We start from the raw sequence: 72089 nt of genomic DNA on the forward strand, positions 1-72089 counted from the left end.
TGAACCATCTTACAGCTTGGGCTGCAAGTACAGAAACACAGACTCAAACTGGTATTAACAATCAATTGGAAGCCCTGAGATAAAGTAGACATTGCAATTAGTTGATTAGTCGCTCAACTAAATCACTAAAGATGGCTTTTTTTTCTATTTCTCCTCTCTGCTATCCTCAGTGGAAGCTTCTTCATCAGGAAAGTTGCAAGATGGCAGCTACAGTTCCAGATACCACAACAGAAATATAACTAACTATTTGGAGGAAAAGGAGAAACCACCTCTTTTTGTAGCTCTCTCCTGGGAGTGAGAAAACTTCACAAAAGCCCCCCGCAGACTTCCCCTCGTGCCTCACTGGCCAGAATCAGGTTACCTGCAAACACTTGACACAATCATCGGTAAGAAATGGCATTGCCTTTGGAGGAATCAGACCCATTCCTGACAATTTCCTCTGAAATATTTAACTACATGAATGAGTGCTGAACAAAATTAGGATTCTCTTAGAAAAAAAAAAAAAAAGGAGCGAATGGGCCCTGGGTGGGCAGCTCTTAAATTGAGGGTACATTATCAGTCTCTAGGATTACAAGGAAATGTTTGCTTAGGATCTTTATCTAAAGGGACTTTTAATCTAGTTGGTGGTAGACACACCGACAAATGACAACAGAGTTTTTAGTACAAAGTTAGGCACACAGTAGGCACACAAAAGTATATACTGAATGAATGAACATATACCAGTACACTCGAAATGATAAATGAATAATACAACTGTGCTGCAGAGATTTAGAGGACTACTCGACAAGTTCTAGTTCAATGATTTATTAAACTTTGTGAGGTTTTATTAAAATACAGATATGTAGGTTACAACTCCAGAATTCAGTAATTTTCATGGGCCCTGATTACCTAATTTTTTATTTTTTATTTATTTTATTTTATTTTATTTTATTTTATTTTATTTTTTACGCCTACAGCATCTAGTTTGCCTAGGTAGTCTCCCATCCAAGTACTAACCAGGCCTGACCCTGCTTAGCTTCTGAGATCAGACAGGATCAGGCATGTTCAAGTTGGCATGGCCATAGACTATCTGCATTTTTAATAAGAATCCCAGGTGAGTGCAGTACAAGCTCCTCTGGTGTTAGGGAACTTTTTTGGTTGGGTTAGATAAGTATATAATTTTTTAAAAAATTATTTACTAAATCATCAATTTAAAGAATTAGCAGTTTACCTTCTGATATTTGTAAAGCAGTTGCTAGGATCTTTAAAATAGCATTTTCTAGTTCTAATCAAAGAACCATATGTACAAAGAGAACTCATGCAATTTTCCACTTTGGGGCCTGAACTTATTGACTGATGAAGAAAATGTGAATTATGTCTTAAACAGTTTTCCAAGTTTGAAGGCATTTTCTTTATTTATTAATAAAATCACATAAAATTATTAGATTGCTTTTTAATAAGAAATGGGAAACATTTGTTCATACTTATCCTTCCTTCCTCAACACCAATTCCCCCCCCCCCCTTGGATTTCTTTATAATTTATTGTACCCAGCAAATCTATGGGTATAGGGACTTTCATTTCCTCCTTGATTGCAAAATTTACATTTATTGGAAAGAAACCTTTGCTTGCTACAGCTCTTATTGAACTGTCTAAAATGAAGAAATACAGTCTAAATTCCAACCAGCAGGCTCACTCATGTTTGTTTTCATGTTGCTAATATTTTCATTTATAACCCATTAGTATTTTTCTCTCTTTCATAATTTACCCTTTACTTCTGGGTTATAGTCACTCCCTTTGCTTGGGGTATGTATGGACATGTGTGTATTTTATTTTCTCAATGAATAAATACACTGATATTTATGCACCATTTTGGATTGGATGTTCGTAAATCCTAGTTGGAGAATTATATAATAATTATAAACATAATCATAATAAAAAGTATGTAAGAAGTATGATTTCAAAGGACTCTCACTTTCATTATCTCAAATCTCAAATTTTATGACATACTAATATTAATCTCATTTAACAGGCTAGGAACCTGATATTTTCCCAGGATCATAAAGCTAGTAAATAGTGGAGTCAGGGAAAAAAAAAAACTGTTTTTGATAGTGTCGTATAAACTGGATTTAATCTTATAGGATTATTTTTTAAAGTTAAAAGATCATCTCACATGCTAATAATACATTATTAGCTATATCTAGATGCTCTCTAAGTATATCGCTACCTTTGGGGTTTTATTAATGTCAAGATTGTTTTAGCACGATCCGAGTGTTTAATAATACTTTAACTTTTAAAAGTGAAAGTTAAAAAGCTTTAAAAGTATATATGCATGCACGTGTGTGTTAACAGAAAATCGGTTATGATTATTTATGTGGTTCTTTAGATGCTGCTTGTATTCAGCTTCTGAAGCAGTTTTTTTCTGGAGAATCGGGCCTCTGCATCAGTCTCTGAGACCAACCCTGAGGGAACAGAGATGTGAGACCCTCTAGCTCATTATGCTGAGATTCATGATCATCACCCTGTGCCTAATAGACCAGCTACTGTTTTGGTAACTTGACAACTGCCTTTTGAGATTCAATTCTCCTCCGTGTATTCCAGTTCTATTCATAAATGATAATGATCATTTTGTGGGGGAGCCATCGGGTACCAGGTGCTTGCTTAAATGTATTATCTCATTTACTTGCTTAAATGTATTATTTCATTTAAACTTAATAAGCCTCCTGAGGAGTTTACATGTGAGAGAACTGAGATTCATACACAGTAGCAAATGATAGGACCAGGCCCACCATATTCATTGCATTGAGCCCCTGCCTAACACCCAGTCCTTCTAGGATGGTGCTTTCCAACCTTCCTTCCCTTTATCCAGCCTATGCTCCCTCTTGACCATCACAAAACTCTCAAGAGCTCCAGAGAATCAGTTATGCCAACAATATTTTGTCAGATATTAATTTTTATAACTTGTGTTAAATTCACTGTGTCCTCCCTCCACAAATAAAATTAATTGTATTTTTCAAAGTACCTCTGCACTTGGTCTGAGGATCCCTGCTTTGGAATCCACGTCCCATGTCATGCATCCCTTTTGTTGCTGTACAGTTCAGGGCCAGAATCCTACTGCTGAACTCTAGGCCAAGAGCCAGGGTTCTTCCAAAAGCTCATAGACCACACTGTCACTGAGCTATGCTGACATGACTTGCTGTGCAGTACAGTCCTCCTCATGTACCCTCAAGACCACATGACGGCAGTACCTCAGGTCTGTTCCTGTATCCTCTGAACATCAGATTTTACCGAGTGGTCTTGACTTCTCTCCCACCTTGCAGATAGCTCTTACTTTTCCAACTCCCCAATGCTTCACTTTCTCTCACCTTCACACTTATAACTGCTTTACTCTCATGGGCTCATGGGATCAAACACTGATCAGTATGACCAAGTTCTATGAAGAGATACCAGCCTGACCTCTGACCTTAAATTCACTCTAAACCATTGTTAAACTATTAGTCCATTTTAGTTTAGTTCAATATGTATTTCTCAAACAGGAACTTGTTCCGTGCCTTGAAGGAGCTTGCAGTCATGTGGCGGAGTTGTTGGTGAGAAGGTTGTCAAAAAATGTGAAGATTTGGGATTTTATCCTGCTTATAAGCTAATAAGTTAGTATGCTATATTTTAATGGATGATGTATAAGACACAAGTCTCTTGAGACAGAGAAAAAGGAGTTTATTATTCACAGTACAGTAATTGGCATGAGCATAATCATGTTTACATCATCTCCCCTTGCCTCTGAGTCCTACAGGGTTATGTGGACAGACTCAGTGGGATGCCTGGACAAACAGTGGGTTGCCCTATAAAAGAGGAACCTTGAGCTGAGGGAATCCAAATCTTTCAGACTGAATTGTATAATATACCTAAAGACAAATATATCATACTAATATAAGATCATAATCATAGTGGAAACTGAGTGTAGGGTTTATGGGAACTCTCTGCTAGCTTCACAAACTTTCCATAAATAAAAAATTATTCTATATGAATATTTATTTGTTTACCTAATCTTTGCTCTGGAGAGAGATACTGTATCTTCTAACACTGTTTGTTATACAAACTCCCTTGAAAACAGAGTCAGCAACAATGACAGAAATGCAAGAAACCTATTAGGCGTGGTTTCCCAGCAATAGCCACCCCCTCCTTCTACGCTATCTTGGCTTCTAGTGAATTTTCTCATAAATATGGTGGTCTACTGGTCACGCTGATTAACCCAACAGGCTGGGACCAAATCTGTTCAATTTGTCTCATGTAGATCTTATTAAGGCCACTCTAAACAGGAATCTCAGTAACAGCAGGAGGAGTCATCCTGCAGCCATGGCCTCAGCTAAGTCTCCTGTGGTCTCAGAATCAACCCATTGACTAAATCCCAGAAACCACCAGGGTCTAATTTATAGAGGTCAAAGGTCTCTCTCCTTAAATTTCAATACTGATCTTTCCCCTTGGTCCAAGCCATTCATGTACGCATGGCAGTATATATTAGCCATTGCCTGAGCCTGTGAAAAAGGACTTTGAAACAATTCTTCCATCTTACAATATTCCTAGCCAGTAAGTTGAGGCTGACCTGAATGCCTTCCACAGTTGAGTTGATGACATTGATCACTTTAACTACATTCAGGGACAAATTTTGTACTTGCTTTTATTAATCGGATGACCTCCATCGAAGCAATAACTGGTTGCTGATTGTGCATAAATAATGAATAATCAAAGGTCATTAAAAGAAGCCTCATTTTGGAGAAATCTCCATAGTCATCTGAGAACTACATGATTTACTAGTGTTTCATTAAACACTTGCAGGTCTCTTACAATCACTCCTAAGGTTCAAGACACCATGCTTTTAGAAGCGACTCAAGATAATGCCTGGCTTCCACGCAAGCAATATAGTCCTGGGGGTGCCCATGGTAGCCCAAGAAAGAAAGTGTTATTTACGACTGTTGCCCCACCCCCCAAATCAGAACCATACCATTCAGTGAGTATAGGTCGACAGTGCCATGAACACAGCCTCCCCACAAGCTGTTCTCAGGTGGCTTTGAATAATTGAGTCCAGTCATTGTTGATGGAGGAGCTGCCTGTGGGTGGTCAGACTAAACTCTCCTGTTTGTCCATGTCACCAGGCAGAGGCATTTATCCACTCCATGGAATGACTGAGCAATGTCTATAGGAATGGGAGTGGGGAAGATATCAGAGGTATTGACAGGTGTTTTGTGTAAGAGGTGCAGGAGCTGGGGCCATGCCTTGCTGCTTTAGATAGATATCCTGGTAAGGTTAAGAGGAATGGCAATCAAGCCTCAAAGGGTACTCAGAGCCATCTGGCAGGGGATGGCAGACCCAGCAGTAAGTTAAACAGAAGGAGCTTGCAACAGTTTAGGAGAATCACTTAAAGATGTTTCCTTCCCGAAAAAGCCTCCAGGGATGATTCCATTTTTTAATTTTAATTAATTAATTAATTCAGGCACGGCAACTCTTGGTTGACCTCACAGATTGCAAGTACATTGTCAACTTACAATCCTTTATTTTTTTTTATTTTTTACACCTACAGAATGTGATCTTCCTAGGTGGCCTCCCATTCAAGTATTAATCAGGCCCGACCCTGCTTAGCTTCTGAGATCAGAGGGGATCAGGCTTGTTCAGGGTAGCATGGCTATAGACTCCAGGGATGATTCTAAAGGACAAAGACCTTTAGGGTCCTTCCTTCCCCACACCTGTTGAGGTCTAAAGTTACTTTCTCAGGTGCTGGGTTGTTCTCTCTCTATCACCACAAAAATCAGTGTGTCCCATTCCAGTAGCTATACCTCCATATTTTCCCAATCATTCCCTACTTTCACCCAGACCTTTCATCAGGAAGAGTCATGCACAAGGGAGAAAGACATTTTTAGAAATTTACAGAAACTTATTATGTCTCCACTTTAGCCCATATGGTTCACTGCAGGAAGACTTGGCAAGTAGTACATTCAACAAAGTGGTCATTATCCTTATGATCTCTACAACTGTTGTTTGTAGGAGATTGGACCTTCTGCCTACCGAGGACAAATATTAGTACTAGTCATTATAAGGAGCAAACTTGAGGGTGACTGCCAGAATGGTGAAGAAATGCCACTGCATGGATGAGAGTTTGCAGCATTGTAAGCATGGGCCCATTTAGAGCCTTCGGGACAACATGAACAGCAACTACCTCCCCATTCTTCTTTATTAACAGATAATAAAGCAGAGGGCCATTTATTGTTCAGCAGACCATATAATTTATCCTACAACTGATTCCCAGAGACCATATAATTTGACTTACTATCAATTTTTAAAATGTTTGAACTTCTTACAAATTCCATGAGTTGGCCCATGAGATTTTCTCTTACAGAAAGCTATGTCTCTGATGTATTATTCCATATTGTCACTAAGAATTCAAAAACTGAGACGGGTCTGAGATTTTACTTTGTAAGTTAGCCTGGCTTTACACTGTAAGTTATCTGTTTCATGGATAACGGTAGCTGACCAGGACACCTGGGCCCAAGAGAGAATCCTTTTACTCACAGCACAGCAAGCAATATGAGCACCTGCATATTTGTATTAGTTTCCCCTTCCCCAAGTTTCCACAGGGAAACATGAATGGGTCCAGATGGATGTGGGAACATAGAGTCAGTTTCATTATAGGAGAATAACTCTGAGCTTAGGGAACCCAAATCTTTTAAACTGTATAGTAAATGTGACTGTTCAGTACTTCAGAGGGAAAGTTTATCTCTCTTCCAATGTTGTTTGCTACACAAACAGACTTGAAAAGATAATCTGGAAAAAAAGGCAGTGTCTGTACTCACAAGATATTTAGAAATGTGAGAGATCCATGAGTAATTATTTTCCTACAATAGTTAAATTAACAAATATATTCAATCAAATACTAAGGGCTGTGACAGAAATATTCAAAAGGTCCTTAGAATGGGTGTTCATTATTTTTGTTGATAATTTTTTAAATACTTCCCTTAGTAAATCAATTATTTTGAAAGGTCTTTGTTTGTAAATTGAAAAATTAGGTATAACAACTAAATAGGAGACTAAAGAGAAGATGTTTATAATTATTAAATATGTCAGGGATGTTTTGCATATTTTTGCTTTTTTTTCTTTTGCTTAACTGATTATTTTATTATAACTACTGAATGTTAACTTCCTGCGCTATTGATTTTGGGCTATTCATGTTAATAAGATGAAAATTAAATAGATTTTGTCCATAAGCAACCACTTCTTAGTATAGAAGTAGTTGTTCAAAATCTTTCTTGCTGTCTCATTTAAAGCTGCATTGAGCAAATTAGAAAGTAATAGTTTCAGTGAGCAAAATGGTGTAGATGATAGAGGCTTCATTTACCTCTCTTGTGACCACACCAAAGCTGTGATGGAAACACAGAGAAAACTAGCAGAGTTGCCTGGGGTCTAGATGAACAGAAGCCCTACAACTAGGGAGAGAAATAAGAAGTCACCCTGCAATGGTAGAAGGTAGGAGAGGGCAAAGATGTGAGACTTCCTGGTCCTGAGTGGCTGAATGGGACAGAGGCAACACCAGTGGCAGATGGCAGATGTAGACGTCTCTTAAAGGGACTAGGTCAGTGACTGAACTTTCATGGTGACAAATCTGCTTGCTCTAAGCACCAACACCAGGTTGGCTGTTGGGGGTGGGAGGACATCATGAACTTATAAGGGGACACTGAGTTATTGGAGTGAGGGCCAGAGGCAAGGCTTTCTCCCAGGCAGAAGTGCCGGTGGTATCCATTGTTTCTCTGTTGAGCCTGCCCCATTCCCAGTGTGCGAACACAGTGCCACTACAGCCGTGATGTCATCAAACTGGATAACAGAGGTCGCTCTGCCCAGAGGATTCCCTGAAACTCCGCCTCTCTCAACTTGCGGCTCTACCCAAGCCACATCCAGTTGTGTCCTCGGTGAATCTAGTGCTCCTTGCTGAGCAGCTCCAAGACCCACACTGGCAGCAGCTGGCTTTGGTTTTCCGGCATGGCCTTCTGAGGCAACTATAAGCACAGCATCTGTGAATTGCTTACTGAATCTTAACAGGTGGACCTGGAGGAACACAGGCTGGGGCTAAACTTGACCTGCAGCTGAATCCCTCTCAGGACTGTGCCACTGGACACCTACTAAACAAAGCCACACTAATAAGACCAGGAGACTTAGGAGCTTTGCTTAGTACATAGAAACAGATACAGAAAGACAGCCAAAATGGGAAGACAAAGAAGCAGAAATCATATAAGAGAACACAACAGAGATCCAGGAATAATGCAGTCAAGCAATCCCACAGATGTAGAGTTCAAAACACTTGTTATAAAGATGCTCAATAAACTCAGTGAGAACTTGAACAAAGAGATATAAAACATAAAAATAGAAATGGAAACCAGTCGCAAATGAAGAACACATTATCTGAGATGAAGAGTATATTAGAAGGAATTGACAAAGTGATTGAAGAGTATTGAACCACTAATATGGAGAATGAAGAACCTAATTAGAATGGCAAGAAAAAAAGAAGCCAAGGCTATAATAATAATTTAAAAGCCTATGGGACAAAATTAAATGTAAAAACATCTGTGTCATAGAAGTTGAAAAGCTGTTTGAAGAAATAATGATGGAAAACTTCCCTAACTTGGTGAAGGAAATAGACATACAACCCCAGGAAGCTCTGAGAGTCCCAAACAAGATGAATCCAAAGAGGCCCACATCAAGACACATCATGATTAAAATGCCAAAGGTTAAATACAAAGAGAGAATCTTAAAAGCAGCAAAAGAAAAGCAGTTAGTTACCTACAAGGGAGCACGCATAAGATTGGCAGCTGGTTTTTCAAAAGAAACTATGCAAGACAGAAGGGCTCAGCACAAAATATTAAATGAGATGAAAATCCAGGATCTATAACCAAGAATATTTTATCCAGCAAAGCTGTCGTTTAGAGCTGAAGGACAGATAAAGAGATTCCCAGACAGAAATAAGCTAAAGGAATTTATCATCACCAAGCCAATATTACAAGAAATGTTGGGGAGTCTTCTTTAAGAAGAAAAAATATGTATCAAAAACAGGAATAAAGAATGGTAATAACTACATACCTAACAACAAGCACCTCACCTGGAAAAGAATTAAGTAAGTACTCCAACCAAAATATAGGGAAGTTGAATGAATAAGAAAACAAGACCCGTATAATATATATGTTGCCTACGAGAGACTCCCTTCAGATTAAAATATCCACACAGACTAAAAGGAAGGGGATGGGAAAAAGATATTGCCTTGATGAACCTAGAAGGTACTGCGCTGAAAGAAGTCAGTCAAATCGTGTGGGCAAATACCACACGATTTCACATATATGTGGAATCTAAAAAACAAAATCAACAACAACAGAAACTAACTCATTGATACAGAGAATATTTTGAGGGCTACTAGATGTGGGGTGTGTTGGGAGGATGGTGAAAAGGGCAAAGGGATTAAGAAGTACAAATGGATAGTTACGAAATAGACATGTGATATAAAGTGTAGCATAAGGAAAATAGTTACAATGTTGTAATAAATGTGTAAGGAGGAAGAGGGGTACTAGATTTAGTGGGGTTACCACTTTGTGAGTTCTATAGATCTCTAATGATTATGCTGTACAACTGAAGCTAATATATTATTATATGCCGAGTATAATTGAAAAAACTCATTGAATTGTACAATGTAAATGTGAGCAACTAATAGTCTATTATATTTCAATAAAGCTGGAAAAAAGTAATAATAAAGGTAAAAAAATCTTGAAATGAGGGTGGGAGGGCAAAACTACTTAAAAAAATATTTTATCTATTTCTATGCACATTTGCTGCTCCCAAGTTTCAAAACGTTTCTAAGGAGATAATGACAAAGATGATAATTTCTATTGGTTCAGGGACCAAGAATACAGAAAACAGAAGAAAGGAACTGACAGGTTTAATTACTCAGATAACCTCTTCCCCTCCTCTCTGTCAAAAGTGTTTGAAAATCTGGACCATCCTTTAGTTGCGAAAGCTATTTTGTTATCACCTATTGAATGCTTACTATGTACAATACATACTTAAGACTCTGAGTAAAAAGTGATCTTGGTAAGGTTGTAAAAAGTGATCTTGGTAAGTAAAATTAGCTAAATGCCGTAAGAGTACAATGAGACAGTGCAAGGAGAGGCTTTATGCTACAGAGGTTAAGAATATGGACCCAGGAGCCAGACAGGACTGGGTTCAGAACTCAGATCTGCCAGTTACTAATTAGTCAAATTACATCATCACCCTGTGTTTGAGTTTCCTCATATGTAAATGAGACTAATAATAACATCTGTCTCAAAGGGTTGTCATGAGGATTAAATGATTTATTATATGCAAAGCCCACAGAACAGTGCTGGGCACAAAGCTAAGTGCTCTAGAAGTCCAGTTGTTATTGTTGTTGTTATATGTAATTATAATGGTCAGAAAAAGATTCATGAGTGGGGAGGCATTAGTAGTGACACTGGTCAAAACAGGGAATGGAATGAAGATGGTGGAGACATTCCATAGTTGACAGCCAGCTGAGGCACTATGAAGACAGATGTCCTTGACTCCTGTTCTGGGGAAGGTTAGACACAGACACTCTTGACCTGCTGCCTTGAGCCTATGACACAGGCTGCATATGTGCATGCATCTGGATAGAAATATTCTCAAAGGATGTACTCAAGTGATTTTCGCTGAGTCATGGAATAATGGATAATGTTTATTTTCTTCTTTTTGTTTATCTATACTTTCTAATTATTAAGTAATACATATTGTTATAACAGGAACATATTTTTAAAAAGCCATTATTCATTAAATACTTAGGGTTCATTGATAAAGAAAAATTTTGTTTCTATTCTTCTTAAACAAGGGGCATGATATGTAGAAATTTGTGATTGTGATGAGTCAGAAATTCACTATACACCTGGTATATAGGCACCAATCTCTGAGCTAGTGAGTGAACCTCGCTAACATTTCAAGGTGGCAATGTGACCATAATTTATTACATAATTCCATGTAACCCTTAGCACAATACAGGTAAATATTATTGTTTCAATTCTAAAAATGAAAAACTGAGAGTATTATATACTATGCTGTTAATCAAGAATTTGGGAAGTTCTGGTCAAGATGGCAGAGTAGGTAACACTGTGCTTGCCTCCCTCTTACCACCACATTAAAATTATAACTAAACTATAGAACTGTCATTGAGAATCACTTGCAGTCTAGTTGAACAGAAGTTCTATAACTAAGAGTATACAGAAGAAGCCACACTGAGACTGGTAGGAAGAGTGGTCCTACACCCACATGTGATGGTTAAAAATCAGGAGCAATATCTCAGCTGTGGAAGTCTCAGCTTCATACCATGCTCCCCAGCCCATGGTTCCAGTGCCAGGAAGAGAAGTCCCCATAACTTCTGGCTGTAACAAACAGCAGTGATTGTAGCTGAATGAGATGGTTAGCGGCTGGAGTACCAGGCGTTCCTCTTGAAGGGCCTGTGCATGGACTTACTGGCTGATGGGCTCTGGGCTCCAGCTTTGGGACAGCAGCATGAAAGGCTCCAGGGGCATATGAAAGGAACTTAATTGTCTGCTTTAGAGCAAGGGTCAACACGGAGTTTCTCCCAGACAGAAATGCTAACAAAAGTCATCGTTCCTTTGTTGACATGCCGCCACCCCCCCCCACCCCTGGGGCATGCAGATGCAGGTGGGTGCCAAGTCTGAGTTTCCATCAACTTGGATAACATTGTTCACTCTACACTGGTGATTCCCTGAGACCCCCATCCCACCCAACTTGCTGGCTCACTGAAGCCGCTTCTGGTGGCTTTTCCATACAATTGGCCTGTCATGGCTCATGCTGTGGACTTTCGTGAAATCTCTCAAAGGTTCACAAAATCCAAACAAACAGCATCTGGTCTCAGCATGCCCCATACCTCTTGCTAAGCAGCCTCAAGCTCAGCACTAGTATAAACCAGCCACAGTTCACAGCTTAGTAACTCTCAGGCACCTCTGAGCCCACCACTTTGTAGCTCACTTTGTAACTCATACCAAGTGGCCCTGGGCAGAGCACAGGCAGTGGGTGACCTTGGCCTGCAACAGAGCCCCTCCCACGAAGCCCCAGAATCAACACATCTGGTGGCCAGCTTCGGATCACACCAGAGCATCACCCACACCTCCACAAAAGACACACCCAAAGGCCACACTCAGCAGGCACCAGAACCCCACTAAAGTGGATCTTCTTCCATTGGGTCAGCTCCTACACAACAGCTCTTCCAACTGTAGTCACAGCCAGACCTCACACCAACCAGCCTGGGGGTCAATCCCTCTCACTAATGTGCAAACAGCAACAAAGGCTCAACTACAACAGGATGGCACACACAACCCATACAAGGGACATACCTGGAGCACATGGCTCAGGTAACCAGGGAGACTGTGACACCGGGCCCCACAGGACACCTACTATATAAGGCCACTCTACAAAGACCAGGAGACATAGCAGCTTTACCTAATACATAGAAACAAACATAGGAAGGCAGCCAAAATGGGGAGACGAAGACACATGTCCTAAATGAAAGAACATAATAAAGCTCCAGAAAAGAACTAAACAAAATGGAGATGAGCAATCTGCCAGACGCAGAGTTCAAAACACTAGTAATAAGGATGCTCAATGAACTTAGGGAAAGGATAGATAAATTCAGTGAGAACTTCAACAAAGAGATAGGAAACATAAAAAAGAATCACTTATAAATGAAAAATGCAATAACTGAAATAAAGAATACATTGGGAGGAATCGATAGTAAGTTAGATATAAAGCTGAGGACCGAATCAGTGATTTGGAAGATAAGGTAACAGAAAACACCCAGTTGGAATAATGAAAAAGAAAAAAATTTGTTTAAATGAAGATAATTAAGAGGTCTCTGAGACAACATCAAGCATGCCAACATTCTCATCATAAGGGTACCAGAAAGACATGAGAGAGAGCAAGGAACTGAAAACCTATTTGAAGAAATAATGAAGGAAAACTTCCCTAGCCTGGCAAAAGAAATAGACATACATACCCAGGAAGTGTAGAGTTCCAAACAAGATAAGGCCAAAGAGGCCCACAGCAAGACACATCATAATTAAAATGCCAAAGGTTAAAGACAAAGAGAGAATTTTAAAATTAACAAGAGAAAAGCAGTTACTTATAAGAGAGTTCCCATTAGACTGAGCTGATTTCTCAACAGAAATTTTGTAGGATAGAAGGGGTGGCATGAAATATTTAAAGTGATAAAAATCAAGGACCTACAACCAAGATTACTCTACCCAGCAAAGTTATCATTTAGAATAGAACGGACAGATTAAGAGCTTCCTAGACAAGAAAAAGTTAAAGGAGTTCATTACCACCAAACCGGTATTATAAGAAATGTTAAAGAGACCTATTTAAGAAAAAGTAGGAGAATAAAAGATAAAAAATAAATATTAAAATGGCAACAACTACATATCTATCAATAATTACTTTAATTCATTTATAAACGAATTAAATTCTCCATTCGAAATACAGGATGGCTGAATGAATAAGAAAACAAAACCCTTACATATGCTGCCTAAAAGAGACTCACTTCAGATTGAAAGACACGTACAGACTGAAAATAAAGGGATGGAAAAAGGTATTTCATGAAAATAAAAACAAACAAACAAAAAGGCATACTTCTTCCAGACAAATAGACTTTGAAACAAAGGCACTAACAAGAGACGAAGAAGGATCTAGTAATTCCACTTCTAGGTATTTATCTGAAGAAACCCAAAACACTACTTCTGAGAGAACATATGTGAATCCACATGTTCATTGCGGCATTATGTACAAAGACCAAGATGTGGAAGAAAGCTGGGTGTGGAATCAATGGGTGAATGGAGAAAGAAGAGGTGGTACATAGATACAATGGAATACTACTCAGCCATAAAAAGAATGAAATCTTGCCATCTGCAACAACATGGATGAACCTAGAGGGTAGTCTGCTAAGTGAAATAAGTCCACAAGAGAAAGATAGACCATATGATCTTACTTATTTATGAAATCTAGAGAACAAGAAACACAAACAAACAAAGCAGAAATAAGCTCAAAGATACAGAGAGCACGTTGATGGTTGCCAGATTGTGGGAGGAGGAGTATGGGGGATGGGTGAAGCGGGAGAGGATTAAGCAGTACAGATTGGTAGTTATAAAATAGTCGTGGGGATGCAGAATATAACATAGGGATTACAGAGAGTAGTATTGTCATAACAACGTATGGTGTCAGATGGGTACTGAATTTATTAGGTTGATCACTCTGTAAGTTATGTAAATATCTAATTACTATGTTGTACAACTGAAACTATAATTTAAAAAATCCTTGAAAAATAAAGAAAAGTGGTAGTGTCTTGAATGTTAATTATAATGTAGAATCTGAAATCATATCAATATAATTTTTGCTGTTATGTTGAAAGAAAAAGAATTTGGGAATGTGAGACTATCATGGGTCTAGTCCTAGGGTTCTCAGCTTCAGCACTGATACATTGAATCAGATAATTCTTTGTTGTGGGGTTGTCCTGTGCATGGTAGTATGTTCAGCAGCATCCCTGGTTTCTACTCACTTGATGACAGTAGCATCCCTCTCCCTTCGGTTGTGACAAGAAAAATGTCTCTAGGTATTGCCAATGTCTTCTGGTTGAGAACCACTGGACTGATGAATTCTATTCATTAACTGTGAACATTAAACTCTAAAAATTCAAGGTATAAACCTCAAGCTATTTTCAACACTTGATTTCCACAGGGGGCTTAGTTCTTTAACTAAACCTAATGAATGTTGTTGAAAATGTTGATGATGAAAACGGACATTATGATGTAATGAACATATTTTGCATAAACATTTTCTTATCTTTTCCATTATTTCTACCTGAATGTGGATCTCATTGAATGAGTCTTTTAAAGCTTTTTATCCATACTGCCAAATTGCTGACCATAAAAATTGTACCGTATTACATTTCCGCAATAGTGTAAGACTCTATGTTATCACACCCTCATCAGCATTGGTTATATTGTGTATAGTTCTACCTTTGCTAATATAACCTATTTATATTTATTTTTATATATTATGTATTTTATAAATATTTGTATTTATATTGTCTTATATTTTTGAGCACAAGTAAGAGTGAACATTTCCCTATATGTTTTAGCCAGAGGTATTTCTTCATTTCTCAATCGTTTGTACTTTTTGCTCATTTGTGCATTGGAGTCTTATCGATTGTTTTTATCAATTTGTCTGAGCTCTTTATATTATATAACCTGGATAGCATAAATTTCTATCCCTCCAAAAAGCTCATATAAAGCATCTGAGCTTAGACTTAGAATTTTGGGCGGATGGCAAAGGACTTACCTTACAACAACTGAAACAAATCTCTAAGAGGTCTAAACACTCCTATTTTTATAAGACTTTTATTATGTCGCTTTCTTCTTTCTCTTCTCTTCTCTCCTGCCTTTACTCCCCTCCCCCACATTTTCTATTCCTTTCCAATTTCTATGGGAAACTAGTTTAGTTATGTCTTTGGTCCTTTGTCTCCATTTACCCAAGCTCTCAGTTTACCATTCATTTCGCTAGTTAATAAAGGTACTTTCTTAAACAAGGACATTTCCTTTTCTAAGAGGAATACTAGTACCAACTTTCAAGATAGTTTTAATATTGTAGAGGTAAAAATGATTTTGATTCCTATTGTGCTATTAGTTTCAAATACTTTCCCCACTTTAATTAAAAGTTATGTTTCTTCCATGAAAAAAAAAATCTTGTCTATGCATTTTTTTTTCAGTGCTTTAAGCTTAAAAAGTGCTTTCAGATAGAGAGTATTTAGATTGTTGGAATTAGAGGAAAAGGTGTGGCATGTCTATTATGTACACTTAGATATCTAGTATGCTCTTAAGCATAGTATAGAAAAGTGAGCTTCCTTTCTCTTTGCAAAAAAATTGTTAGAAGCCATTAGAAAGCAATCATGCCCTGCTCATAATAAACATGTTTGACAGATTTTTAAAAGATACATACTCAGCCTAATAATAGTTAGAGCTAGCATTCATTGAGCAATACATTATACTGCCTCTTAGGTATGACACGGTGTTTAAAATACTGGAAAGTGTCAAGAGGTCAGGAGTAAATGCACTTGAGTTTAAAAATTAAGAAACTGAGATGAGAATTGTTTCAGACTGATGCACAGCATAAAGAAAACAAAGATTTCAAATGCAGACCCTAAAACTGCGGTCTCCAAAGCAGTCACCACTGGCCTCCTGTGGGTGTTTAAATTTTAATTAAAGTGAAATAAATTCTAAAATTCATTCTTCAATCGCACTAGCCATATTTCAAGTACCCAATAGCCACACAAGGCTAGCGGGTACCATATGGACAGCAGAGGATAACATTTCCATTCTCAAAGAAAGTTTAATTGGATAGTACAGATTTAACAAAATATTGCCTTTAGGCTCATTTTGTGATGCCAGATAAAGCCTTTGGAATTCATGACAAGTTTCTCAAACTGAGTTATAGGACTGGTTGTCGGAATTGCCTAAAATTCATTCAAAATTTGTGAGAAGCATCAGGTTGGGGGTACTTTGCTTGGTTGTTACTTTCTGTCTAACCTAATACTGATGCTCTAAGAAATTCTATGGTGAATTTCTGCAGGGACACAAAAACAGAAAAGGTCAGAAAATCTGGGTCCTACAATATATAGTAATAATGGCAACGATTTACTGATTGTTTCCTATGTGCCAGACACTGTGCTAAAGGCATCCTCTATTTAATCCTCATAATAACTCTGTAAGTATGCATTACCACCATTTTACAAGTGAAGAGGCTCAAGTTCAGTGACCTAAAGTCACACCACTAGTCAGTAGAGAAGCCTGGATTTAAAACCAGGTGTATCTATTCCCTTGCGCTAAACTCTGATCTCTTGTTCTTCATTTTCCTCATTTGTGAATCTAAAAGGACTAACTTAGAAAATCATAAAGTTCTCTACCATTTGTAAAACGATGTTATCAATTAGAATAATACCACCTATCTACTCAAACCAATAAAATACGAAGGGTTCAGAGGAGGGCCTTCCTCCCCCCCTCCCCAAAGATATGCTTTCTCCCATCCTTGCCTTTGTCCTGAAACCTCACTTGATTTACCATTCTGTGGGTTCAATTATTTGTTTGCCGCATGCCACACATACCCCTGAATTAGATAACACAACTAGTAAATATGTGCAATGGGTAACTGGTTCTGGTAGATAATTCTAAAATATTAGCACAATGCTTAGTGCACAGTAAATGCGCCATGAATATTTTGAAGAGGACTGGAAGGGAAATGTGATTCAGCTGACGTGAACTAGTAAGGCCATTACGCGAAAACGGGGCTGTCCGAACAAAACCCCCAGCGGAGGAGCCTGTGTAGGGCCTGAATACAAGTTCCGACCTGCAGAAACCTGAAGAAGTGGGATAACGTCAAGGATGGTGGCAGTGACGTTCACAGGGGGAGGACACGACTCCGCCCGGACACTGGCAGAAGCGGGAAACCTCACTCACCGCGGAACTGCAGGAACCAGCCCCGACTCCGGGGTCTCCTTGGATCCCCAGAAGCCACCCAGCCCCGCCCTCTTCGGAGGTCAAGGCAGAGGCTGCGGCTGCGCAGTGGCGCGCGCGTAGGCGGAGCAGCGCGCGACCAGGTCAGCTGACTGCTTGGGTTGGCACGTGACTTGCTCCGTTCGTCCTGGGGTCGAGGAAGCCGTGAAGCTGGAGCTTAGGTCGCGGAGGGATGGAGCGCTGAGCCGTTAACGTCTGCCAGGCTGTCCGCCTCCTTACCTATTACTGCTGTCATTTCCTCGTTTGACACCTTCCAGGGTCAGTGAGCGATGGTTACCCCGAATGGGGAGACCGGGCCTGGCAGAAGCTTACGCTGCGGTCGCCTTTTGCGAGGGATGGGGGCGGACGCGGGTGCCGAGGCTGTGGCGTTGGAGCTGGTTGTGTGGCTATGTCTAATTTATTGGCACCAGTTCTTCGCAACCTTGGGCCTAGGATCCGTGGAGGTAAAAGAGAGAAAGGGCCCAAGGGGGTGCTCAGTGCCAGAGGCAGAAAGGAGAAACACGGCGGGTCTGGGACATTTCTTCTTCAGCGAGGGCGGGGGTAACAGAGAATGCTCGCCCCCTGGATCGAAGGGGACGAAAGATGACAGAATGGCCCAGGCGAGGACCTGGGGTGGTTGGTGTGCGTGCGGTCACAGCGACCGTACGAACTTCCCTGGGTGTACGCGCTTGAGTGTAGGGGATGGAGGTCTAAAGGGGATAGGAGACCCTCCCTGCAGGCAGGGGGCCCTCACAGAGGACCCTGGATCCTTGTTGGCAGGGGAAGAACAAGAAACCAGAGCATTCAAACCATTTTTTAATTAAACTGGGAGAAGGGTAGGCAAGAAACCCCTGAAAAGGAACTTGAGGGATGGAGTCACATAAGGCAAATTGAATCACCAGAGAAACAGAGGAGAAAGGGGAAGCTAATACTCTCTTCAGAGGACAAGTCTGGTATCTTAGGGGAAAAAAAATTAAACGTTTCGGTGAGCGCTAAATACTTAGCACTGCTCTGGGAGTGAAGGAATGGGGTGTAAACAGCCCAGCCTTAGGGGTTTGCACCAATGTTGGGGATAAGTTACACACACATGACACATTGAGGTACTATGTGTCATGTATGTGTGACTTATCCCCAATGTAATTATGTAATTATCAAAAAAGAATGCTAAGTGCTTTGGAATTGTGGAGCAGGTACAGATATGTGAACTGGCACTATCAGGGAATATCCTGGAGGAAAGATAACTGGAGTTGGGTTGTGGCAAGCCAGTGGGATTTAAACAGGTATAGAGAAATGGGGAGAACTTCCTAGGCAGAAATAGCCACAGAATTTGAAGGCCTGATGATGAGAAAAAAGAATGCCTTCAGGGGCCAAAAATCTAGGATTTGGTGGATTTAAAGTTGGGGTCAGGTAATGAAGACTTGAATGATACTTATTTACCTACTCATTCAGCTAATACATGTATTGAACTATATACTAGGTGCTATGCTGGTACTAGGGTTTAGATAATGGACAGGGTCTCCCTCATAGTGTCAAGCAGAGGAGATGGATTTTAATAAATAATTGTGCAAGTGTGAAATTCGCTTGAGGGAATAACAGTGGTGTGAAATAGTTCATAAAGGACGTGACCTTTAAAGAAGGTTCAAAGAAGGCTTTTGGGAGGGTGTGTCTTTTGAACTGACATCTGAAAAGTTTGTGAAAGTGTAAGTGAAAACACTCCAGGCTGAGGGAACAGCATATGTCAATGCCCTGAGATGTGAGGAGGAATAAAGCTTTTGAGAAGTTCTGAGAGGACTAGCATGGCTGAATCAGGATGGAGCTGTGTGAGAGAGGCAGGTTGGGGGAAGCATGGTGTCAGGCCCAGCAGGCCTTTTCCTAAAAGCAGAGGGAAGCCGGTGAAGGTTATAGGCAGTGGAGTGAGTCAGGTGGGTTTGAAAAGAAAATTTTGTTGAGAATGTGGAGGATGCAAAAGTGAATGAGAGGAGATTGCCTCAGGTGGACATTGTTGTGGTGCCATCATTTATTTGTTGGACAGATATCTGAGCGCTTGTTAGTGACGGGCACTCTCCTAGATGTTGGGGATATAAGAGTTAAGAATAGTATTTTAATAAACTAGCGTGTAAAGTATATGTAGTTACTAGCTGTGTCCTTGGGCAAGTAATTTCATTAACCATTCTCTCATCTGCAAGTGGGGGTGGTGATAACATCTTTGAAGGAATTAAATATAAAATTGCTTATCATATTAAAGTGCTTATTACATGGCCTGTATTCAATAAGTGGTGGTTGTTACCAGTAAACAGTCTCAAACTTGCTCGAGTGATGAATTGAGGAAAAATAACGTGTTTCATCTTTAACTTGATGAATTTCAGGGTAGAACACGTTGTGGTAGAGATATCAGCACCTTCTAGTGGAACACTGTATTGTGTCCAGTCACTTTTCTAAAATATCAGTCTGAAAGAAAAGGGAAATAACCTTCTGGGAGCCATGAGTGTAGATTCAGGGAATCCCCTGCCATGGAAGGAATTGTTTGCTCTTTGGGTCACTGCAGAGTTGCCTGTGGCAGTGAGGAAGTCTTTGGGACTCAGAAAGTTCTGGCAATTACTTTCAGTAATAAGTGTACAGTGCCCGCCTCGCCGTGTCTACCTGTTTAGGTAGCTCCTACAAATGACCAAAATTTACAGCATTTAAAATCCTCTGTATTCTGTGCATTTCTTGAGCAAAGCGAGAGTTTATCCACATTTTATTTTGCTCTGTACTTGATTTCATATACCATATTGCTTTTCACTTTTTCAGTTTGTAAGTTTCCATAGCAAGCATGTAAAAAGTGAGTTGATATAGTTACAGTTTCTAAACTCCATTGAACAAAAATCATTTCTATATTGTAGGACCAGCAATAGTGTGTGATTCTTGTTAATGGCGATATGACGTTTAAACATCTTATTAAAGAATATGCCATTTCTTGTAACATTCTCCATGTAATCACTATATAACTCACTATATAATCATGGAAATGTCTGTTTTCAGTACAGTGGTTCTTAAACCTGACTGATCATTGAATTACCTGAGGACTTAATGAGAAAATAGAAAAAAAAAAAAGTCTTAGTCTTACCCAGTATAGATTCATGGAATAAAGGAGCAGAAAAGATCCTGAATATCATAATCCAGTTCTCTCATTTTACAAATAAAATTTATGCAGACAATGTTATGCGGAACTGAGATTAGATTCCAAGTCTTCATATTCTCGTGTAGTGCTCTGGTCATTATTACATTGTGCTTCTTGTAGTTGGCATTTGGGTTTTCTCTGACTGTAGTTCCCAATGAGATAAAAAGGCTGTCACCAACCTTGATCTCACGCTTGACACAACTACCACTAATCAGCTTTGCCCTTCTCTTTTGTGTTATCTGCGGGGTTCTATGTTACAATGCCATTTAATGGTCTCTAAAGTTTTCAGTGTTTTTAAGTGTGAGGATACTACTCTACTTTTTTTAAAGGTTTCTTTTTTTGGGGGGGGGGAGAGTTACGTGTAGTAATTTGTTATTTAAAAATTAAACAAATATACAGAAAGAATGAAAACGTTCATAATCCACTCCCAGAAGATAATCTTCAACATTTAAAAAAATAATTTAATATTTATACCTATACATATCCTTGATTCCTTTCTTAAAGGTGGAAAAGCTGAACCAAAAGGCGTGCCCATTTTTATTGCTCTTGATAAATACTGACAAACCGCCTTTCAGAAATTGGTCCCCTGCCCTTTTTTAATCACAAAATTTTTTTGGAGTTCTCATGTGATGTTTAGATTGAGGACATACTAATGATGGCAAGTTATTATATCTTTATTAATGCTTTTAAGTGAATTTATATTTTATCACCATGATAATATGTCATACATTTGTGAATTAATGACACGTGGAACATTTATTTAAGCTGCATCTCTTCTTTTTATTTTATTTCCTTCCCCCCCCCCGTCTTGATTGAAATATAATAGACAACTAGTTGCCTGCATTTACATTGTACAATTCATTGAGTGTTTTTTTCAGTTATAGTTGGGATACAACACACCAGCCTGAGCTGTACAGCATATTGATCAGATATCCACACAAAGTGCAAAGCACTCACCCACCAAAGCTAGCACTCGTCCTCCCCCCGCCACATATTCATCCCAACATTATGAACCATCTTCCCCATGCTATACTCTACATCCCCATGTCTGCTTTCAGCCATCCACCTGCACCTCTCAATCCCTTTGCCCTCTTGCCCTGCCCCAGTCCTTCCATGTAGTATCCCTCAAAATATTCTCTGTACCTATGAATTATTTCCACCTTTATTGTCGTTGTTGATTTTGTTCTTTAGATTTCACATATACATTAAATCATGTGATACTTGTCTTTCTCCAACCCATTTAATTTAATGCAATACACTCTAGGTCCATCAAGGCAATATTTTTTTCCATCCCCTTCTTTTCAGTCTGTGTGTGTTTTTTAATCTGAAGTGGGTCTCTTGTAGGCAGCATATGTAGGGATCTTGTTCTCTTATCCATTCTGCCACTCTGTCTTTTGATTGGAGCACTTAATTCTTTTCCTTTTGAGGTACTTGTTGATAGGAATGTAGTTGTTACCATTCTTTATTCCTGTTTTAGATACATGTTTTTTCTTCTTAAAGAAGACTCTCCAACATTTCTTGTAATCTTGGCTTGGTGATGATAAATTCCTTTAGCTTATTTTTGTCTGGGAATCTCTTTATCCTTCAGCTCTAAACGACAGTTTTGCTAGATAAAATATTCTTGGTTGTAGATCCTGGGTTTTCATCTCACTTAATATTTTGTGCTGAGCCCTTCTGTCTTGCATAGTTTCTTTTGAAAAACCAGATACCAGTCTTATGCGTGCTCCCTTGTAGGTAACTAACTGCTTTTCTCTTGCTGCTTTTAAGATTCTCTCTTTGTTTTTAACCTTCAGCATTTTAGTTATGAGGTGTCTTGGTGTGGGCCTCTTTGGATTCCTGGTTTTTGGGACTCTCTGAGCATCCTGGGGTTTTATGTCTATTTCCTTCACCAGGTTGGGGACGTTTTCCATCATTTCTTCAAATAGCTGTTCAGCATCTTGTTTTCCTTTGGATACCCCGATAACATGTATGTTTTTACCTTTAATAGTGTCCCATAGGTTAAGTTATTATTATAGTCTTGGCTTCTTTTTACTTGCCATTCTGATTGCGTGTCCTTGGCTTTCCCATCCTCAATATAGGTCATTTAATCCTCTTCTTTATTCACTTTGTTTATTCAATTTAATATACTTCTCATCTCAGATGTTCTATATTTCAGACTGGTTCCCTTTTATAATTTCCATTTCCATTTTTATGTTTTTTACCTCTTTGTTGAAGTTCTCACTGAATTCATCTGCATTTCCCATAAGTTCATCGAGCATCTTTATAACCAGTGTTTTGAATTCTGCATCTGTTAGATTGCTTAACTCCATTATTTCTGGACCTCTGTTCTCTCATATGGTTTCTACTTCTTTGTCTTCTTATTTTGCCTGCCTTTCTGTGTCTGTTTCTACGTACTAAGCAAAGCTTCTAAGTCTCCCCATCTTATTAGTGCGACTTTGTGTAGTAGGTGTCCGGTGGCGCAGTCTGAGAGGGGTTCAGCTGCAGGCCAAGTTTATCCCCAGCCTGTGCCCCTGCAGGTCCACCTGTTAAGATTCAGCAAGCAATCCACAGATGCTGTGTTTATAGTTGCCTCAGAAGGCCACAACAGAAACCCAGGCCAGCTGCCGCCAGTGTGAGTCTTGGAGCTGCTCAGCAAGGAGCACCTGACTTGCTGAGAAAATAACCTGGATGTGGCTTGGGTGGGGTTGTGAGTTGGGGGAGGCTGGGTTTCAGGGAATCCTTTGGGCAGAGCGACCTCTATTATCCAGTTTGACGCCGTCTCTGCTATGGCGGTGCTAAGTCTACGCACTGAGGTGGGTGGGCTCAGCAGAGGAACAGTGGCTACCTCAGGTATTTCTGCTGGGGGAAGAGCCTCCCTGTGGTACTCACTCTGATAACTCATTATCACTCTGTAAGTCCTTGCATAGCTGAACTGGCACTGGTGCTCAGAGCGAGCATGTCCATCACCACGTAAGTCCACTTGGGAACGCGGCCCCTTTAAGAGGCGTCCGCCACTGCCGCATTCTCCATCCCACTCAGCTGCTCGGGCCTGGGCAGCCTTGTGTTCTTGCCTTGTCCTAGGTTCTGCCGTTGCAGGGTGCTTTCTTAGATTTCTCTCTAGTTTTATAGCTTGTTCATCTAGATCCCAGGCAATTTTTCCTTGCTGTTTGCTCTTTGTTTTTGTCACAACTTTGGTTTGGTTGCCAGAGGGATGAACAGAGCCTCTATCATCTACACCATTTTTTCCTGTTCTTTTTATTTTTAACAAAAATGAACATTTTTTCCTGTTACCAAAGCAATACATTTTTATTGTTGTGCTTCATTCTTTACAACAATATTACTATAGTCTTTTTAGCCTCAACTTGATGCATTTTTCATGTTCTGCTGTTAATCCTGTTTTCTACTAAAGATTTAAAACATTGGTACTGAGAGAGGCTGGGAGCTTGTAGCAGAATCCCTACATAGAAACAAATGGCAGTTAGCAAAACCGAAAACTCAGGAACAGTCCATACACCAAAACTAGATGAGGCTTCCAGTTTCTGGCCATGATGGAATAACTGATACCATGCTTGCTTTCCTGCCGTAAACAACTAGAAAACTGGACAAAATATTTGAAAAAATTGCTTCCAGATATTGAACAACAAGTGGTACAGGAACTGAGAGATAGGAAACAAATGATGTGAGCTCTGTAATCCCTCCGGCTTTCTGCCTACAGTCACTCTCTGGACCATGGTCTAAGAAGGGGAAACCAAGTAGAGCATGTTGGTCTTGCTAAGTTGAAGAGACTGGAGTTGGGGAAGGCTTTTCTGCCTGGAATTTACAGGTCAGATTGGTAGAGATGAGGGAGCTAGCAGAGGAAAAAATACTGGAAATCTATATAGAAGTCTCTGCAGAAGGGCCAGTGAATAGTCACTAGAGAGCTTTAAACTGACAATTTCCAGGGCTCATGGGGCTGAGAGACATTTGAATACTTTATTGAATACCTAGGACATTCAGTAGAATCCCCAGAAGGTCAGACCTTGGTAGTAGAACCAAATTAGCCCTAGATTCAGCCTTACACATATCCAAAGTTTAAAAACAAGCCTTGAATGGATCGTGTTGATCCTCAACTGACTTAACTACCTGTCAGAACAAAGTACAACATTCTTAAAAAGGGAGACAAAATCCTGTGATCAACAGTGTAACATTGTGAACTATATATACGCTCAGTGCTTTAAAAGAAAACATGAATCTAATGAGGAAAAAAATGGAAGGTTTAAAAAATGGGACTTACAAAGTAGAAAAATTAAGTGAAAAATTCACTTCTGAGGTCAGCAGAGAGAGCAACTAAGAAAATGAATAGAAGCTCATTTACCTGTGGGACAATACCAGGTGGTTTAACATATGATTGTTGTCTCCAAAGAAGGGAAAGGGAAGCAGAAAAAAAATTGAAGAAAATAATGGATGAAACATTTCCAAATTTGATGGAAACTATAAAACACAAGTTCAAGAAGCTCACTAAAGTCTATGCGGGATAAATCTTTTTGACCTTAGGGTAGGCACATTTTTCTTACCACACAGAAAGCATATATTACAAGAAAAAATTGATAGACGTCAGAATTGAAAACTTGTGAGAAGTGTTGGTGAGCATGTGGAACAACTGAAACTCACATGCCTTGTTAATGGGAATATAAAATGTCATAACTACTTTAGAAAACAGTTTGGCAGCTTATACAATTAAATATATGCTAATCAGTCAGTTCAGAAATTCCACTTCTAGGTGTTTGTCCAAGAGAAATGAAGATATTTTTACAAAAAACTTTGAGTAGGAATGTTCATAGCACCTTTGTTACTAACAGCCTCAGATCACCCAAATGTAACCATCTAAGTGTCCATCAACAGGTGATGGATAAGCAAACTAGAACATTCTTGTAATGAAATACTAAGCAGTTAAACAATGAACTACTGGTACATTCAGCATGGACAGATGTCAAAGACTTGCTGAGCAAAAGAAGCTAGGTGCAAAAGAGTACATAATGTATGCTTCCATGAATTTGCAATGAAATTCTAGATCAGGCAGACGTAATCTACGGTGTGACAGGGCTGGCACTGACTGGGACTGGGTGTGAGGGAAGGCTTCGGGATGACAAAAATGTTCTTAATCTTGGTTTTGGTGGTGGTTACACAGATTTGTATGTTTGCCATTAACTCATGACACTGCACCCTTATAATAGGTGCATTTTATTATATATAAATTATTTCAGGAAAAGTTGATTTTTGAAAAAGACGAGGGAAGTGAAGGGAGCTAAACAATTATAAGCTGGTTACTTTTATATTATTTCATTTAATCTTCAGTTATTCATTCAAGAATATTTAACAAATATTTTTTGAGGTTCTACATACAAGCGTTTATACCAGGTACTGAAGATACAGTTTTGAGCAAAAACTATCAGGAGTTTTACTTACCCTAATGGACAGTTTATTTAGAAGAGAGACCTTAATAAAAAGTTTCCCTCAGGGAAATACTGAAAAGATTCTATGAGGGTATATAATATATTCATCTTTAGCATATAATACATGCCCTTCTATGATATATGACATGATACATATTATATATCTCATATATGAGGTACACGCTGTGTCTTGATATCTTGATTTGTAACTACAACTCATCTGATAGAGTTTTTACAAAGTACCGAATGAGTTAATGCATGTAAAGTGTTTTGACTGGTGCTAGTAGATAGGAAGTTCCCAATAAGCATTGGCTGCTATCTTGATGACATTTGACAGTTCTGATTGTCTAATGTTGGAGGGTTTGGAATACCTGTACTAACTCAGGGAACCCTGGAGTATGACCAGGTCTGGGGGAAGAGATTTTGTGCTTTGACTAGAAATGTTAAATTTTAAGTACTTTTGAGACACCAAGTGGAGATGGCCTATAGTCAGTTGTGGAGACTGGATACAGCTCTAGAAACAGTGAAGGGACCTGGGCTGGAGGTACACATCTGAGAGAGTGGTCAGCATCTAGACTGGAGGCACCTTTCGTGTAGGTAAGATTGTCAGAGGCGAAACTGCATACGCACATTTACACACACACGTAACGGAGGGACTTAGATTTAGATCTGAGTCCCGAAAAATTCCAGCATTTAATTGGTGTGCCTTTTAAAATAATTTTCTCTTGTTTAACATATGATTTGCCTCATTTTTTGCCTGGCTTCCAAAATACAAGATGAAACAAAAAGGAATAATTGGAATAAAAACAAGTTATTTGAAGTAGTTAGAGGAGGCGGAGATGCCCAGGTTCTTGGTGAGAGGATAACCAGTGGACACCAGTTGTGACCGTGCAACTGAGAGAAGGGAAATGTGTTTAGCAACATGGGTTTCATTTTCTGACCAAAAAAGGCATATGTGTTCATCTGCAAAGATAAATTGTTTGGAACTGTACTTAAATTTTTCTTAGATTTCAGGGAGAAGTTTTTTTTTTTTTTTAATGTGACTTGCATAGGTGATAAGGTAACAGTGGACATTGTTTAAAAACAGAAAACAGGGATTTTGAAAAGACTTATTCATGCCGTCCTCGGGGCAGTTTTTACATTTATCCTTAGATATTTAAGTAGCTTGTCTTTCTCATCAGGTTCTTTTCGTAGTTTGTTTTGACTAGGAGATAGAAGAACTGAGGCTATGGCTTTGCCTAAAGTACAGACAGGTTTTTTTTCTCAAAACCTTCCTTCTGTTTTTTATTTTTTTTGACTGCATTCACCCTTAAAATAGCATAAAACAGAAGCTTAGAAACCTGCAACTTACCAATTTTTGAATTTGTTTTCTAAAAGACTCAAAGTAAAAAAAAAAAGTGATTTTTCTTGACCCTTATTCTTTTCTCTAATCAGACTTTTTGATTAATTTAGTCATTGTTATAATTGTATTTCATTTATTCATAAAACAAGCCTTTATTAAGTTCTTGCTGTTGGCAAGAATTATATATGCTGGCTTTTAGGGCTTCAGAGAAGAAGATAGAATTCAGACCCTTCAGGATTTCTCAGTGTGGTGGAGGGGAAAGTATGTTATAAAAAAAAGGGGGAGGATAGGATAAGTGCATAATTAATGGCATTTGTAAGACATTAAACAAACAAGATATTTCCCACCTGGGATACTAGGAACAGCCTTTGGAGGTAGGATGGGTGGGAGCAGCAGATAATACAGTCACCCCTACTCACCAGGAACGGAGGTTGAATGAAAGAGAAGATCTAGGTATATCATTTTATTCATTCTTTCCAGCAGCTCTGTGAATAGATTTATATAGTATTCCACTTTATAGATGAGGAAACTAGTAAGGGGATAGAGTTTTACCTATTGTGAGACTCCAAAGTTTGTGCTCTTGATTTCCAGGTCTCTTGAATCTCTAATTAAAAAAAAAAAAAAAATGCTTTTCTGTTGGGAGAAATCATTGTTTCTTCAAGGAAATAGGATTGTTTTGGATGCTGGACGATGCTGTTTTAGAAATTGTGATGATTCTGGATGAAAGGAAAAGGGAAAGGAAGCCCAAATCCCTTTATCTGGCAGAATTCCCTGGGTCTCTAGGGTTCTCTGAACCTGGGATCAAACGTAGGTTGAAAGTGTTTACGGTTATATGTGGATCTCTCTTCAAATAGGAGAGCTTAGAGGGCCTTGCATGCTGAACATTCTCTTCTAGCATAACAATAGAAAGAGCATGGTCTTTACTGTCAAATATAACGAGAGTTGAACCCCATCTGCTAGTCGCATGACCTTGGTAAATCACTAAACCTCTCTGAGTATTACTACCTAGCTTACAGGGTTGGCATGAGAATTAAAATACTGTACGAGAAGTATATAATGCAGTACCAAATATAGAAGACGTCTTGTCTTTTCCTCCTTTCTCCAAACAAGCTCTAGAGAGGGCTCCAGGAAAAAGATGGAATTAGAGAACTTTCTGTACATTTCTAAACATTTCCACACTCTAGTTTTGTTTAGAATTATCATATTACTTCATTTCATCCTGATAAAAGCTCAGTGAAGTAGGATAGGGCAGGTATTTATAGATGAGAAAATGGGATCCCCTTTCTAATTTCTTGAAATCCTTTGGAAATCTGTTGGATGAAAAAGATTTTCTAGAGCTTTAAATGGTATGATAGTGACATCTACTGTAATAGCTCATATTATTACAGTCTTTGAAGAAGCTGCCGTTTAGATAATTTAATAGTATCATCAAGAACTTAATTGCTTTCATCGCCTGTCATGTTTGGGAGAGAAGGTATAAAAATGTGTCATCAAATATGTTTTGTTTAACAGAACCACTTGTATAAATAATTACAATAACCAAAATATCTGGATTATTAAAAGAGGTTTAAAGATGTTATTGGACTTAACTGAAAATTTTAAAGTTCAAGGTAGTGCTGTCATTGGTTTTTGGTCTAAAAAAAAGCTAGATTTGATAAGTGCAAGAATATTGGATGGAGGAGACCAGAGAAAAGGGATTAGCCAAGGTCAAAGTGGCCAAAGGAAAGTGAAAAGGTAGCAAGTGTTGGAGCACTTTAGGTGAGGAGACCCAGGTGCAGAGGAGAACAGGAACAGCGGGTGACAGTAAGGTAGGTGATAGACCTACACCATTCCATTAGGAGGAATTTAATTTAAAAAGCGACTTAGATAGATTCTGGTGTCAGGACAGGTGTAGCCCAAGATCTTACCTTTACAACATCATACAATTAGAATCGTTAAATATGGTGACCTGAAAATACTTCTTTAAAAAATGCTGAAACATCAAAAAGGTCTGTGTTTAGTATAGTACACTTGGTCATGAGAGGCTGTAAACAGAATGGAAGTACTTCTCTAGGGTTAAACTGAAAAGTTTTGCTTAGAGAATTGATTTGGTAACTAGACTGTTCTCTGGCTATTCCATTTGAAAGTGCGCTAAACTTGTAGTTTGTATAATTTTTAAGCATTGTTCTATTTATCATAAATTATTTTTTAACAGGTTCTAAAACATTTAATTTTGAAATATTTCAAGTATACAGAAGAAGTTCAAATATTTCAGATTAACGGACATCCATGTACCCACTACTCAGATTTAATATTTTGCCATATTTGCCTCAGATATTTTTTAAAGAAACAAAATCTTATGTACACAGCTATGCAGGTTTTTGTACTTTCTTTAAGTATATAGTTATTAACAATGGATACCATCGTGTGGGAATTTATGTTGGTAGCTGCTTTGGAGAACAATTTGACAATACCTAGTGGCGTCTGTCAATTATCTCATGATTCATAATAAGCCACCTCAAAATTTAGTGCCTAAAACAGTGATTTCTTATTTCTCCTGGCTCTGTGGGTTGTCTTAGCGGTGGTTCTGCTGTGCTCATTGATGGGGCTGCATTCAGCTGGGGCATTGGCTGGGCTGAAAGTTTCTAGATGGCTTCACTCACATATTTGGCAGTTTATGCTGGTTGTCAGCTATAGTGTTGTCCTTTCTCTGCCTTTTATCTTGTAGTAGGCTAGACTGCCTGCCTTCCATGGTGGTCTGAGAACAGCCACCAAGTAAACAACTAGAAGTTTTCAAGGTCTCTTGAGGCTTGGGCCTAGAACTTACATAGTGTGACTTCATGTGTTTTGTTGGTCAAGGCAAGTAACAAAGCCAGCCCAGATTCAATGTGAAGGGAAAGAGACTTCACCTTTTGATGGCAGAAGTGGCAGTCATATTGCATAAGAGCATGCAATGACTTGTTGCCTCCATCTTTGAAGACAGTCTACCATGTTGTCATACTCTTCAGTTCAGCTGTTTTGTTCCTAACTGTCCTAGAGAACTCAAACAGATATGTGCTACAAAGTTGTTCACTACAGACTTGTTTATAATAGCAAAAAAGTAAAACAATATAACTATCCTTTCAGAGGATAATAAATTTTAGTTTGCTCATAGAATTATAGCATTTAAAATTAATGAAGTACACGTATATGAATAACCATGAATAATATTAAAATAGATTGAAAAAAATTAGGTTGGAAAAGAATACAAGTAAAATTATATTTATATAATAGCTTTGAAGTTTAACATTTGAAGTTACTCATATAGGCTAGTGAGGATTTTGGTTTTTGCTTTTCTTTTCAAATCAAAGCTTTTCTTTGGGTGGCCTCCTTAGAACTTGGTGCTTTGAGTGGCTTCCATCCTTGGATGGCCAGTTAAGCTGTACTGTTTTCTGGCCAGACTGAGTGCTTTTTTCTGGTCTAGCCATCACTAAAAAGTCTGTGTTTAGTTTAGTTTGACCATTCGGATGTAGCTCTTAGAGCAAGTTTATCAGTATTATTGGAAAAATCATCTTAGAGTATAATTCTTGATACTCATTTAATACCACTGTCTAAATTTATACCAGTTTACCTTCTCTGAGTTATCTGTAAATGGCGAGGATGATATGTATCTTGTAGAGCCTGGGAAAATAATGTACATTTAGCAGTACCTGATATATGGTCGATGCTTTACAAACTAAAGTTCAAAAAATAAGTGTATAAAATGGCATCTATGTGAAGTTCACTTTCAATTATGTAATGACTAGGTAGGATTACTTTAATTGCAGTGGGCTTCTGAAATTATGAAAATCCATTATGATTAACTATAATTACATTTCAAGGACATTTAAATTTATCAAGTTCTTTATGAAGTTCATTATCTGATTTTGTTATTAAGACAACTTTGTAAGATAGTCATCTGCTATCCAAGATAGACTCCAAGTTCCAGGACAAGATAAACAAGCAGTGGTAGTAGAAAGCTTATATAGTGTTTAGTTTGTTCTAATGAAGGCATATTAATGGAAATAATGATACTGTTATGCTTTACTTTTTATGAGTTCTTTTGGGTTTGTGTGCTTTACTTACATTCTGAATAGATTTGCCTCTGGACTTTTTTTCATGTGGCCGGGGGGAGAGGGAGAAAGACTATAGAAGAGAGTTGGTTGTACCTCAGTGTAAATCTTTGGAAAAGGAGATCCACAGCTTCTCTCACTCAGATCCAATAATGCTGTATCCCTGACCCCCAAAGATCATATTTTTAAATACAAAGTCAATTGGCAAGATTTTTTTATTATTTACTTTTTACAAATTTATAAATGCTTGATAGCACCTAAATATATGCCAGGGAGTTGAGAAGATTCCCTTAGGTTGAAAATTAATCACCAACTTGGCTAACTTTGTAGGATTTGCTAAGCCAGATGTGGCAAATTTATTGGTAGCTACCATTCAAATGCATTGATTCAATGATAAAAGTTATGCATTTTTTTAATTTCCTATTTTGGTTTATGTTTTGAAAGTTTAAGATAAACCTATAAATTTGTGACCCGCCAACTTTTGTGGAATGAAACTATTGGTGATATTTGGGTAGTCTAATTTTTTAAAATAATTCCCATTATAGGATGTTTTGTAATTTTTTAAAAAAATTAGATACTTCATGTATTAGGTCTTTATCTCTTTTTCATAGTATCATAAATAAATCACCTTTTACCACTTATATGAATTTACTTCCAGGTAAGTTAATTTGATTTTGCCTAAGATCATATGTCAATATTAGATTGATTTTGAAATAGATTATAGTTATCACTTATCCTGTGACTCTGAAATACTTTAGAGACAAATGATATTAATTTTTGGTTTGCTCATTTTATATTTCAGAGTCTCTCTTGATTTTGGAAGAAATACCTGGTAACAAACATGACTGAGTTCTGGCTTATATCAGCTCCTGGGGAGAAAACATGTCAGCAAACATGGGAGAAATTGCATGCGGCAACTACAAAGAACAATAATCTTGCTATTACTTCAAAGTTCAACATTCCTGACTTAAAGGTAAAACTGCACTGCGCAAAATAGTGTATGAGCTCATGGTGAAAGGGAGAACAGTGTATCTCTGCTTACCTTTTGGTAGAAATTAGATATCCAGGTTTCTTCTCTAGCCATCGTCATGATTTACAACCTATCTTGTTCTTTCCAATCTTCAGCTCTGGATAATGAGAAAATTGAGATTTTAGAAGTAAACTACCAAAACAAAGTATTTTTTCTAAACTTTTGTGATTTACTAAGCTGTAATTTAAATTGTAATGAGAAATCTTATGAAAATATTTGATATATACACTTACAATATGCTTTTCAGAAATGAAAAATGTTAGTAATATATATTCTTAAGTATCACAGTGAATTCGTTTTTCTGTTATTAAATTCATACAATGCTTACTAATGTTGTAAATGTTTTACCATTGCACCTCTTTAATCATACTTTGCAAATTTAACCTAATTATTTAATTTGTTAATCTATTTAATATTTATTAAAGGTCAGTAACCTAGCAGCCTCAAAGGGAAGCAGGCTGCCAGTAATCCACTGATTGAATTTTTCTAAAGAATGGAAAAGATTGTGATATTTATATTTTGCTGATTAAGTGAGGCAGTTATACACAGCACTCATTTACTTAAAATTGCTGGTTTTTAATATTTTGGGAGTTATGAATTCTTTTGAGACACTGATATAGACTATGGATATTTCTTCCTAAGTGTGTGTGTTCATTTACACACATACAGATTTATATATAAATTCAGTTATTGACTTCGATGCACAGAGCCGCCATAGTAAACCGTGTCTCCTGATGGTTCACCATCACTGGGCAGAGGCACAGCCTGCCACTGCAGAATGTTCATATCTTAAATGGAGGTTGTACCCACGAATTAAAGGATTATCTTATAAATAGCTCTGAAATGTCTGGCAAACATTTTTTAACCACACTTGCGCATTAAGAGATAAAAAATGGAGAACATAAGATTTATGGGCCCTTTAAATCAAGATGTTGTATCATCTTGTAAAAAAAAAAAAGGGCAAAACCTAGGTAATAAAATGCTATATTTCCCTTCTAGGTTGGCACACTAGATGTCTTGGTTGGTTTGTCGGATGAACTGGCTAAACTGGATGCATTTGTAGAAGGGTAATGTACTTACATGCACAGATTAGAGCAAAAGGAGAGTCACTATCATTAGGTTATCAGGACATTGGCTTTATTATCACATGTATACTCCGCTATTTGGAATGGTTTTAGAAAATGATGACTTTTTTTGTAATCAACTTTACGAAGGTACAGTTTTAAAAATTAGCTTCAAGTATACAGTACATTGGTTAAACATCTGTATAGTTCGTAAAATGATCACCCCAATTGCTCCCTCCCTCCCCGGACCCTCCACCTAGCCAGTGTATTAATGCTAACTGCATTCCCTATGCTGTGCTGCCCATCCCCATGACGGGCCTCAACTGCTGCTGATTTGTACTTCTTTAACCCTTCACCCCATTCTTCGAAGCCCCCCAAACCCTCTTCCCCGCTGTCCATCACCAAATTGTCCACTATATTTGTGAGTCTGTTTTTGATTAGTTCATTCTTTTTATTTCTTAGATTCTGCATATAAGTGAAATTATATAGTGTTTATCTTTCTCTGTCTTACTTAAATACTGTCTAGGTCCATCAAAGCAATATCTTTTTCCATCCCCTTCCTTTTCATAGGTAGGGGTCTTGTTTTCTTATCCTTTCAGCCACTATGTCTTTTGGTTGGAGCACTTAATTTTTTTCCATTTAAGTTACTTATTGATAAGAATGTTGTTGTTACCATTCTTTATTCCTGTTTTAGATACATGTTTTTTCTTCTGAAAGAAGTCCCTTCAACATTTTATGTAATACTGGCTTGGCAGTGATAAATTCCTTTAGTTTATTTTTGTCTGGGAAGCGCTTTATCTGTCCTTTAACTCTAAATGATAGCTTTGCTGGATAAATTATTCTTGGTCGTAGATCCTAGGTCTTCATCCTGTTGAATATTTTTGGCCAAGCCCTTCTGTCCTACATAGTTTTTTTTGAGAAATCAGCTGCCAGTCTTATGGGTGTTCCCTTATAAGTAACTGTCTGTTTTTCTCTTGATGCTTTTAATATTCTTTCTTTGTATTTAACCTTTGGCATTTTAATTATGATGTGTCTTGGTGTAGGCCTCTTTGGATCCCTGATTTTTGGAATTCTCTGAGCTTCCTGGAGTTTTGTGTTCATTTCCTTCACCAGGTTAGGGAAGTTTTGCATCATTATTTCTTCAAACAGCTGTTTAACATCTTGATTTTCTTCAGTTATGCCAATCAAAAGGATATTTCGACCCTTAACAGTGTCCCATATTCTCCTTAAATTATTTTTATGGTCTTGGCATCTTATCTCTTATTGTTCTGATTGCGTGTCCTTTAGATAAGGCATTTGATCCTTTTCTTTATTCATTCTGTTTATTCCTTTGTTTATTCCATTTAATATACTTCTCATCTCAGTAATTTGTTCTCCATTTCAGACTGGTTCCCTTTTATAATTTCTGTTTCCATTTTTATGTTTTTTTATCTTTTTGTTAGAGTTCTCTACACTTCCCAAAAGTTCATTGAGCATCTTTATAACCAGTGTTTTGAACTCTGCATCTGTTAGATTACTTGACTTCATTATATTTGGATCTGTGTTCTGTTCTCTCATATGGTTTCTGCTTCTTTGTCTTCCCATTTTGGCTGCCTTTCTGTATCTCTTTCTATGTACTAAGCAAAGCTCCTAAGTGTCACGGTGTTATAAGTGTGGCTTTGTGTAGTAGGTGTCCAGTGGCACAATCTTGAGAAGAATTCAGCTGCAGGCCTGTTTAGCCCCAGACTGTGCCCCTTTGGGGTTACCTGTTAAGATTCAGCAAGCAGTCCACAGATGCTGTGCTTATATTTGCCTCAAGAGGCCATGCCAGAAACCGAGGCCAGCTGCCATGAGTGTGAGTCTTGGAGCTGCTTAGCAAGGAGCACTAGACTCACTGATAACACAATTGGATGTGGCTCGAGTAGGGCTGCAAGTTGGGGAAGGCGGGGTTTCAGGGAATCCTCTGGGCGGAGCAACCTCTGTTAACCAGTTTGATGACGTCATGGCTATGGTAGTTCAATCTCCAAGCACTGGTAGGAGGAGGGCTCAACGGGAAATAGTGGATACTGCCAGCACTTCTGTACCCTGTGAGTCTGGCCTCGGCCCTCACTCCAACCTTGTCTCCCTGTAAGTCCCTGCACACGCAGCCAAATCGGCACTGGTGCAGCAAATAGGTCTGTCACTGCGAAAATCCACTCGCGGATGCGGCTCCTTTAAGAGACATCTGCTGCTGCAGCCTCAGTCTCTCTCAGCTGCTCCAGACCAGACAGCCCTGCGTCCTCGCCCTGTCCTACCTTCTGCCGTTGCAGGGTGATTTCTTGGATTTCTCCCTAGTTGTATGGCTTGTTCATCCCAGGCAGCTCTTCCTTGCTGCTGCTTGTTGTTTGCATTGCAATTTTGATTTGGTCGCCAGAGGGATGAACAGAGCTTCTGTCATCTATGCCATTTTTCCCCTGAGCTGTGAAGGTACAATTCACAAACAACAAAATATACCTTTTTAAGTGTGAAAATACACTTTTTATTGAGATATAATTTACATACTGTGCAATTCACCTATTTAAAATGTACAATTCAAAGAATTTTGGTATATTCACAGAGTTGTACAGCTATTGCCACAGTTGATCTTAATATATTTTCATCACCTCCACCCACTGTAAACATCCTGTTCCTATTAGCATTTACTCCCTGCCCCTTACTGTTCACTAATCTACTTTCTGGCACTAGTTTTGCTTATTCTGGACATTTTGTTATAATCATACAATATATGGTTTCTTGTGACTGGCTTCTTTTTCTTAACAAAGTTCAGCCGTGTTGTAGCATGTACCAATATTTAATTTGTTTTTATTACCAAATAATATTCCATTGTGTAGCTATACCACATTTTATTAATCCATTCCTCAGTTGATGGACATTTAGGTGGTTATTTCTAATTTTGGCTAATAGGAATAAAGCTGGTGTGAATATTTGTGTACAAGTTTTTTTATGTTCATATGTTTTTATTTCTCTTGGGTGTGTACCTAGGAGCGGAATTGCTGGGTCACAAGGTAATTCTGTTTTTAACATTTTGAAGAACTGCCAGACTGTTTTCCAAAGCAGCTACACCATTTTATAGTCCCACTAGCAGTGTATGAAAGTTCTAATTTCTTTACATTCTCGACGACACTTGTTACCATCCATTTTTTTGATTATAGCCATCCTGGTGTATATATAGTATTTTACTGTGTTTTTGATGGCAAATAATGTGTCGAATATCTTTTTATGTTTATTGGCCTTTTGTGTTTCTTCTTCGAAGAAATGTCTATTTTGGATCCATTGCCCATTTTTAAATTTGCCTTTTTAATTTTAATTTTTATATATTTTAGATACTTACCAGATGACTTGTAAATATTTTTCCCATCCAGTGAGTTGTTTTTACTTTCTTGATAAGTGCCTTTTGAGGCACAATTTTTTATTTTTGATGCCCAGTTTGTCTATTTTTGTTGCTTGTATTTTTGATATCATATCTGAGAAACCATTGCCTAATCTAAGGTCAGACAGTTTTATGTCTATTTTCTCCTAAGAGTTTTATAGGTTTAGCTTTTACATTTAGGTTTTTGATCCATCGACTTAATTTTTGTATATGGTGAGAGGTAGGAATCCCAGCTTTACTCCTTTGCATGTAGCTATCCAATTGTCCTAGCACCATTTGTTGAAAAAGACTATTCCTTCTCCATTGGATTATCTTGGCACTCTTGCCAAAAATCAGTTGAACATAAATGTGAGGGTTTGTTTCTGGACTCTCAGTTCTGTTCCATATTTCTTTTTATTCTGTATTTCTGTTTTAATGCTAGTCCTACACTGTCTTGATTATTATAGCTTTGTACTGAGTTTTTAATCAGGAATGTGAATTTTCTGACTTGATTTTCAAGATTTTTTTGAAAATTTTGTTTCATTTCCATATGAATTTTAGGATTGTGTCAATTTCTGCAAAGAAGTCAGCTGGAATTTTGATGGGGATTGTGTTGAATCTGTAGATCAATTTGGAGAGTATTGCCATCCTAATAATATTGATAAGTCTTTAATCTATGAACATGAGGTGTTATGCCATTTATTTGATGCTTTTGCCTTTAAAATTTAGTTCTGTTAGAAGATTTTTTCTGAACTACAGTTTTAGTCACTCCTGAAGTTCAGTTACTGTGTATTTTAGCTAAAGATGGATATGGGATCCATCAAATAATTATTGATGATATTCTCAAAGGACTAATTGGTAGTAAGAATCGTCTCTTGGTTTCTTGAATAGAGGTTTTAATTAAAAGGGTTTGAGGAAACTTCGCGGGTTCCATCCCTCAGGTGGTTGTCCTCCCCACTGTCCCCGTCTACCTCATTACAGTGTTCAGGTCATGATGACTGGACACATGGAGAAGGGCGGTTCCTGAGAACGTAATTGTTAACACTTATTTGGATCCTTATTAATTACCTCGATGGCTTTATAGGTCCGTCTTTGAACCGTCAGTGGAATGTCCTGAATGTAGTTTAAGGTTTGGTCACATTTTTTAGGGAAGGAATCTGAAAAGTATTTAGGGCAAATGTAGTTCATTTAGTTAGTAGAATTCAAAGTTAGCTGTGCAGTTTGTCAGCTATTCTTTTCTGCACTGTTATGCAGTCTTGTCTTCATTACTTTTCCTGAAAGCTGTGAAGAATTTAGAAATCATGTGGTTGTTAGACCTTGTTAGAATTGACAGATGGTAGCTTAGTGACTTACATGTTCCAGGTTTTAGAGTCTGAACATTGTGCTGTGTAGAATAAACTATAGTTTATTCTTTTTCAGTAATCTAATCAGTAGAGCAGATTTTTAAAAAAGATTTTATTTTTTAATTCTTTAATGTCACCGCATATTTGACCCCTTTTACCTATCTACCTCCCCCCTCCCCCCTATATATATATTTTTAAGGTGACCATGTGTACTTTGACATGGATAGGCTTGTAGAGATGCATAGGGAGATCACGAAGTTCTGAGTCAGTGTTAAGTTTTAGGTTTGACACCAGGCATTTCTACACTCTGAGCTATTTCTGTGGCAAACATATGCACGTTTTTTAATGTTCCGAGCAAATGGCTCTGTTTACAAGATCTTCGTCAAGTTACATGGGAATAATGGTTTGTCTCCTTTGAAGGAATAGGTGAATTTTGGAGACACAGCCAAGTGTATGTACAACTCTCAAATTAAACCTGTTGAAGACTTATGGCTCACATATTTTGTGAAATTGTTCTACTTTCTTAGGTTTGAGGTCATTCAGTATAGGATTATCATTCAAATTTAGCCCTTCTATTGCTTTTTCTGGTCCTTACTAGTTCATGTTGCAGGAGCTTCTTAATTCACCTTCCAGTTTACCTTCCCTGCCATTGAGCAAACAGACATCAGGGTAAGCGCGTGAAGCCCTGTTCTGACCACGTTACATACCTCCCTCTAAAGTCAGACACCAGAGACTATCAACCTACAGTCCGGCCCCAGCCTGCTTTCCTGGCCTAATGTCCCCTTCTCTTCAGCATGACACTCTGGGCAGTATGGACCCCCTCATTACTCTCTGACTGCTTGTTGCTTTTCTGCCTCTCCTGACCTTGACTCATCATACCCTGTAATAAGATTATACTTTCTTCCTGTCTAATCATTCTCTCAAAACCATTCCTATCCTTCATTGCCCTGCTCAGGAGCCATTACGCTTTCTTAATTATAGTAGCTAGACGTGATCCCTTTTTCCTTCATGCTCCCCTGCAGGTAACCTGGTAATCCAAGCTGGCGCTAAACCACAGATTGCTTTGTATTTAGCCATTTTTATTTTTTGGTAGCTTTCCAATTCAACTTTAAATAATGTGAAGCTAGCGATTTTGTTTTATATACTTTTGAATCCCACCCAGAGGCACACATGGAATGGGGGAAAACACCAGATTCCAGAGTCAAGACACCATGTTTCTGGTCACAGATATGCTACTAACTAGTTTTGTGGCTCTGTGGCTCTTGTAACTAGACTCACTTTTTTATACCTTGGTGTCTTTACTTGTAAAATGATGGGACTGACAAGGCGACATCTAGGTGCCTCAGTAGTTTTGGCACAGTGGTTTCCTGTGTAGGATTGCTCCTTGCAAAGAGTAAATGTTTAATAAATAGTTAATGAATAAAAGATGTAGGACCTCATTCTTTATCATTCCTGTTGCTTGTATTCTCTTGCCTGCCAGATCCCTTTCGTCCTAAGTGAAGGCATATAAGTTGGTGAATGCTAGCTCCCTGCCTCTTTTGTTCTTGGTTTTTGCAGTCAGATCCATTGCCTAGTTTTTCACATAAAATATGGCTGTTTACAGACTGTTTCTCTCTAGTTTCTCATTGTTTTTTCCAGACTAATAAACATATTTCATGTAGTCTCTTTAAAACTCTAGTTACTTAGTTTTGCATAAAACAAAATTTTGGTCCATTTTATAATGAAAACATTATTTATAGAAGTTAGGATCCATTTGTTCTGTATTATATAGATAAGTGTAATGAAAACATATATCATCAAATTTATATTTTTGTGTAATATGTTCATTGTATAGCATGGAATTTAGGTCTTTTTCCTGAAAATGATTATTAGTTTTTTTTCTCCCAAGGGTTGTTAAGAAGGTGGCTCAATATATGGCTGATGTATTGGAGGATAGTAAAGATAAAGTTCAGGAGAATCTGTTGGCCAGTGGAGGTAAGCTAATCTTTCATGATTTGATACTGACATATAAAATGAATGACTTAGCTATAAAAACAGATAACAATGTAAAAAGAAAATGTCTATAAATAAGATATTAAATACAATAGAAGGCCACTAAAATATAATTATTGTTACTGAATTTGGTGATACTGCTAGTGACATCCTATCCCCTGAAACACAATCTCATGTAAGACAATCTTACATATAATATAGCTTGTGATATGGATGTCAGTTTCTTCCAAAAGCAATATTATAAAGATTTATCTTAGGTCGTTCTGGGATCTGTTTTTTAACTCACATTTATAAATGTTTTTCCAAGTTATTTATGTGTCTTAGCATTGTTCCAGGTCAATACTTATTATCTTCTCTAGATTTTTTAAAAATGTAATAGCATCCAACTGCTAAAGCCTTAGAGTAAAAATTATTTATTTTATTGAAGAGTAATGCCTCCTCTCAAATTTGAATGTGGCTTTTTTTTTATCCTAGTACCTATAGAATAGTCTACTAATAACTTCTTTGTAGCTAGAAACTAATACTTACATAGTTTTCTCTGTGTTATAAAGGCTTTTTAAAGATGGCTTTGACATCATTGTTGTGGTTTGTACTTCCATTTGTTGTTTTCTTAAATATTACGTCAGCATTTGCCTCATTTAAAATTCAGCCTGTCATTAGTGATATGTCATTATAATACAAAATAACCCTTTCCTGTATTGCCTATTATAATTAGGTCACTGTTGTGATTTTGTTACACTTGATCTTGGCCAAAATTTGAGAAGGGATTGTTGTGACTTTGTTAGATTAACATTGGTTAAGTAGAGCCCTGGGGTGTCATGGGGTGAGGGTATCGTGGGATGGCAGTCACTGTTCAACAAAAGACCTCAAGGAGGAGTGAAATACAGAAGTTAATTACTCACAGGTCCTGGAGGAAAAGGGGCCATGTGGCGATCAAGGCGCAAGGTATAGGCAGAGAGTGGCAGGACCTAGGGCACAGGCCTTTATTAGGGTTTGTGGTTGGAGTGCTCTGGGGTTCCCAGGCTATGTCTGGATTGGTCAAACCACCGAGGGTGGGTTTTGGTAACTTCTTATATAAAGGGTACACAGGGAAAGGCCCTGAGCGGTGGGGCAGAGTCCTTTCACAAGGGTCTTATCAGGGGCAGTTACATCAGGAACTTATATTTACTCTGCGGGATGCGATTGAGGGGAGGGGCTAGTGTAATTTCTAGACCACACAAAATGCATGCTGAGGCAGTAGTATGGAGTAAATAGTTTGGTTAAACTCTCAGAAGTAACTATTTTAAATCAAGTGTTTCTCTAATCTCATTTCTTCTTGCAAACAATACATGTTCAATAAATACCTAATCAGTAAAAAAAATTAGTGATTTATCTTGCTCTTGCTTATAATAGTGCTCCTGATCTAGTTGTTTACCATTTCTTTTAATTTGTGTTTGAGACAGAAGGTAGATATGTTTATTTAGCATGCCTTTTCTGTTCTTCACGGTATTTGATGAACTAGTCTAATAGGTGGAATGGGGCTTGACAATCTAGAGGACAGTACATCTAAAATTGCTTTTGGAAGTACCAGCTGTGTTGTTGACTTATTGGTATTATGTAGGGAGAAGTTGAGAGAAAGATAATTTGATATGAATTACTTTTGCCAGTTAGCCATACTTGACATTGGGTTCCCTGATCTTGGTCCCATCAGATCAAATCACTTTGATTACTAAACTTTCAGGGAAATAACTATTGAATCTCTTTGGCTCTACAGTTTTTAAATTTCCATTTGAAAGTGAAAGGGTTTGTGTTTTGAAGATTGTTGAAATATAGACCCCTAGAAACACTCACCATGTGGTTTTAACAGATAAGTTTGTTTTCAGTTTGTTTGGATAAAGCTGGCACAGAAAGAACATACTTTTGTCAAATTCTACTGATGGAGGAGACAATTTGAAATAGTTTCTTAATCTTTGTGTCTCTTTCTCCTACATATGAGGCATGTCATGGGTATGTACATGTTTTATTTAAATAAGTCATCAAATTAGAGCATTTTAATATATATTAAATTTTGAATAAAGATAAGAGATCCAATCTGATTACAAGGTAAAAATTTTGATTAATCCGTGTTATTTAATGTAGTCTCAAATTTATTTAATCAGGACTCTTTGGAAATAATGACATCTCTACTGATTTTGTCAATGCAATTTCAGCATGCAGTTTATTACTGTGTAGCAAACTACGAAACATTTTATTGCTTCTCAGTAATTAATTTATTTCTTTGTTTCAGTTGACTTGGTTACTTATATAACAAGGTTTCAGTGGGACATGGCTAAATATCCAATCAAGCAGTCCCTGAAAAATATTTCTGAAATAATTGCTAAGGTAAGATAAAAAAATGACACAGGTAGGACACATTGATTTATAGTGGCTTTATTTATTTTATAAGTATTTAGCTATGAAATACTTTCTAGGTTTTGACAAGGCAACTTAATTATATGATTGATAAAAACAAGGTACCCTTACCATAGCTTTACTAAAAAAAATGGTAAATATAACATTTTCATGTGTAGATTATTTAAATTGTATGGTTTCCTTATTTAATTTATGTAGTTAAATTTTGTGTCAACAATGTTTAAATAAGAAATTTTTAAATTCTGTAATTATACAAATTTTGAGAGTAACTGAGATCATGTAGAACAGGTAATTAGAGTCTATTAAAGATTTATGAGCCACATAGATGACAGTGGTCACTTAAGTATGTTTACGCACAGTACTAATGCAGACATTATACTTTGTGGGTTCTCTCATGCCTTCTGACATTGATCCTCTACCCAGAAAACTGCTCATATTCATGTATCACATGATTGTATGTATAGTTTCAGGGAGCACATAGATCCTGAAGCCCATCCATGAACTCACTGACTTAAAAGCTCCTTTTTTTATGACAAAGCTTGAGGGAAAAATGTAAAAGTCTTACCTGAAATTATAAAGAGGCAAATAGACAAGGACCTATTGTTTGTCAACATTTTTACGACCTGGCTAGCATGAAAAGTTCCGGTTTAAATTACTTGGACAGACTCTCCTTGACTTCCAATGACTATTTGTACAGTGTGCTCTATAGTTAAATGTAACTGAATAGACTATCAAGGATTTTGACTAAAATTATATAATTTATTGAAAATGGGTAGTCTGATAATAGAAAGTGATGCTCTTACTCTGAACCTTATTTTGATCCTTATCAAGGATTTAGTCGTCTTCTTCCTGATACTATAATAGACGATGAAACAGGCTCAGAGAGGTGAAGTGACTTCCCCAGTGCCACACAGCTAATAATAGTAGAGTTGAGTTGAAACAAATTTTTCAGACATTAAATCTGGGTGTCAGGATGGCTGTGGCCACGTGGTCTAAGGACCAGACTCGGCGTGTTCAGATATTAAATCTACGACTTTGTGTTTTCTCCTAAATTGCTAGTAGTTTTTAGTCATCTTTTTGAAAAATCCACTTTTGTAACATATATAAATTCAGCTACAATTCAAATTAGATCGAGAAAATATTTTGTATAATAACAGTGGAGTTGTAGACAACAGAACTCTATGTAATTTGATTCCTTTTGGGAATTAGTTCTTCAGCATCGCGAATTAAAACCTTTTAGTTGGTAATCTCTGAACCCAGGGGCTTAGATATCCCATTTACATGGTTTAAGAGCTAATACAGTAAATAATTAAAATATATGTGGACTAAAACAGTATCTATAGAAAGAAACATATGAAAATTATCATGGTTATTTTTTTTAAAACAACCCTTTAAAATTGCGCTTTTGAAGTGGAATATTTTATATCAGGAATTAATAATTTTTTTAAAGTTAATGTTTAAGTACAGTTACTTTTATTGTACTAGTAGAGACAGATGAGGAAAATTTTGCCCATTTTTTTTTAAGGGAGTGACTCAGATTGACAATGACCTGAAATCTCGAGCATCCGCATATAATAACCTGAAAGGGAATCTTCAGAACTTGGAACGAAAGAATGCGTAAGCATGTCAATTATTTGTAAATATTAAGAATTAGGGAAGCACTCTAGCATACACTGAACGAGATACTTGTTGGGGTTTAGTAAGTTCCATCTCTTTCTGTGATCAAAATGGTATTTTTTTTCATGGAGAAAAGTTTAATAATTCAGGCTAGTCAAAACAGATGTGAGGCTGATTTATTATTATTATTTATTATACTTGTTTCATAAACAATACTTGTGAATACTTATGAGCTCAGCCATTTCATCCCTTACCATTTGATGTTTCACTGACAAATTGTCTAAAATTAATTATTTTAAATCAAAGCATACTTTAATTGTATAATGTACTGCTTAAAAGAATTCTATAGATATATCTTTTTATAATGTGTAGTACTCATTCTTCATCTGTTTCCCAATTTAGATTTTTTTTACACTAGATTTTCTTAAAATCAAACACATTTGTTTTAGTTGATTGCTTCATAGCATGGCTACTACAAGTATAGCTTTAACCTGTTGAAGTTAAGCATTTATATCCTAGAGAAGTTGCTTGGATACTGTCAGTGGTGCAAATAAGGCAAGACATTTTCATTATGAAAAGATCAGTAGTGGGAGACTAAACGAACACTGATTTGAAAGCCTTGATTATTGGGTTAACTAACCAAAATTGCCTGGTATCAAATGATACCCAGGGAGAGGGAGGAAAACTAGAGGTTGTGCTTAGATGATATAATTTCATAATTACAATGAAATAGACTTTAATTGATATCTAATGAATAACACTTTCTCAGTCAACATATGTAATCAAGAAAAGAGCTGAGTTACATTAATTAGAGCAAACACAAAGAAGGACACTAGGAGCAAATTTTGATAAATGTCGACATATCTTTTGTTGCAGGGATGGGAAATATTCAGCTGAATTTTGATTACTTATAAAGTAAAAATGTTAACTAGACTAGTCCCCCTCTTGAGATACTTATATAGTATATGTAAATATAATTAACTTTCTATTTCTTTATATGTGTTATGGAGGCACATAGTTATCAACCTAATGATTTTTTTCTTCTTTGTCAGAGGAAGTTTGCTAACTCGAAGTCTAGCAGAAATTGTGAAGAAGGATGACTTTGTTCTTGATTCAGAGTATCTCGTCACATTACTGGTTGTAGTTCCCAAGTATGTCTTTTTATTTCAAAGGTTTTTGCTTGTTAAAATATAAGAAAATGTTAGTAGCTGATATTGTAATTTGGATTTTTCCATTAAAACCCAAGTGTAAAGGGAATATCGTTTGTCATTCATTTTACCAACCAACATGTACTCATGGCATATACAGCAGAATTTAGTTCATAACTTGAAATAGCAATTATAAATTGAGATGCCAAATCAAATTTAGCAGCTTAGTAGAGTTGGCTCATTAAAAAATTATGTAATGCTAAATTATTTGATTTAAAAAATGTTTCAAATATGGAAGCTCTTTGTGTTTGATTTTGAGAAGTCTTTATGATTGGTTAAGATGAATTAAGCCCTATAAGAAGCAAAGGTTGGAGTAGATCAAGACTTAGAATATTTTTCTGTAAAGGGCCAGAGTTAAGTTTTTTAGGCTTTGCAAGCCATATGGTCTCTGCTATAACTTCTTAACTCTTCCATGTCAGCTTTGTGGTTGTGACTGAAAGCAGCCACACAATGTGTGTACAAATGGATATAGCTGCATTTCAGTAAAACTTTACAAAACAGGCATGGGCTGGGGGCATAGTTTGCTGGATTAGATAACCCTTTAAAATCTCATTTGATTAGTCCTTTTGTGTTAATTAACATTTGGTAAAATGAAACGTTTGGACAGTTGGAAGATTAGAGAGAGAGAGAGAGAGAGAGAGACTGTGTGTGTGTGTTAAACACTGTTAATGTTTTCACTTCTGACTTACACTGAAGTCTTACTCTCAGGGATTCTTTGGAGGATCCAGACCAAGATGGGAGATTTGGGGATGCTTCAGAGCATCATTGCATAATATCTTCCTTTGCTGTGGCCTCCATTTTTATCTGGTTAGGAAATGGAATATTGGGAAATGATGCCTCCTGGAAAGGGGTGGAAAAGTACCTCCTTTGAATTTATGGTAGCTACAATATTATGTGACTTCTGCTTTTTTCCCTCTTACTGCAGAATGGATTATTCTTTGCCAGTGGAAAAGGGCTTAAAAATAAAGATTTGGCTGCTTCTAGTATTATATTTTGTGTTTTATTTATATAACTCATTCCTGTTTTACTAGAACACCGATTTTTTAAAAATAAATTTCTGTGTATCTGTATTTTTATAATGTTTAGGAAAATGATGTTTGCCCAGATAAAAAATTTGTCTCATTCAACCTTTATTTAAAATTCGTGTTTAAAACTAGAAGTTTTCATAGTTTTCCATCCACTGTAATTGAAACATAGGACCTAGAGTACCTTACATAATGAAATAATCTCTATCCTGGCCTACAGATACTACAGTTCTTTATTTTAAATTACAAACATTATTGTCTCTTTCCACACCCCCAAAGCCAGTGTTCTCTAGGGAAGGTTGTTGCACAATATTCTATGGCAACATAGCTTACGGTCACTTTATTGACTCAATACTTCCTGGTACTCTGTGCTTTTAGTAAATATATATTTTCATCCAGGCTTTCATAATGGCTGCTGAAAAGAAATGATAGCAATTTTGGCATGGCCTTTTTTGTTCTTTTTTATTTTTTAAATGAAGTAATATATATATATATACACACACACACACACACACACACGTGTGTGTGTGTATCTCAACCTTAAAATTTGAAAGTAATTTAGAATCTGTATTTTGCCTTGCTTCCTTTCCAAACTTAGTTCTAGGATGTGCCTCTTTTGCAATAGTTACTGCATCTAAGAGGGTGGTGAACTGTAGTTCCTGCTTCACTCAGTGTATTTGAAATTCATTCTCAATAGGAAACTTGAGGGATTTTTGTTGTTAGATTTGAGGTATATTTACTGTAGCCAGATTTCTTGTTCATCCCAACATTTTTTTCTCTCTGGGTATGGCAGGAGGTAGGACATGTTTTTCTTTTCCAGTGCTTATTGTACATTTTCTACAGGTTAAACCACAACGACTGGATTAAGCAGTATGAAACACTAGCTGAAATGGTAGTTCCAAGGTCTAGCAAGTAAGTAGTAGTCTTTGTAAAACGTTTCTTTCCTAGAATTCCTTTTATAGTTTGGATGTTGGATTAGGAAATATCTTTGCTGCTTTTCCTTTGTGGTAAATTGAACAGTTTTAGAACCATCCTTTTCACCTTATAAATGAGTTATTTTAACTTTAGCTATCATAATTTTAGACCTAGAGGGGACTTTGCATAGTCTAATTGACCCACTCATGTTTATAGATGTAGAAGTTTGAGGCCACAGAGGTGAAATGGTTTGCCCAGAGTCACACATCTAATTAGTGGCAGGGCTAGAACTAGAACTGAGGTCTCTGGTGGCACTTTTTCTGCTACACTGTGCTACCTTCTGAGAATTCTTCAATTAATATTTTTATATATCTATGATGTGTCTGTAATTCCTCATTTACCTTGCAAAGGAAGTATACCAAAATGGCTACTACAGTACTATGTTGCTATCTAAATGCTCACCATCACTTTCCAGTGAGCATAGCGTCTAACTAATCTATACTCTCCTTTAAAAAAAACTTTTATTAAATACTTTCTAATTTATGGAATAACATACATTGTTTAATTTGATATTCATAGCAATTCTGTGAAGTAGTTTGGGCAGTTATTCTTGTAGATGAAGAAGTCAAAATACAAAAGACTCGAATAGTTGCCTAAGGCTATAAAAGTGTCCAGCGGCAGAGTTAGGACTAGAACTCAGGTCTTTTAACTCCAGCCCTATACTCTTTGACTCTATACCATGTCATTTTCTCTTATATTCTGCTATTCAACAAAAAATGTTCTTTGAAAAACTATTAAATGCAGTGTATATGTGGCCCAAGGGATTCTTTTGTATGTATATACCTCGAGAGGTAGCAGCGTGGTGAAAGAAAAGTATAGGAGATAGTAAGGAAGTGTTTGGTGTTAGTAAGGCCAGGCCCATGAAATATTTTCTTTTCCAGTTTCATTGTGTCATATGGGAGGTAGCTTAGTATAATGGAAAGAGTCCTGGACCCAGGGATCTGAGTTCTATTGCTGGTTCTGCTACCAACTTGCTGTGTGACCTGTGGTAAGTCTTTTAACTTCTCTGGGCCTCATTTTCTTTGTCTGTAAAGTGAGTGTGGCACCTTTCTTGTACATGTTATGAGGTTACTTTAAGGCCCCGTATAATTTACAAAATATAAGATAACATGATTATTACTGTAGCTTCACAGATGTTGAGTTTTTGAGACCTAAACCGCAGACCTATGCTCATCATGGATTTTTTTTTAGGTGGGGGGTGGTGGGGGGAGGAGAATACCTTCCATTTACACTAGCCCTTCGCATGGTAAACTGAAGAATAATGTGCCTTTTGATAGCAGTTTTCCACTGAAGCTCTTTATCCTGACAGATAACACCTCTTATACCTTTCTGCTCCGTAGGGCATTAGAGCCGTAGAGGTTGACTATATGTCTGAGGAGCAGGGGAATGGGAAGAGTAAGGACCCTGTGCCTGTAGCAAGCACGTCCTCCCAGGTGGTACATATGTTAAGCCTGAGTTCCAGGGGCGTGGTATGTAGGCTAGTTAAGTAGGCCCGATTTACTCTGAAAGGAGGACTTTAAAAGAGATTTACTGTTTTTGAAAATCATTTATTAGTTTCAAGAAAAAAGCGTCAGGCAGTAACAATTTAGTGCAGGAAGTACCTGTCTTCTGAATGCCTTTGACCTAAGCATTCCCAGCCTTTTCTCACTCAGTACAAACATCTGTTCTACCTTTTTCTCAGTTCAAAAGACATTTGGAATCACTGACTTGAAAACCTACTGTTTAAATGTAGTTGTCAAGAACAGAGCGGTCACTCAACCAGCACCACGAAGAGGACAGTCACGTCACGTGGGGCAGACAGGCTTTCGTGGGTTAGTCTGGAATTTTGTCCACTGTTTAGAAAAGGTCTCTATGACTTGATGCTGGGTTTTTTTGGGTTATAATAACTAACGTTTTTGAGTAATTACTAAGTGGTAGTCATGATTCTAAATGCTTTATTTTTAAGTCATTTATAAGTAGTAATACTTTGACTTATTGCTTTTTGGCACAATACTTGAGTGACTACTCTTGGGAGGAGTGGAGATGAAAGTGGAATTCCAAGGTAGAAGAAGAGATTGAAAAATACCATCTTCAAACCTGAAAGAAACAGTTTCATTAAAAAAAAAATACACAAAACCTAGCTATTTGGAAAATATAAGACTTCTGCCTAAGTCTTAAAAGATTGGACAATTTAAAATCCTGCCATTACTGTATGGTTACGTGCAGGGATGTGTATAAATGCCATGTCAGTATAACGGCCAAAGAAGTGGAGGCTGGGCTGCTGTCCTGTTTCTTTTTGTTGGAAAAACTGTTCGGAAAGAGGTGCTGCTCACTGGGACTTGCAGAATTACCATTCCTTTTTGTCTGCCTCCTTGCATTTGTTGAGGTAGTCTGATTGGGTCAGACCCCTGGTTAGCTCTCGCCCTTCTCTGTTATTGGAAACGGTACCGCACACTCATTCATGCTTCAGAGAGGTTTTCGTTCAGAGAACTAAGTCCAGGTGAGGCCCAAGAGCCTACCTAAGAGAGCCTAGAAAAAAACCACACTAGCCGTTGTGCAGAGGAAAATTTCTCGTGTTTCGCAACATGTTGCAAAGATCACTTTTATGAAGAAAAGCAGGGAGGATGTCTTAAGCACAAAACAGGTAGGTTGATTAGGGAGCAGAGAAGATGGCGGGTCTTTCTAGTGATGTCTGTGAGAGCTGTGACTGGGTCGAAGTGTGTTTTTTTCAGAGGTTTTTTAGACAGTTGCTTCAGTCAGGTTTTGATCGAGGGTATGATGGGAGAAAAGGAAGGATCTGAGGTAGGAGATACCAGAAGTGCAGTGAGGATAGGCCTAGCCTCGGGGCGTTGGAGAAGAGAGGAATAGAGAATTAGGTTCTCAGAAGAGAAGAAGATGCTTAGCAAGGAAGCAAGGCAACTCTGGAAACAAACCACACAGCTGCTGGACGGTTTTGCCTGGGTCAACCTGGCACTGGCATAGATTGAAAGCATGGTTCTTAGAGTTTAGTTGCTTGAGTCAGTGTTTCAAATTGTTGGTTAGAAAGAGTAAATGTACTATAGGGCTGTTAAGGGATCCTAAACAAAAACATCAAAGCACTCAATGTCTTCAGTGTTTGAGGCAATGTGGCTGAATAGCACTGAGATGGTTTGGGAAGGGCTGCCATACCCTACTGTTCCGCCGCCTCCACTGTTTCTGAATTGGTTCTTCAACATGAAAGTGAGCAAATAAACGCAAAGCTTTAAGTGGACTTTGTCTTTTTTTCCAGTGTTCTCTCAGAAGACCAAGATAGTTACCTTTGTAATGTTACCTTGTTTAGGAAGGCAGTTGATGACTTCAGACACAAAGCCAGGGAAAACAAGTAAGCTTATTTTTTGTTTGTTTGTGTGTTTGTTTTAATTTGTTAGATCATTTATACATGGTGTAGACTATTTTGGATTTTTCCCCCCAAATTTAGATTTATTGTTCGTGACTTCCAGTATAACGAAGAGGAGATGAAAGCAGATAAAGAAGAAATGAACAGGCTTTCTACTGACAAGAAAAAGCAGTTTGTATGTGTTCTTAATATTTAGTGTTATCATTGTTAAAGGAGAAGAAAAACTGGTATTGCTTTTCTTTGACTTAAAGCAAAAATTTTCTTATTTTGCTTTTAAGGCATTTGATTTTAATTACTTTTTTCTGTTAAATCATCAGAATGAACTTTCTCTAAACAAGCATAGCTTTGTGAATAGTTATCTTAAAATGCATACCTTAAAATAATTATTCCAGTTAATTCCTTATCAGAAATTAATTTTAAATACATATTTTGGTTAATGCCCTGTAGAGAGGAATTATTTAAGCAATATTTTTCTCTTTTCAGTAAGAATTTTCCTTTTCGTGAGGGAAATTTTTTTTAATGACACCATCTTTTACTGAAGTAATTTGTCGTTTAAACCATTGGGAGATTAATATGTTTTAGGCAGAATACGAAGCAGGGATGGAATTGGGGTAAACTTTCTTGCCATCTTCAAATGTAGGATTATTGCGAAGACCAAAAGCTTGTATGGAAGGGGAGATGTGATGAGTGAAAGGTGTTTCTTTTGTAATGCAAGAGGAAGTAAAGGCAAATTCCATTTAAAATGATTTCTAAGTACTGTCTAAACTGTATTATCTCAGTTGGAAGGAAACTAACCCTAACCAAGTAATGTTGAGTAAGGCTGGTTGGTTTATCTGCTTCTTAATTGCCATTTTCAAAGGCAAACTGAAGATGCTTGTTTTCTTCCTTTTATAGGGACCACTCGTGCGGTGGCTGAAAGTGAATTTCAGTGAAGCATTTATTGCATGGATTCATGTGAAAGCGTTGAGGGTTTTTGTTGAGTCTGTTTTAAGGTAAAGTTAATTGAAAAACTTGGATCTGAAGAATTCACAGATCCCTTTATATTCGACCTCTTTATTATAGGACATAGTCCAGTAATAAGAGATTGACTTGTAGAAACCAAAGGGCCAGTTGTGAGGAAAAGATTGTCAGTATCATAAAGCTTATTATGTGTATACTAGTTGTGTCCCTTAACACCAGGTTGAGGAAAAGAGATTTATGCTACTCTACTCTCTGATTTTCTCTTATGTACTTATTTAAGTTCAAAGTAGATCATAAAATATTAGCTTATGTTTAAAAGAAAAGATCTTTCAAATATTTATATATAGTTTGGTACACAGTATACTAATGACTTATTTGAAACCATTGTTTTCATTTAACCTAAAATATTATTTTGGCATACTTAAAATCTAAATTATCTTATGGTCTTCTGTACTGTTGCTAGTATTAGAAGCTGTTAAAAATACTCATATGCAGCTATACTTACTGTTTTTAAATTACTTTGAATTTCAAAGCAGATGTGGGTAATCTTGTGTTGTTTATCGTGAAAGTATTCACTAAGTTTACATATTATGGCTATTTACTGAGAGTATTCATAGATTACCTTAAAAATTAAAGTAATTCCTAAGAGACAGTCGGCTCTCATTTTAAAGAAAAATACCTAGTGGACAGTGAGGATCAGAGAAGGTTTGAGTTTTTATGTATATTAGTTGAACTCGTAAAGGTGGTCATTAAAATGAGATACCATCTCCCCATTAGCTATGGATAAAGAAGAGCATGAGAATGTTCGCTTTAAAAAGAAAGTGTCTTTATGTGTTTGCTTGTGTTACATACTATATTTTTGCTTCCTTATAAGGTATGGCTTACCAGTGAACTTCCAAGCAATGCTACTTCAGCCCAATAAGAAAACAATGAAGAAACTGAGAGAAGTATTACATGAATTGTATAAACATCTAGACAGCAGTGCAGCTGCTATTATTGATGTAAGTATTTATTAGAGAGCCTTGTAGAATAGAAACACATGAATTTCAGACAAAATTATTGTAAAAGGAAAGACAAAAGGGATAGTGAATATCGTGATACCAATCTCTTTTATTTTGAGATTCTCAATTTGTTAGATAAACATAACAAGTAATTTACCTGTTTACCCTGTCTTACACTAGTTAGAAGTGTGCTCTGCTGTATGGGATTTCTAAAAACCAGTCATCTTGCTTTATAGATCAGATGTTTATAGTTGCAGAAATACAGGATCAACTAGTGATAACTAGTTGTTTACAAAAATTATAAATTTCAGAGAAGAAGAAAAGTAGTTATTTAAATTTTTTTTAAAGAAGTAATGGAGTTAATAGATGAGCATTTTAACCCATTTTCTGTTTAGGGAAAAAAAGTGCAGCTCGCCGCCAGCATTAGTTTAATTCTACATAAACATGCTCTTTGAGACTGAAGCAGACCTGACTGGTTTTCAGTGTGAAAATAAAATGTAAAAACTGTTCTTGGAGTTATTTCTAAACAGAACTTGTCTCTAATCCTAATGTAACAGAAATGTATACATAAATCAGTTTCATCAAGTGAATCTTCGGCTAACAACTGTTCGAGAACAATGTTAACATCACGTGTAGGAATGCTATGTTTTCTAGGATTTGATGTTTTCAGTGATTGAGAATTAGTCTATTTTATAAATAGAAATACTACTACTAACAACAGAATGCTGTAAATAGAATGATGTCATTTGTTGCTAAAGACTATTGATATACTATGAGAAAGCAGTAATAAAAGTGAGTATTCTCAGGGCAAACAGGCTAAAAGGAATTATCATTTTTCTAAAATAAGATATGTGTTTATATCTTTTAAACAGAAAATATAAACAAAGTGCATATAGTTTTTTCTTTTAGCTGTTTAAAATTGTAGTGGCCTTTTATATTTTTGATTTCAAATATCTTGATTTTTTTCCTCATTAGGATGATAGTATCTCACATGTGCATTAGTTAGAATCCATGAAAAATCAGGGTGGTTTTTTTTTAATAAAAGAAATGACTTTCTGCAGTTTCATGGAATTGTCGATAAAATATGAGGTCTAAATATTTGATACATAATTTTCTACCAATAAATTCTTATCACATGCATACATAATACATATAGTTTATTTTTATCCAACATTTTATCAGTCTTGTATCCCATAAACTCAGTACTTCACGCCTGAGATTAAAAAATAATTTCTTACGGTGTACATGGAAAAGGATGATAGGGCCATTGTTAAACACAGGCTTCAGAGTCGGAGCAGGCTTGAAGCTGGCCTTGCTCCTCGCTATCTGTGTTTCCGAGGGCAAGTCAGAGATTGTTGCCTCATTGGCAGAATGGCGATGATAATGCCTAACTCAAGTTAAATTAGCATAAATGTTTAAACTTAGTGAAGAGTAGGTGTTTAGTAGAAGGGAAATGGCAATACTTTATTTCTTTGTTTGCCTTCTGTATCTACATAACTGAGTAATTTGTCTGATTTTTCATAGGCTCCTATGGATATTCCAGGCTTAAACCTGAGTCAACAGGAATACTACCCGTATGTGTACTACAAGATTGATTGCAACTTGCTGGAATTCAAGTGAAAATGAGCTCCTCCCAGACAATCCTGTCCTTGTGTTGGTATATGCTAACAAATAGGTTACAATATGACAGTACTTTTAACTCTCTATTATCCTTTGCTTGCTTCTGACCCCTTTTCCTAGGTGAATTCCCCCATTGTGGTCCATTTCCAAACTTTTTCGTTTTAAAGGAAAATCTGTGTCTTGTTTCTTTTTATTGATCAGGTCTGTAAATGTGTACTAAAAAAATCAGAGTCTATTTATAAACAATAGTTTATTTAAAGAGGTCTTTCCTCATCAATATTGTGGTATGCATAATTCTTTTTGTTACTATTGTGCACAAAAGCCTTGTTTACAAGGGAATGGTGTAAACATTTATACCATTTTGTTCACTGTATTTAGTAGACATAACTGTTTAATATTTACTGAATCGTGATGTAAAGAAATGTGACAATATTCAGGTATGTCCTTTCTGAATGTTTCAAATTACAATCTGTGAGCACTGTTGACATCCACAGGAGAGAATAAAATTACCTGTGCAAAGATGTGTTGTGGTGTGTGTAACTTCAGAGGATTGCAGCTCGAGAGTTTAAAAAGTGATATCGTAGCTAATGTGCTATGTTACTGGGGTGTGACCATTTGTGTCAAATTTGGGTCAGAGCACAAATCTAAAGATTATTTTTCAACATGTGATAAGAGTATTTACATTTGGACACTAAACTTTTTGTTTTCATAATTAGGAAGTAGGGCCAATTTTGAATAAAGTATAGCAAAACTGTGCAGCTTTTAGTCTTGTCTAAATCTTTATTTTACATGTCTTTTAAGATCTATAATTATAAAAACCTTCATTTTGACATTTATGCCATTAGAGGCGTTTCTAGCTTAAAAATCTCTGAAGTGAATGACTTCAGCATCCTGCAAGAGCTTTTAAAAGAAGCAGTGCTACCAGGCTTGTAAATGGGAGAAAAGTTTACATTTTATTTTGTCATTTAAAAAATATTCTTTTTTCTCTAGAAAATTCGTGTCCAAGATTCTTTTTATTTCAAAAAATTATACTGAAGTTAAACTAATTACCTTCAGGCAAATATAGGCTTCTACAAAGAAAAACACGAGGGATGATGCCTGTCCCCGCCCCCCAGCCCAGTTATTCTTCCCGAGGAAGGTGATGTATTCTTCCAAACCTTTCTCTGTAACTCTATATCCCCGCCCCACCCCCCCCCGCCCACACACACACGGAGTTTATTTTAAATAAACAAGATTATACTGTACATATTCTGTCACTTGCTTTTTTGCTTACTAGTATATCCAAGCTACCTTACGTATTAGTATGTCTAGAGCTACCTCATTCTTTTAACTAGCTTCGTGGTCCTCTGTCGTGTGTGTGCCAAATTATAGTTGACTAGATGGATATCCAGGTGTTTAGTTTTTGCTCTTATAAATACTGCTTTAGTAAACATCCTTGCACAAATATCTTTGTTTTCTTATATTTGTATTTCTGTGGAGTAGGGGTAACTAGAGTTCCCACCGCATGGGGCTGTCGTGCTGAGTAAAAAAGATGCATGTGCACATAAAGTACTTAGGTGCCTAGTAAGCCCTTCAGGCACCTACTTACAATCCTGGAGGAGGACCTGTAGCTGCTTTTTCACTTGTGTTTAATCTGGGAATTTCATGATATGTCATTGAAGGTTAGAAAGATGTAATTGTGTGTGTGTGTGGCGGCAGGGGCGGTGGGGGCGGGGAGAAGGTGGGCAGGATGAATACTGGGTTTGTGTCTGTGATGTATGACATTAAAGCAGTTTGAGTGTCTCTGAGCTTAAGTATGGGATTATTTATATTGTTCATGGCAGCTCTCATTCCTGGGAAGGGACTGTTCCCATTGCTTTTCTTGCTCTGTCTGCCGAGGAGTCTACTTATTCTCCTCTGGGATGGAGTTCATATAACTTCGAGATTCATTAAACATTTATTGAATGTCTGTTAGAGACCATTCTGCCAGTGCTCACACATTATCTTATCTCTTCCCATGTTGCTCAAGCTAGAAGTACTGGTGGTCCCCATCCTGCTTATGCAGAGGCTTAGGGTCAAAGAAGTTACATGGTATCAATGATAAAATTGACAGATTTTGAGTCGGAATCAGAATGCAAACATGAGTTCTGACTGCTGGGCTTTTTCCTTGATACCATGCCTCCTGCCTTCCTCTAGGTACTTAACTATGAGTGAGCCATCCCTAATGTGACAGCCATCGAGATGTTCTCTGTATCTATGAGCTTGTTTCTGTTGTTTGTTTATCCTGTTCTCTAGATTCCACATGTGACATTTGTCTTTCTCTGTGTCCGACTTACTCCACTCAGCACAATACCCTCTAGGTCCATCTGTTTTTGCAGATAGCAAGATTTCATTCTTTTTATGGCTGAGTAATACTCCATTGTGTGTATGTGTGTATGTATGTGTGTGTGTGTATGTATATATGTACACACACACACACACACACCACCTCTTCTTTATCCATTCATTCATTCATGGACATCCAGGTTGCCTTCGTATCTTGGCTATGGTAAATAATGCTGCAGTGAACATATAGATTCACATGTCTCTTCAAAATAGTGTTTTGGGTTTCTTCAGATACTCAGAAGTGGGATAACTGGGTTCTTCTTTGTCTCTTGTAGCCTTTGTTTTAAAGTCTGTTTTGTCTGGTATAAATATTGCTACCCCAGCTTTTGTTCGTTTGTTTCCATTTTCATGAAACATCTTTCTTCATCCCTTTACCTTCATTCTGTGTGTCTTTCAGTCTCTTGTAAGTGTCTCTTGTAAGCAGCATATGCGAGAGTCGTATTTTCTTATCCATTCAGCCACCCTATCTGTAATTGGAGCATTTAATCCATTTACATTTAAATTGTTGCTAGATATGTAGTTATTGCCATTTTATTATTCACAGTTTTATCTTTTTTACTTTTTTCTTTTTAGAGAAGTTCCTCTGACATTTTCTATAGTACTGATTTGGTGATGATGAACTCCTTTAGCTTTTTCTTTTCTGGGAAGCTCTTTATCTGTCAGTTCCATTCTAAATGTTACCTTTCCTGGGTAGAATAATCTTGGTTGTAGGTCCTTGCTTTTATCATTTTGAATATTTCCTGCCAGTCCCTTCTGTCCTGCAAGGTTCTGTTGATAAATCAGCCTACAGTCTTATGGGAGATCCTTTGTAGGTAACTAACTGCTTTTCTCTTGCTGCTTTTAAGATTGTTTCTTTGTCTTTAATCTTTGGCATTTTAATTACGGCACATGTTAGTGTTGGCCTCTCTGGGTTTATCTTATTTAGGACTCTCCACACTCCCTGGACTTGTATATCTATTTCCCTCACCAGGTTAGGGGAGTTTTCAGTAATTATTTCTTGAAATAAGTTTTCAATTTCTTGCTCTCTTCTCCTGGTACCTTTATGATGTGAATGTTATGTTCAGTATTGTCCCAGGGACCCCTTAAATTATTTTCATTTTTTTTTGTATTTTTTTTTCTTATTGCTGTTCTTTTTGGGTATGTTCTACTTTATCTTCTAAATCGCTGATTCAGTCCTTTGCTTCATTTAATCTACTGTTGATTCCTCTTAGTGCATTCTTCATTTCAGTTATTGTATTTATTTCTAACTGGGTTTTTTTAATGCTTTTTATCTCCACTTTTATGTTTTCTATCTCTTTGTTAAAGTTCTAAGTTTATCTACTCTTTCCCTAAGTTCATTGAGCATCCTTACAACCAGTGTCTTGAACTGCGCATCTGGTAGATTGCTTGTCTACATTTTGTTTAGTTCTTTTTCTGGAGCTTTGTTGTGTCCTTTCATTTGGAGGCGTTTCTTTGTCTTCCCATTTTGACTGCCTACTTGTCTTTGTTTCCTTGTATTAGGTAGGGCTGCTCTATCTCCCAATCTTAGTAGAGTGGTCCTATGTAGTAGTTGGCCTGTGGGTCCCAGTAGCAGTCTTCCCTGGTCACCTGAGCTAGGTAAGTCCCTTGATGGATCCTGTGCCCTCCCGTTGTAGTTGAGCGTTGGTTGCTTTTTGCTTGTCAATGGGCTGACTCTCAGGCTGATTGGTTGTGATGACTGGCTGTTGTTATCAGTGGAGGAGCTGTTGTGCAGGAGCTGACCCTACAGAGCGGGATTTACTTTAGCAGGGCTCTGGTGCTTGCCCTTTGGCTGTATCATCCGCAGATGTGATTATCCCTGGGTGATGCTCCAGCTCAGACCGAAGCCGAGCACTGGACATGCAAGCTAGGGCCTCCTGGGAGGGTCCCTGCTGCAGGCCAAGTTAAACTGCAGCCTCTGCCCTGCCTGGGGCCACCTGGCATGAGCCACCAAGCAATTCGCAGACAGTTGCCACCTATGTCTGGGTTTGGATGTGCCTTGAGAAGCCAAGCCACAAACCGAGGCCAGCTGCTGCTAGTTCTGGTGGGTTTGGGGCTGCTCAGCAAGAGGTACAGGGCACACCAAGGCCAGATGCTGCTTGTTTAGGTTTTGTGAACCTTTGAGAGATTTTAGGAAAGTCCTCAGCATGAGCCAAGGTGGGTTGTTTGTATGGAAAATCAACTGGAAGCAGCTTGGGTGGAGCAGCATCTCAGGGAATCACCAGGGCAGGGTGACCTGTGTTAGCCCGGATGATAGAGGCTCAGATGTGGGGGTACCTGGGTATGCATGCTGGGAGGGGTTGGGCTCAACAAAGGAATAATGCCCTCTTCCAGCCCTTCTGTCTGGGAGAAAGCTGCCCCTCTAGCCCTCACCCTGAAGCCAGACAGCTCAGTTTCTTCTCATATGTCCCTGATGCCTTTCAAGCTGCTGCCCTAGAGTTCAGAATGAGTGGGCCCCTTAAGAGAAATGTCTGCGACTTCCTCAGCTCTACATCTCACTCTGCCATAATCTTTGCTTTTTTTCACAGCTGGAGGTTGTATATAGGGAATCCTCTTCCTAGTACTGGAACCCTGGGCTTGGGAGCCTTACATGGGGCTGAGAATTTCTCTCATTTCTCAACCAGCACATCTGGGTGTGAGACCAACCTGTTTTATGTCTCCGACCCTCCTATCAGTCTCGAGGTGGCCTCTTCTGTTGCCTTTTCTGTTAGGTCTTCTGTTTAGCTAGATCTGGCCACTCCCAACGAGTTTAGTTGTAATATAGTTGTTATTTTGATGTGCTTGTGAAAAGAGGCAAACACAGTGTTTACCTTCTTTGCCATCTTGACCCAAAGCCTCAGCTGCCTTTTTTAAAAGTCAAAATAACATACACAAGAAAAAAAACATATATTCAAATATTAGAATAGCTTATAATGAAAACCTTGTCTTTAGAAAGATTTTGCTGTTAATATCAGTAAAAAATGATTTGTCCTAGAACGTCTAGAACAGTAGTCTTACGTTCTAGAGTAAATGTATTAAGAACTTTCCTAATTTGCTTCTTGTCTCTGAATTGAAATTTACCCATTTCAATAATGTACACTTATGGTCCTTATTTTTATAGCATAGATAGTTTTAGATTAATATATGAATGCAGTTCTGGCTTTTAAAAAATGACAGAACCATTTTATTCACCAGTGGATTTATCCTTAGACTATTTTTAGATCTGAGCCCCATGACTTAGGTGAGAAAAATGGGAAGAGAGTAAAACTGTGGAAGTGATTAGTACAAGAATACCTCTTAGGATTGTTTAGCTAGAAAATAATATGAAACCGAGGAGCAACAGGGCAACATCCTTCTTACCAGGAGTAGTCACATAATGCAGGAAGAAAAAAGTTTTAAAACGGAGCAGAAGGTAGGTAGTAAACACAAACAGGACATTTCCTGATAGTTGCTCAGTATCGAAATTGATTATATCCACAGTGGTTCTTACTTGGGGAATTGAATAAAAATGTAGATTCATTGCCAAACTCCACGGAGATGAGTTTTATAGTCTTGAGTGGATCTGAGAAATCTACGTTATTAACAAATACTCAGACGATTCAGATGCTAGCGGTCAACTAGTTACAATCTGAGAGTGCCTTTTAAAGATTCTTCTTCTGAACCCCCAGATAGTCATTGACTTATGATTCATGAGCATCTTGAGGTGTCATTCAAATAATGATTCTTCTCTATTTTACGCAGACCACACTTAATAGGATCATTATGGGTAAATCAGTTTTTCCTACCCTGTCAACTGAAGAAGCATTCTGTATTATTAATCAATTGAACCAGAAAGTTCTGCCTCAGCAGAAACTAATTAGTGTAGGTGCCTGTACCTTTGCAAAGCCATAGAATATCAAATTGAAATTTGCAAAAACTCTAAAACGATCAAGGTTACAGTTTTATCTTTTAATTCAAAACCCTCTTGGGGCATGATTTATCACTGCTTATAATGTTTAAAAGAACAACCAAGACACAGACCTTTAAAAAACGGTTTGAAGAAACAAAAAGGATCTTAAGTAATGAAAAAAGAAGTTGGATGTAGCAAAGATTGTTGGTGTTAGACCAACAATTGTATGTACAACACTACTTGAACTTGAAAGTAATTGTTTTAACCAGAGGAAGAATGAAAATAATCCAGACTATCAAATCCAAAGAACAGTTTTCATGTATTTTACCATTTCCTAAGTATGTGGATGACTATTGGATAGTTCTGTGACAAATAATCCTTAATTTATTTTTTTACCAATACAACTTGCTGAGTTTCATATTTCACTATCTAGGTACACATTAGGGTCGATTTTCAGAATAATTACAGGTCAGCATAAGTTTTAATGTGTTACTGGAAGCATAAAGTAACTTGTTTTTTTGAAATAAAAATTGTGACTACCATACACCAGTACCATATTTAACCACAAGAGGGCACCCTGGTGCCATCGAAAAGCGAACAAGTTCCTTCCCACTCACTCCCTGTCATGGTTAGTTATGAAACATAACAGCCAGTCAGTTTAGGGAAGCCCATTCTGATGTTTCATTACAAGTGTCTATTAATATGAAGCTCGCAGAAAATGTTAGACAACTCATTCATTTCATGATTAAACCAATGTGTGTGTATGTGTGCACACTTTTGCATGTAGAACTCAAACATCTTTCAGGAGACTGGTGCAAGTCAGTGACAAAGTTTTTAGTCAAAGATAAAATGAAAACAGTAAGGATATCTGTGTATATATGCATATGTGTCTGTCTGTGGGTTCGTGTACATATATAAGCACTTATTCATCAAATAGTCATTGAGCACATACTATGTATGACCCAGGCATTGTTTTGGGCCCTGGTGATATGATGCTGAGCAGTGAAAAGCACAGTGTCTGCCTTGATGGGCTTCATAACCTACAAATCCAGTGGTAGCCTAACTTGACAAAATATAAACTTGGGAACACCAAATTATAAAAAGTATTTTACTGATCTGAGAAATCCAGTCTGAAAACATATTTACAGATATCTGTCCAGAAAGGTCAACCTATGATATAAGTTGGTACAGAATAGACTCATATTTTTTTTTTTCAAATCTGACTACACAGTTGGTTTAGTTCAGCACTGTCCAGAGATTTTTCTATGACAGTGGACACTGTGTATCTACATCACCCAGTGCGGTAGTTTCTGCCACATGAGGCTGGAGGTCACTTGAAATGTGGCTGGCCCAACTAAGGAACTGCATTTGAAATCTTATTTATCTTTATTTAATATAAATAGCTACATGTGGCTAGTGGCTACTGTGTTGGACAGTCTAGGTCTAGCTGGCCATTTTGCCCTTGAGTTTCCAATATACCCATATCCTCTGGCTTTTTTGTTGTTCCTATTACTGGAAAAGTTCACTTTGATTACTATATTTAATTCCCCCACAAGTCTGAGAAACAAGGAGAGGAAAAGATTTCTCTCTGAATCATCGTCAACATGCCTCAGATTGCTATATAGACAGCTTTCCCTTTGATCACAAAAGACAACTACACACACTTTGTGCCTTTATGTGCATGAGAGTAAACCGGTTGCAATATTGAAAGACCAAAAGCTGTTTCTGATGGGAAATATTGAATCAGCAAGATTGAAAACACAGCTGTGTGGTTCCAATGGGAATATAATTTCTGCTGTCAGTCAGCGCTCAGCGCTCATTGTGTTCAGGGCATTCACTATGTCAGCCTTTGCAGGGAGGCAGCAAGGAGATGCTCCACACATGCTCCTGAATGACATTATTTGGTTCTATTATCTCTATTAGGAGTTTAAGAGCTTCATAAGATAGTGAACCTGTGCAGGTCTCTAGCGAGAAGTCTAGCAACTTGTGGGGAGCCCTTGGAAAGAGGCAGATTGTATGCAAGAGAGATAGCACCCTGTCTACAGGTTTTCATCAGAGGTTTATTGCATGGCTCTTACCTCCTCCTTGAGCCCAGTAGTACTCTCTGCAGGACAGCTGGCCTGAGGGTGGGGGGTGGGGAGGGAGTACGGCCAATGGCTAAGCCCCTTCCTCAAGCCTGTGCACGGGCCTCTGCTCTTTGCTCATCGTCAGCCTCACCCTTTGCATCCAGGCCCTCAAGCATTCTGGAGGCCCTCCTCCTCGCCCTGCACCCCCAGCTCTCCTTGTCCCAGTCTATCGACAGCCTGTCAACTGGCCTCTTGTCCCCGCTCTGCTCACCTTTGGTTCACCACAGCACAGCTGCCAGAGGAATGTCGAGTCACTGTTCACATCCTGAGGAGCTGTTGATTTACCTACAGAATAAGGTCTCTTTGTTCAAGTTGAAATTTTTCCTTTCTAATTTGCTTCTCTCTGTCTTTTCTGAAAGCAGAATGTTGTTTGGTGGTTGTTTCTTTAATTCGACTGGAGTCTGTCTGATGGGGGAATTAGACCATGGATGTTTGTTATGACTGCTCCCGTGGTTGGAGCTGGCCACATTTGTCAGATCTGTGCTCTACCTGAGCATGACCTTGGGCAGCTGACATCCTGGGTGCTCAACCCATTTCTTCATTTTTAGAAGAGAGATAATTATGGAAACACCATAGGATTATTGTACAGATTGAACCTTATGGTACACATGGATTTTTAGCAAAGCATTTGGCACAAGGAAGGTTCCAACATATTAACTGCTATTTTTGTTGTTAGTGTTATCCTTTTAAGTATTGATTTTTGTTTCTTTTTTGCTTCTTGTCTTCTATATCTTATGTGAAATTAGTTTCCCTTTAACTGCATCTGTTTAGAAGGCAAAATCCCCCCTTAAAAACTCACTGGGATAAAATACTGGTAATTTCACTTCAAGGTATATACCCAAGAGAATTGAAAACAAACATCAATACAAAAATATGTACGTGAAGGTTCATAGTATTATTAATAATAGCCCAAAAGTGGAAACAACCCAACTGTCCATCAACTTATGATAAATGAATAGATAAACAAAGTATGGTATAGCCACACAATGGAATATTATTCAGCCATCAAAAGGAACAAAATCCCAATCCATGCCATAACATGGATGAACCTTGAAAACAGTATAAGTGAAAGAGCCAGGCGCCTTTAAGGGTCACACATTGTATGGTTCCATGTATGTGAAATGTTAGGAGGAGGCAAATCCAAAGATACAGAAGATTGGTGGTCGGCAGGGACCAGGGGGAGAGAGGGGAGTTTGAGACTGACTGCTAATGGGTGCAGTTTCTTTTTAGGGTGATCAAAATGTTCTGAGATTAGATAATGGTGATGGTTGCACTGTAGTTTTAAAAAATTAATGTGAATTCCCTTTTAAGAAAGATTAGGAGTTTTACACTTTAGGGTTTTACTCTTGCCCTTTATGGTCTTTTCTGTCATTTTCTTTTTATCTTTTGTGTTTTCCTCTGTTCCATTCATCATCCCAGTTAGACTCAGCTGCAGCCATCATGAAACCTCACCACTCCTGGGGCAAAGTCACACATATGTCACTGGTTGTCACGTCAACAACACTCATTCCCAGCATTCTCTGAGGAAAAAATAGATTGTCTGAGACTTCACTGGTCTGGTGATATCTTTCTGTTACTTTAGTATTTATGTCACTGGCAACTTATTTAGGTAAAAGTATCCTTAGTTCATTCACTCAACAACCATTTCCTGAAGGCATACAAGTTCCTTGAGGGCAGAATCCTCATTCACTCAGCAAATGTTTGTCAGTTGCTAAATAGCTGGGCTTTGGGTCAAGGGCATTTAAATGAGGAAAAAGACCTTGTCGGCAGGAGCTTACCTGCTAGCGATTGAGACGCAATAAACACATAATAAATAAGACCATTCACCTCTGAACTTGTGGGGTGATAGAGTGTGAACTGGGATGGGAAGGGGTGAAACAAGCTACTTTAGATAGGGTGGCGAGTTGCCCTGGAAGATGCCAGCCATGTGAAGAACTTGTGGAAGAACATCCCTGGCAGAAGAAAAAGCAGATGCAAAGGCCTCAAGAGGGAGCGCGCTCAGAAGTCGGTGTAGGAGTGTTGTACTTCCTACACTCCTAGTGAGTAAGGAGTGTAGGAAGTACAACAATGCACGTGAGGTAGGGTCTGATAGGAACCATTATAGGGTCTAATTTACACTTGTCAAGGATCACGCTGGCAGTAGTCTTACTCATGGGTTTGTAACCCCAATTTCTTACATTGTATTTGCCACCTTGGTGGTAGGTACTGGGTTTACTCGATGGATTTATCGAGTATATACTATGCCAAGAAGTGTGCCAGACTCTGCACCAGAAAGCCCTCCACCTTTTCCCTCTTTGAAGTGTGTTTTGCAAACATATTTAATACTCTCCTGCAAATGCCCCCAGAAGATCCAGGCGCAGCATTTTGTAATTTGTATACTTTATTACTGGTTTCTTTTGCAGTTGCTCCAATTTCTTCAAAATCATCATCATCGTGTGTTTATAAAACTAGTTGGCATTTTAAATCGTATTTGATACGTAAACAGCTAACTGCAGCCCTGCGCTAGTCACACAGTAGCCCTTTGGTAATAGCCGCTGTATGACATCAGGGGTTTTTGAGGGTAGGGGACACTCTGGTTTCCTTCTCATTTTTCCTATTTGCCCGTATTTCTCACTCACTAGTCCTTAGAGGGGACAGTTGACTTTGTGCTTCAAACTGTTATAACATTTTGCCAGGAGACAAGAGGCTATGATCTCTGCTCTATAAGGGTAAATCTATCATATAAATTGTTGCTACTCTAACTTCACTGTTGCCTATGCCTCTAAAGTCATTAAGGTGTTCATTCTTCTCAGCCATAATGGATCCCCAACCTTCTTCCAGGGGAAATATTGCAGCCTTGGAGAAGCATGAACATTGGGCTAGATGAAATGTTTGCTTGAGAAGCGTTAGTGTTGAGTTCTGGAATGGGGCCTGTGGAGTTAAGTACTTATGTTGAGAGGAAGTGTCAAATTTTCCATAGTCATAGCTTCCCAGATTTTAATTGGCTGCTTGCCCTTGCATCAGAAGTTTTTTTCTAAAATAAATGATTTGGAAGACTCTTATCTTTACACCCAGGTGCACAGCTTCAGTTCCTCCTACTTAGGAAAGTTAACTGTCCAGCTATAACACGGTACACAGTGTTGTCCTGGTTTAATCGGCCTCTGAAAGCTCATTAAATCCTGCATTCAAATTGTAAGGCAACAGTGACATTTATTAGGTTCCTCTTTTTTTTCTTTTCCTTTTTCAATGCCACTGTTTATTAATTTATTTTACTTGCCTTTTTTCTTCCCTAGTTCTCCCCACCCCCATTCTTTGCTCCTTTATTTTGTATGGTCAAAAAATATTCTCACATTCTGGTTCTCTTTTGAGTATTTCACCTGGGTAATTCTTCTGTTTATTCCTATTTTTTTCTTCTTTCATTTGAGAATCCCTTTCCAATGAACCTGCTATTTTTCCTTTAAGGGTTGCAGTTTAAAAGAAAGCCTACCTGCCTGAAACTTCGTATTGCTGAACAGCCATTTCAAATCTTTCCTAAAGTTCAAGGGAAAAATGATAAAATCACGCAATTAGGCAGTGTATCAGAGTTCTCCAGAAGAACAGACTGATAGGGGAGATATATATATATATACGATTTTGATAATGAGTGGGTTCACAAGATTATGAAGGCTGGCAAGTCCAAAATCTCCAAAGCCAATGTCCCAGTTCAAGTTCAAAGGCCAGAAGCTGCTGCAGAACCAGTCTGAGCTGATGTCCCAGATAGAAGGTCATCAAGCAGAGAGTTCTCTCTTGCTTGTGAGGGTCAGATTTTGGTTCTAGTCAGGCCTTCAACTGATTGGATGAGGCACACCTACATTAGGGAGGGCAATCTGCTTATTCAAATTCACCTATTCCAAAAACACCCTCACAGAAATACCCAGAATAATGTTTGACAAACCATCTGAGCACTCCACGGCCCAGTCAAATTGACACATCAAATTAACCCATCACAGGAAGTTCTTGGTTACTTAGTAACCACCCAATCCTGGTCTTGGGGTTACTGTTGTTCGATATATACAAAAGCTGAACCAAAAGAAAAAACTGAAATTACAGTTCACCGAGCTGTGATATTACCCATTTACCATGTTTTGTGTGTGTGTGTGTGTGTGTGTGTGTGTGTGTGTGTGTGTGTGTATTAGTCTCTGGTCAACTGTTTCCCATTCCCAAAAGGAATTGTTTTGAATCTCCCCATTTTTCACAGGCCCTTCCCGACTCCTGCCCCTTTGCTCTCTGCTTCAGATCTGGCTCCTTTCACAGATGAGAGAAACAGACTCATAGAGGTTAGTTACTTTGCCTGAGGTCACACAACTATTGAATGGTCAAACTGGGATTTAACTGGAAGCAATTGGACTTACTCCTGGGAGCCCACAGGGTTTTCATGCCAGCTGCTATACGCCCTTGGTTTCTAACACCTTCAGACTTCTCTATGCCTCTGCCTCCCCATTTCTGGAAAAGCATGTCTTGCTCTGACCAGTGTTTCCCTGCCCCGCCGCATGCAACACTCTGCTCCAATCTTGCTGTCCAGTGCCCGCCTCTTGGTGCACAGGCTTCTAGCACTTTTTTCACTCCTCTAATTTTCTCCTCTTTCTGGTTTATTGTTCCTCTTCATATTTGTATTAGATAAGCATAACTGTTCTTTCATCGTAAAATTCTCCCTTGGCCTCCGTCCCTCCAGTGCCGATTCTTCCTGTTGCTTTTACTCCCCATTCTTCATTCTTTTTAACTTCAAGTAAGCCCTTAGCCTGCCGAAAGCCACTTTCAGCCCATCCATTAAAATCGATCTTGGTAAAGTCATTGAAAGCATCCTGCTTAATCAAATGCAGTGGTTGTTGTGCTTGACTCCATAGCGTTTATTACTTTTTATCACTTTCCCCCCAGAAAACTCTCGCTCTTCTCTTTTCTGGTACTGTTTTCCTCCATTTTTTTCTGTCCAATCCATCCACCAGTATTTCTCACACTTGATTGCATATCAGAATCACCTAGAAGGCTTGTTAAACCACAGGTTGTTGGCTCCGCCCCGAAGCTTCTAATTCAGCAGGTCCATCAGCCTAATCAGATTGCAGGTGAGGCTGATGAAGCCCAGGTAATGCTGCTGCTGCTCCAGTGATTACACTTTGATACTGACGTTGCTGTTTTTTCAGAACGTTCTCTTACTGTGAGCTTTCCATGTCATCCTGTCTATCCCATGGATTCTGTCTCTCATTCCCACATCTCTCCAGTCTTGCAGGTAGATTACAATCCCTTCGAGATTATCTTCAGCGTTTCTCAGAAGGGGAGCTTTAGGCATTTGGGGTGTGACAGTTTTCTGTTGAGCAGACTGTCTCTGTCCCTTGAAGGATGTTTGGTCCCACCCACTCCGCCTCCCTGCGCTCTTAGCTCCCACGGTGTGTTGTGTGTGCCTCTGTCTGGTGCGTGTGTTGTCCGTAGATGATTTCAGGTTTCTCCTTCACCTGCTGGGTGTGACATGGTAGAAAGAGCACACCTGGGAATGCACACACCGTGGGCTGCATTCTGACTCACCTACTTCAGAGGGATGTGACATTGTTAGCATGGAGCACCTTCGTTCATGAGTAGCGTGTGGTGGTCCTATCTGCCTCACCAGGTCAGACAAGATCACATCTTTAAGGCACTTGCTACAATTCCCAGTAGTAAATAGGTTTGGCAAAACAATGTTGAGGGCTTTCCACTTTCCTTAGACCTTCCCCTTTGAGTCACAACCCAGGGCCATAACTGTAGTACTAGTTTTCTATTGCTGCCATAACCAATCACCACAAACTCAGTAGCTTCGACAATGTAAATTCATCATCTTACAATATGGTAGGTCAGACGTTCGGTACAGGTCTCATCTAGTAAAATCTAGATGCTGGCATGACTACATTCCCTTCGGAGGTGCTAGGGGATGATTTATTTTATTGCTCATTTGGGTTGTTGGTAAAATTCAGTTCCATGAGGTTGTAAGACTGAGGTCCCTGTTTCCTTGCTGGCTGTTGGCTGGGGCCCCCTCTTAGCAAATAGCAGTCTCTCTCTGGTCTTTGCACATGGGTCCCTGGAGCCTAAAACCAGCAATGGGACATCAGATCTGTCACACTCTGTCACCTCTGATCCACCCTTCTGCCTCCCTCCACCCTTTATAAGGACACTTGTGATTACATTAGGCCCACCTGGATAATCAAGAATACTCTCTCCAACTCAAGGCCCATAACCTTATTCATATCCATAAAGTCTCTTTTGTCATGTAGGGTAACATATTCACAGGCTCCAGGGACAATGGTTTTGGGCGTTTTTGAGGGGCCCTTATTCTGCCACACCTATCATTTCTCTAAACTCTCTGAAATATCATTGTGAACATTATTCCTTTCCTTCACTGTCATGTAGTCATTTTCTTCCAAAGGATTCTTTGTTTCTAGGATAACAGACAGCTCTTTTTGGTGAGTGATGTGGTTATTGGTTGTTTTTGGTATTTCAAATATGGTCTTCCTTTTTTTTTTTTTTTTTGTAATAGTACTTGGATTCTCCTTGGTCCCAGCCTCCATTCTCAGTGTAGTTGAGGTGGTACTGACCTGGTGGAGCTCAGGGATGGGCCCTGACAATGTAGCTTAAAAGTGATTGGCCCAATACTACCAAAGCAATCTCTATCAAAATACCAATGACATTTTTCAGAGAGCTAAAACAAATAATCCTAAAATTTATACGGAACCATAAAAAACCCTAAATAACCACTTTCTTCTTGAGAAAGAAGAACAAAGTTGGAGATATCACACTACCTAATATCAAACTATACTACAAGGCTACAGTAATCAAAATAGCATGGTGCTGAGGGGTTGATTTGGGGAGAAGAAGTCAGCAGTCTGAAGCTGATGGTCATCTTGACATCTACAGGCTTTATTTCACCGTAAAAAAAAAAAAAACTGTCTTTGGAGTCTGGAGAAACATGGGAGAGTAAGAGATGTCCCAAGATCTCTCCTCTTGAAACAACAATAAGCTGAACATCTAAAACATAACAAAAAACATCCAAACTGTACACCAGCACATCTAAGTGTGGGACCTGCACATAAGAGCTACCACAGGTCAGAACCCTTGGTGTCAGGCAGTGGTCTGGGAGAAATAAAGAAGCTGCCTCTCACAGCTCCTGGAACTCCTTTTAAGAGGAGGGAGAAGGGAGAAGGTGCAGTGAGTTCCCTGAACAGCCCTGCTCGGGAGAGCAGTGAGCTCCACGGAGCCTGGTGGCAGGGCCCAGTCATCAGGGCAAAGAGCAGAGAAGCACGGACGGCAGAAAAACAACAATTGGTTTTTACCAGCTACAGTTGCAAAACCGAGGCTGAGCCACAGCCCACAAACTTCAACCCAGAGGGCCCCTCCCCCCAAGACCATCACCACGGAGGCCCAGGGGAATCTGAGCAAACACTACTGAAACTGTTGCTAACAATGACAGGGACTGAGACTGAGGATAGCAAGCATGATTAAACATCTACAAGGGGGAAAAAGGCATTATTAAGGCTTTTTACAAAGCAGGGATCCAAGAGGCTTAGAAACCACCTACTGGAAACCAAAAGAAAAGCACCTTCTTTGCAACAGGATAAAGAGAGATCTTTATATAATAAATCTTTCTGGTAGAAAAAAGCAAAATATACTTTCGTTAATGCCGAGGTGGAGAAATAGTCCATTAAATACAATGAACACCCAAGATGACAAGACAGCTCAGAAAGAAAGAGAAAAATATCTAGAAAATAAGCTTACAGACATAGATATATGAGACTTAAATGACAGAGAATTCAGGATGATACTTCTGAAAAAACTCAGTGAGTTCCAAAATAAGTCATATCAACAATTTCGGGAATTGAAAAAACAGCTAGATGATCAGAATGAGTTCTTCAGCAAGGAGACTAAAACTCTCAAAAAGAACAGATGAGTTTCTGGAGATAAACACACACACACACACACACACACACACACACACACACACACACACTGCAAGAGCTGAAAAATGAAATAGCAAGCTTGGGAAATAGAGTCAACCACATAGAGAAAAGAATTAGTAATATCAAAGACAGAAATCTAGCAAGAAATCAGAAAGAAGAAGAGAAAAACCGAAGAATGAAATATAATGAAAGAGAAATACAAAAACTAGCTGATACCATCAAGAGAGGAAACGTAAGAATAATGGGCATTATCGAAGGCAAGGAAAAGGAGCGGAGACTAGAAATCATTTTCAGACAAATAGTGGACGAGAATTTCCCAAATCTAAGGAATGAGCTGGAGCTTGGAATTCAAGAATTCAACAGAACATACAATTATCTCAACCAAAAAAAGCTTTCACCAAGATACATTTTATTAAATTTATCAAAAATCAATGACAAAAACAGAATTCTCAAGGTAGCCAGAGAAAAGATGGTAACTTATAGGAAAACCTATTAGATTATTATTGGACTTTTTAGCACAAACCTTATAAGCCATAAAGGAGTGAAATCAAATATTCAAACTATAAAAGTGAAAGGAACTACCAGCCAATAATAATGTATCCAGCTAAGTTCTCCTTTAGATATGAAGGAGAAATTAAAACCTTTCCAGACATACAAAAATTGAAGGAATTCTCCACTATGAAGCCTGTACTACAGGAAATACTGAAAGGGGTCAGCTCACCTAAAACAAAATGACAAAAAGAAAAAATAATGATAATTAGGAGTAAGGTGACTATCAGATAAATAGAAGCAGAGGAGTGCAACCCTAACTAAGAACAGGGCATTATAAGCTTAAACAATAAGAAGAGAATTGCTATAGCAAAATAGTAATGAACGCTCAGCATACATAGGGACAAATTGAGACAACAATGACTAAAAAGGGGAGGATTCAAAGATCCAAATTTGCAAAGGGGAATGGAGATAAAGCATGGGCAGAAGAAAATGGATAACTGTATATACATTCTTTACGTATTTGTCATGATAAGCACGTGCCAAAGATTCAGAACTGAATTTCATAAAACAAAAAGGACCAGAGGGAAAACCCACAAAAGCCAACCACAATAAAGAAAACAGAAACACAAAGACAAGGAAGCAATGGAAACACCGAGCTATCAGAAAGTAAAAGATAAAATGGCTAGAACAAGACCTCATATTTCAGTAATCACCCGAAGTGTAAATGGACTGAACTCACCAATAAAAAGACACAGAGTTGCAGAATGGAT

The 72089-nt window shown here is 38.1% G+C and overlaps 1 protein-coding gene and 1 pseudogene across 1 annotated transcript; one reads left to right on the plus strand and one right to left on the minus strand.

Annotated features, from left to right (window-relative positions):
• Positions 1 to 947: 947 nt before the first annotated feature.
• LOC118612297 lies at positions 948 to 1066 on the minus strand (annotated as a pseudogene).
• Positions 1067 to 17684: 16618 nt separating this feature from the next.
• ATP6V1C1 (ATPase H+ transporting V1 subunit C1) lies at positions 17685 to 55061 on the plus strand. Its single transcript, XM_016147517.2, has 13 exons — positions 17685 to 17886; positions 32393 to 32563; positions 33620 to 33687; positions 40283 to 40368; positions 42653 to 42747; positions 44303 to 44394; positions 45447 to 45545; positions 47471 to 47539; positions 50850 to 50942; positions 51039 to 51132; positions 51852 to 51949; positions 52792 to 52918; positions 54443 to 55061. The coding sequence occupies exons 2-13, from the start codon at positions 32432 to 32434 to the stop codon at positions 54536 to 54538; spliced, it is 1149 nt and encodes a 382-aa protein (XP_016003003.1). The 5' UTR covers positions 17685 to 17886; positions 32393 to 32431; the 3' UTR covers positions 54539 to 55061.
• The last annotated feature ends 17028 nt before the right edge of the window (positions 55062 to 72089 follow it).

The sequence above is a fragment of the Rousettus aegyptiacus genome, unplaced genomic scaffold (genome assembly GCF_014176215.1).
Source record: "Rousettus aegyptiacus isolate mRouAeg1 unplaced genomic scaffold, mRouAeg1.p scaffold_m13_p_15, whole genome shotgun sequence".
Lineage (NCBI taxonomy): Eukaryota > Metazoa > Chordata > Mammalia > Chiroptera > Pteropodidae > Rousettus > Rousettus aegyptiacus.

Bases quoted from the DNA above. Each gene is read 5' to 3' on its own strand.
- ATP6V1C1 (XM_016147517.2), top strand. From the start codon at position 32,432: ATGACTGAGTTCTGGCTTATATCAGCTCCTGGGGAGAAAACATGTCAG. The intron at 42,748-44,302 runs GTAAGATAAAAA...TTTTTTTTTAAG, and splicing joins TTTCTGAAATAATTGCTAAG to GGAGTGACTCAGATTGACAA. The intron at 52,919-54,442 runs GTAAGTATTTAT...GATTTTTCATAG, and splicing joins GTGCAGCTGCTATTATTGAT to GCTCCTATGGATATTCCAGG.